We start from the raw sequence: 72,089 nt of genomic DNA, 5'->3' as shown, positions 1-72,089 counted from the left end.
GTTAGCCAGTTAGCTGAAGTAGCTAGCATCCAGGGCTGGCTGCCTGCCTATGGATTCTAACAAAACCTTAACCTTGCTAAATGTCTGATAACTATGACAAAATGTCTAATAACTATGACAAATTGCTACCAAAATATATATGTATTACTCCTCTTGAAAATTGATCAGCACAATATTTTCGATTTTGTGGAGGTTATAATGGTATTTCCTCACAGAAGCTCACATTTAATGTCAATAAAATTCAAAATTGTGCCGATCGCTTATAGTTTCACAGGTTGAAGGGGACATGAGTAGAGCTGTGCATATGAATTTTGGTGACAACTGGTCACCGCTTTCAAACACTAGGTGCCAACAGAATGTCAGCAAGCCAGGGAACAATATTACAACGCTTGCCTCCTTCCTTCAATGACGTAATCAGGCTGAGATGGGAACGAAAGTAAGCTCCGCCCACAAAAAATAGGCATTTTAACTTGTGCTGTAAGTTGTCACAAAAAAAATGTAATCACTACATAGTTTTTAGGGGTGTAACGGTACACATGGGTGTGTTAATACGTTTCGGTATGGCATGTTCGGTTCGGTCCACTTATTAGCGCGAGCTTACGCACGGGCGCTATTGACAGTTGCATGTGTGAGTGGCGACACAACAGTGAAAGCCAGAAAAGAGCCAGAGCTCGAAGGTCCCCCCCGTACACTGCGGTCTCGTGTTTGGAAACATTCTGGCTGTCCTGTTAAAATCGCCGATGGGGAAAGGTACGTGGTTGAGTCCGAAAGTTGTGTGCCGACATTGCTACATGAGATGGGCGGCATGTCTAACATGCACGGCATCATTCGACTCTGAATGTTTTTTCGACGAGGGAGCAAAAAGATCAAACTTAAATAGCGAGATGTATCTTATTGTAGCGTCTTGCAGGAACATGCCATCAGACGTAGTTTCATTATCACGTTTTTATTAATCCAAGTACAACTGCTCGCGCTCTTCTTTCTCTGCTGCTCCACTCACTCGTTTGCCGTACGATGCATTCATGAACCTCGGAAACATCACAACTCAGCAACACACAAATCTGACCACGACCCATTTCGTTACAATGTGCTGTTGAACATTCAAATATTTCAATGCCTAAAAAGTGTATACAATTTACAATTTCAAGACTTTTTAAAGTTACTATATTTTTTTCTTTATAAATATAGTTTTAATATGTTGTTGTTATCCTTTCGGCTTTTCCCCTCAGGTGTTGCCACAGCGAATCAAGCGCACGCTCGATTCGCATCATTGATTTGGCAATAATTGTAACTGTTATTTTATGTATTTTTTTCATCACAAAAAGTATATATATGTACTTTAATGACACATTGGCTTTAACTTGAATACTTAATGGCTCATAGGCAGTTGCTGCTGAGTGATTAAAGATTTCAGTGTCTTAATAATTTACAAAATTAAGAGATCTTTATTGTTAGTGTATTTTTTATTCTGGTGTAATTTCTTAGAATGTCACCCCAATGGTTCGCTTTTATTTATTTTTTTAGAAAAAAAGTACAGTTTACTTTATATCTTTTCAAACTAAAAATATTTTTAAAAATTAGTTTTTTGTACCGAAAATATACCGAAAATATTTCCAAAAAAACTAACCGATCCGAAACGTGATTTAGCGTACCGTTACACCCCTAATAGTTTTTTTCTGATGGGTGAACTTTTACATTAGACATACTTAGACATTTTATACAAGTGCCCATGTTCAGCCCAATCAAGTGTCCCTTTAAACTCAGTTTTTCGGCAACATAAATGTGAAACCTCTAAAACAGTGAATCAATGGGCATGATAGTCTTCATAAAGGTAGAAATATGGATGCCATTTAATTTGATCGTGAAGTGAACTCCTTGGCTCTCATGAAGTCGGCAGAGTTTAACAAGCTCACAATGCAGTTCTCAAAACACATACGTTCTTTGGGGAATAAAGGTTGACCTTTCACAGACTACCTGTGGTTGTGCGAGTAAGTATCATGTTAAACGTGTATTAATACTGTAAATGAACATTGCGTTTGTTAATTAAAGGTATAGTCTGAAGGTTTTTGCAATAAAATACTGTAAAATAAAATAACTGCTAGCTAATCAAAAAGAAATTTCAACTGATGTGATATTTACAAACAACATCAAACAAAAAAACACAGCCCAAACTCTTCTTTTTAAGTTAGTACGAAAGCTAGGTTAATCTTAACATGATTAAATTTGTATTTTGTCCAGGTGGATAAGGTAAAAGGTGTAAATGTTAGAAGTACTCCAACTAAAATTCCAAACCAGGCTGATTGTTCATATTTATATTTGTTCAATATATTGAAAGAAGCTTATTAAAGGATCACATTTTCATATAACAGGATGATAACCTTGCACACAACCTTATCAGAGCTGTGTACTTGATAATGACCTGTAGTGTTAAACAGTTCTGTGGTCTTGATTCGAGCATGCAGAGTGTTAATTTACAAACCATAATTCTAGTAAAATTGGGATGTTGTGTAAAAGTTAATAAAAAAAATACAATGATCTCCAAATCATTTCATCCTTTATTCAATTCAATTGAATAAACTACAAAGACAAAATATTATTGAAAATGACAACATTGTTTTATTTTATTTTTTCTATTATTCAATTATACAGGATTTGACACCTGCAACATGTTACAAAAAAGCAGAGACAAGGGTATGTTTACCACTGTGTTACATCCTTCCTTCTAACAACACTCAATAAGTATTTGGGAACTGAGGACACTAATTGCTGTAGCTTTGTAGATGGAATGTATTTTGCGTTTCAAAATGCGGCACATATTTTCAGTGGGAGACATGTCTGGGCTGCCGGCAAGCCAGTCTAGTACTCACACTCTTTTACTATGAAGCCACACTGTTGCACTTGATAAATAAGCAGGGACATCCCTGAAAAAAAAATGCTTGGTTGACAGCATAATTTACTCCAAAACCTGTATATACCTTTCAGCATTAATGGTGCCTTCGAAGATGTTAAAGTTACCCATCACATGAGCACAAACACACCCTCATGCGACTCTAGCTTTAATCATATTTAACATAACACAATTTGTGGCGGGTCACTGATAGTGTAGTGGTACACACGCCTGAGTTGTGTGCGGGCAGCGTGGGATCAATTACCGCTCAGTGACAGTGTCTATGTGTGCCCTGCAACTGGCTGGCGACCATTTCGGGGTGTAGTCTGCCTTTGCCCATTGATGGCTGGGATAGGCTCCAGCAACTCCCCGTGACCCTGTATACGATAAGCGGTTTGGAAGATGACATGACATGACAATTTGGGGCATATTCTCCCGTGTGCTTAAAGTGTAAGTCAACCCAAACATATTTTTTTCCAAGAATATGTTCCCAGCGGGCCCACTAGTTGAAACACGGTATTCTGATTAATTTAGCATTTGTGGAATATAAGTTAAGCAGAAAAATGCACTTGTTTTTAGCCATCTCTGGGGGCGGCCATTTTGTGTACTATCAACTGAAAATGACATCACAACTGCTCACAATCACGGCTCAGATTCAGAAAACAGGTGAGCTGTGATTGGTCATTGTTAGCAGTTGTGATGTCATTTTCAGCAGACAGAAGATGTTTGGGTTGACTTCCGCTTTAAGTCAGAAAATGTGCGCTGCTGCGCACTTTTTGGGCTGCGCCGATTCTCCCATCGATTTAAGTGTGCCACTTACGCACATTCACGGAATATATGCACTCTGGGTGGGGGCAGGCCCTGACAAATCTATCAGTACGGGCATTCTCCCATCGACTTGTGCATTTTTTGGCTGTACTATGGACGAGCCAAGCGCCTCTCGAAGGTGAAACATCATATTGCACATTTTGAGTCACTTAACATGCTGATGGGGGCATGGAGTTCTGAAGCACCGATGACAAAGAACTACAATCATCAGCTGTGAGTTATATATTTTTTTGTATTTAATGCGCCACACAAACATATTGTTGTTGGCAACCAGATGAACTCAATTTGCACCGTATCCAAACTAAGCATGCGGTTATGAGCAAAGTATTCTGATTGAATAGGTTTTATTGGATTTATTATAAAGTGAATGCAAAAGCACACACTCCTTGAAAGTAGCCTGTAGATTAGGGGTGGGAAATTCCGGTCCTCAAGGGCCGGCATCCCGGAGGTCTCCCTGCGCCAACACACCTGATTCAAATGACCAGCTCATCAGCAAGGTCTGTAGAAGCTTGAAAGTGTGCAAGAAAAGTTTAAAAATGAACTGATTTAAGCCTAATCGGAAGAATATACCCCTTAAGGCGGAAACTCACGAGACCAAACAGGATGGCGGACTTCCTGCGTGTGTTGCTCTAATTTGCATAAACACCGGCTGTTGGCCTGATGTTTTGAAGCCGAGCTTGATGTAATTTTGTTTTTCATTATGGCAGGTGTCTTTGCACAAATGTTAAATACATAATTTCCTTCATCAGTCATTTGTTTATACAGGAGTGTGGTGGCCGTCTGGATTTTCAGGATAAATCCCATCTGGTCAGTCCATTCCAGGCAGAAAATGGTCACTAATCAGGGGTGGTCAGCCACCCTCCACACGCACCCTCCCCCAACCCTGTCACCGAATAATTATCGCTGCTCGTTGGCTAACGTCAGTAGCCACCCACCTGCCTATCGCCAAATCCCAAACAAGCCCCATCCCCCGTTGACGAAGTCTACTGCCGTTGTCAAACAAAATTCCGTGTCTGAATTTACGTCACAGTAAGTCCCTGTATTTATGCATACTATATATGATATGATCAGAGCTGGGCATTCCGCCCGGTCCATCTATCTGTCTATGACGGACGCCCATTTTGCTGACGGTTGATGATTGATGGGAAAAAAATTAAAATAGACGGAAGCGCATGTATTTAATCCGTCTTTAACGTCTTTAGTCCGTCTTTAGTCTATCTTTCGCGGCGAGGTCTCGATGGCTGCGGTGAGCAACAACACTCAGTTGTTGTTGCTTGGGGGACAGATTTGAGTGGACCAAGCTTCCACGATGCAGTGAGCCACCCTTTCTGTTCAAATATCGGCAGTGAGTCAGAGATTTTTATATTATTTTCAGAGCTGAGCACTTGACCATTTTTTGCCGGTCCGGCCGCCACCCTCCACCCTTGACCTGGGTACCTTTCCGGCCGCGACCCTTCAGCCATATACATAAACATTGTCGGCCCCCGCCCCATTGCTACGGCGTACTTCCGGAAGTAGAACGACAGAAAAAGTGCATGAGCTCCACCTTGATGTGCTCGCGTCTGAATATACTCGTGGACACAAATTGTTTTGAAACAAGTCGGTGGGCATCGCTTCAAAAAGACAGCGACAACAATGCATATCGTGCCTGCTACAACCATAAAGAGATGACTAGACGATACATTTAATTTTATTGCGAAAACGATCTGGAAGGTGGCGGCTAAGGGGGAACGTGGGTGAGTAGCTTGTTTACGTTGAGTGATGGGACTTTGCAGCAGCAGCAACGAGCTGCGTGGCTCATCCGTCTCCGTGTGGGAAACTGTAAGTCATCGGAACATTTGAGACAGCAACGCGCGCTCAAGCGTGTTTGTATTTCCTCATTGTCACATCACGTAACCCGCGCCTCCCATATGCAACTGGGACATACCATTACAAGAGGGGGCGGAGGCGCAATACCATAATCCCTATAACAGCAGTTGTCGCTCGCACAGTAGAAAGAAGCCTAAAAAGAAGCCTTTCACCGAGTAGGCTGAGATGATATTTGGCCGCCTCACACGCATGAGGGCCGATTAGTGGGCCGGACTAAAATCAACTTCCGGCCATGCTTAGTCCACCCATTTTTTTAAATTTCCCCGGAAAAAAAAGGCAAATGACAGACGATGAAAGGGTACCCACACGGATGATGACAAATAATGGACGCTCAATTTTTTGTAAAATGCCCAGCTCTGGATAAGATATAAGATACACGAAACCTAAACATCAAATATGGTCATCTTTGATAGCTCTTGAAGATATCTTATGTAAAACAAAAAACAATGTAGACAGTTAACATTTCAACAGTTGCTTTGTCTGAATCGGAAGGAAGTGCTTTGACCTGTTTTACAGAATGCAGAAGTTGGCTGTGCAAAAGCCCTATTATCCAACAACAAAATTGTGGCTAGTGAACATGCAGAGTCGCTACTTACTCTGGGAAACCATTAGCCAAAGTAGCTGGTGAACAAAAAAGGTCATGTTAAGCCCTGCTCAAGCATGAGGATGAGTGAGAATATTCACAGGCAAAAAATAAAATGTCCTGGACACATACTGTTTTTTAGACTGCACGTGTCAGTTTAAAGGTTGAAGTTAAATGACCACAGTACAACCTTGTGGGGGGTATTGATTTTCACCAAATACTCACGAAGTGTATTCATGCACATACTGTCACTGCAGGCCAGTCTAAAATTGCACACTGTTGCAGCAGAAGAATGAAGCGCAGAGAGATAATTGTTACCATCTGTGTTACAGCTCAAGTTGGCCAGGAAGGCTGTCCTACTTGGCACACTCTAAGATTATGTAAGAGGAATTCAGGGGGTAAAAAACAGGATGGGACTGTGATAATTCTTCTCAGCAAGGAAGAACTATATAACTATTCGTTGCATCTCAATGCTATCGCTGAAAACACCCTCTCAAATAAACTGCTTACTTTTCACTTTGTGTTGATACTGAACTTTAATTGTTACGTAATGACAATGTTATGAAACTTTCATAGCAGTGACCACTTGACTTGCATACAGTGACACAAAGAAAGATATTGAAGAAGGTAGTATTCTCACTTCCTTTCAAGCAGACTCTACTTAAGAGACAGTGTTTGTGGCTAAAGATGAAACAGTTTTTTACCAATGACATTTCTGAGCACAGTCACTAAGATGAGACAAAAAAAACAACACCTTTTACATTTTACATTCAGTAAAGTAAAAAAAAAGACCTGAACCGTCCAATATGCAATTTATATTAATTCTAATGTATAATTCTTAACATTAAATCTTATTAAAGTGAACAATAACCAACAATTGTTGTGTGTCATAGTGTATCGTTTCTTTATGGATTTCACTTATTGTCATTTAATATTCAGTTTTGTATTAGGGGTCAACAACATATTACTTAAGCGAATGAATATTCATCAATCCTTTGTGATAATTTTGCCGATTGTTTAATCAAGTCCAAACCGACACTCTAAAAACATTTGGGTTAAAAATAACATGTTTGGGTCAAAAATGGACTACTGGGGTCAATTTGATCCAACTTTCTGGGTTGTTTTCTGTAAAAACAACCGCCAAAAAATCGGTAGTTTTGTGCAGAACAACCCAAAAAATTGTTGCCGATATGATATGTTATGGTATGAATGTAAACATTGGATAGATGATGACAAAAGTACACAATGATATATACAGGTATTTTAAGATGTTTTGTTGACCAAAACCTGTGACAAAGTGGCATACTGAAATACTATGAGCTTTCCCACGATATCACAATAATTATTGAGTATGTCAAACTGGATTGTGGTGATATATTCTAGCGTTAAACTATTTTTAAAAATGTATTTTTAGCTGACATTTTGAGGTGTGGCTAAAATGGGGCCCGTGGCAAGAATCGGCCCTCCCCTACTGTACAGGCTGTTTCATAAGTCTATTTAATTTTACACAAACTATTTTAGGACTGACAAAGGTAGTAAGATAAAATCGTTTTTGCTTGAAAGGTGAAATCTTCAAGTTTCCTGCTACGGTGGTGTTCATAGGCCGTTGTTACATCACAATTAACATTTTTACTTTTTGCTTAAAATGTGGTTTGCACTGATTTTCATTGCTATTTACTGATAATGCTATTCACTTGAAAGGAGAAGGTGTTTTGTGTTTTAGACGTGTGGACATTAAGGAGCTAATGTTGGTGTGCTAATGCCTTTTGTTTTAACGGCCTGAAGCTAGTTGTTGCCATTAGCTGTACTGTTATCTTACTGTTAGCTGGGGAGGGGAGGGAAGTCACCGTCTGCCTCCCAAGAGTTGACACGAGTTTAGCGTCACTAAATGTCCGAAATATAACCAGTCGGGGGTCGTGTGCGCATTCCTGCTCTTGTCCGCTTCAGCCTGTGTAAGTGGAGGAGCAATCGCTACGGTATTTTTGATTTTGTGGAGGTGATCATGATGACATCACGTTTTATGTCAATAAATCCAAACTATTGTGCAGAACACTTTTATACTTTCACAGGTTGAAGTGGACAAGAGTAGTAATGTGCATTTGCATGTTGGTGGCGATCGGTCACCGTTTTAGACAACAGAACTGACAAAGCGAGCAATATTACCACGCCAGGCTCCCTCCCGTGATGTGGACAGCTGAGACCGAAAACATAACATAAGCCACGCCCCAAAAGGGGCGGCGCAATTGGTCGTAAACCTAATCACAAAAAAAGCCCTTAAATCACTACAGAGTCTTTTGAGGTGAGCATCTTAGTACTGATGTCATTTTTATATGCAAACCTATTATTTAAATGCCAATGTTAAGGTCATCCAAGTGTCTCTTTAAGCACATTTTTTGTAACTGTTGGCTATTTTTTGCAAAACTCAAAAAAGAAAACCTTTCACCAAAATGGCAAAACATTGTAGTTCTTTTGCAAGTAATTCTTGTAGTTCTTGTGCTTAAGCCATCAAAAAAAAAACCTGTAAGAAGCTATTATGAAACAAAAACACTCAAATTAAGGAACTCGGTATACTTTGCCAACCAGCAAACTTGCTGAAATGAAACTTTCAGAAAAGATCATAAGAGAAGGCCTGTTACATCATGCTGTTTAATCTGGTCATACTATACTTTTTTGTTCTGGTGAACTCTCATTATGCTTTCACACATATTGACCGGATACAAACTTACAAAATCTAATGAGTTGCGATAACACTTTTTGTCATGCACAATGTGTAGTAAATCTTGAAGACCATCTTGAGTATTTTTTTAAACTTTGTTTCTTTCATTCTGTAATATTCTCTTTTACTCAATCGTGACACTTATTACTACTGTACATTATGTTAAAACGGTAGTCAATATAAAAATGGGTAGAAAACAACCCCTCAAAAATGGGCTGTTTTGTACAATACAATGCAACAGGGTGCGTCAAATTGACCCAATTAGTGGATCGGTTCATTTTTTTAAAAATCCAAAATGTGTTATTTTTAACCCAACTGTTTTTTGAGTGGGCGGCATGGTGGTCGACTGGTTAGCACGCCCGCCTCACAGTTCAGAGGTCGTGGGTTCGATCCCGGCTCCGGCCTCCCTGTGTGGAGTTTTCATGTTCTCCCCATGCCTCTCTGCCCGGGTTTTCTCCGGGTCCTCCGGTTTCCTCCCACAATCCAAAATCATGCATGGTAAATTGATTGGACACTCTAAATTGCCCCTAGGTGTGATTGTGAGTGCGGATGTTTGTCTCTGTGTGCCCTGCGATTGGCTGGCAACCAATTCAGGGTGTCCCCCGCCTACTGCCCGAAGACAGCTGGGATAGGCTCCAGCACGCCCCGCGACCCTTGTGAGGGTAACCGGTATCGATAATGGATGGATGGATGTTTTTTGAGTGTAATAATAATGAAACTAAACTATGTTGAAACTGTCTGTATGACCGGACAGTAGAATATTCTTTAAAAGGATCTTGGGAAAACTCATCCCTCTTTGGCCCCATTATATGCCCCTAATTTTATTGTTATTGATATTTTAAAACCGTCTTGATTCTAGAACTACCCAATGAGAGACAGAAGGCATGACCAAGTGGTGTTGTCAATCATCACTGTGCAAGATTAGGTTGAAGTGGACAAGAGTAGTAAGGCTGAGAGACATAGAAGGCTGTGGGTTGTCCGTGGGTTGGCCTTTTTTTATGTATTCAAACTTCCATAATTCAGTGCCTGTTGCACTTAAACAGATTCTGACAGTTGAGGAGAAAAATTCAAAGTGCTATCTTCAAAAAGAGACCAAAACTATGCCGATACTCCAAATGGTTCAAGTACAGCATCAAATTTACTTTGGTGCACCTTTCGTTCAGGTAAAACTGCCAGGTGGAATTGCAAAGGGTTAAAAAGTCATGCTAGCAATATAGCAGGCTTGGCAAAGACCCACTCAATTGTTTACCGTGCAATGCACTTTTCGTGGACAAAGCGTAGCTTTGGCCAGAGACTCGAAGGGACAGAGGGAGGAGTGAAGTGATGCTCCATTCAAATCTTGCTAATGGTTACAGAACTGAATATATTATAGAATGATAGGCTGCCTTGCCTGGACATGTCCACTTTTTTTACACCCTATCAGGGCATCCGCAAGGGTTTTATAAATTCATGAAAATATCCGCCTTTAATTGTTTTTCACGGGACCAGTTTTTGAGTTTTCACTGGAATTTGACTGACATTTTATGCGACAAATGAGTGGCGGAGTTCTTTTTATTTATTTTTTTTATGATAGGTGGAGTGCACCATTACCGGCGTGTGTGTTGTGGGGCTTCGGACCCGGAAGAGCAGTCAAGTAGAGGCAGTTAGGATAAGTGTTTGGAGCAGATGCACTCAGTTGTGAGTGCCATAGAATACTGTTTGCTGTTGAAAATTGGATGGAATGAAGCCATCCCGCTCATGCGCTTGTGTTTCATCGCTGTAAGGACATTTTTTAGCAGAACCACTAAGAAGAGACAAAATACCTGAACAAAAAAGTAACACTTTTTCATTTTTTTCTATTCTGTAAAGTCCAAACAGACCTGAACCGTCAGATATGCAATTTATATCAATTTAAAGCTCATTAACGTTAACAATAACCAGCAATAGTTTTTTATCATTGTAATTCTACATTGTTTCTTTCTGGATTTCACCTTTTGGCTTCATCATTTAACATCTAATACAGCATTGTATAAGTTGTCACCAACATATTATATAGAATAATGAATATTCATTGATCCCTATTTGGGCATTGTGATATTTTGGGGGATTATTTAATCAAGTCAAAATGAACTATTGCAGGTAATGTGGTTTAGATTTTTGATTTACTTGAACCTTATTTTTTCTTCTTTTAATTCAAATTCCTGTGGAAAGTGGACTTTTATTTTATTGGTAGCCATTGGAGCATTAGTGTAAGCTAGTAAAGTGCAAAAAGTGGGTCGAGCTTTGTCCTCCGGGTTATAAAATGAATGCAAAGAAACTGTGTAACCCTGACTTGGATAGCCATAAAGCTACAATGGCCTTTACATAAAAATAAAATAAAATTAAAAAAATCCACTGTGCCAACTAGCATTGGAGTAGCAGTGCAACCAAAGCACATATGCAAGAGGTCAATTACTTCTTTTCATGAATTTTTAAACCCAAAGTCAAGTCCGGTCTTGTGACTACCAAGTCAATTTTAGTCTAAGTCATAAGTTTTAGTCCTCTAAAATTGACAAAGTCTTACTTGAATCAATTAGTGTGACGCAAGTCCCCCTTCTCTGGTTCTCATCATGATACAGTGCTGTCCTATATTACTGACATACAACAATCACAATAATTGTTATATCTTTCTGAAAGTATCCATCAAATGTGAGTGTTATCGTATATATACAGGCAGAATTCTAAATACAGAATTAAATCCCATTATGTTGTGAAACACTAAATATCACTAGAAAGACACTCAGTAGAGAGCAGAAGCCTACACCAAGGCCATGATCATCCCTTTTCTATACCACTTGCCTTCATTGGGGTCATGGGAACTGGAGTTTATGTACCCTCCTCTTGTTTGTATGTGACACGATTAATACACAATAAACACGGAATAAAGACACAGGCACATGATTTCTGAGATTTACCAAAATAATGAAAGGTTTGAACAAATCCATGTCTGGCCATTGCAATTTAAACTGGGAGGAAATCTCTCTTCTTAATGCTGATCTGTACACAAATAAATTGTGGGTTGTTTCTTCTTCTTCATACACCACTGTTAAAGCTTGTCATGTATCATAAGCAGTTTAAGTAAACCTGGTATCAAACGAATTGCTCAAACAGGTAGAAGGAGTTTTGGAGTTCAAAATGTATACGATTTGTCTTCAAAATATTCCCTAAAACAGCTACTCAAAAAGGTTGTTAATCATGCATAACTAAAAATTTGCTGAACATTTCTTTGGTGAGTCCGCTGATAGTGTAGTGGTACACACGCCTGAGTTGTGTGCGGGCAGCGTGGGATCGATTCCCGCTCAGTGACAGTGTCTATGTGTGCCCTGCGACTGGCTGGCGACCAGTTCGGGGTGTAGTCTGCCTTCGCCCATTGACGGCTGGGATAGGCTCCAGCAACTCCCCGCGACCCTATATAGGATAAGCGGTTTGGAAGATGACATGACATTTCTTTGGTGACAGCAAAATGGACTATCCAATGGCAGATTGATGTCAGAAGTAATAAAGGATACTTGTTCTGGAATTGTAAAACATTGAGAAGAAATAGGCTACCTCATGCAAGTGCTAAAGTCACTGGCACTTTAAGAACTTTTACAAGCCATTTAAATATTTCAAAATGATTAAAATGGTTAATAATCACAATAACGAAACTCAATAACTGAACAATAAATAAACATATTTGATTAATCTATAGCCACTGCTCCCCTGTTCCACTCTAGATACCGAAGCTAAAAGCCCTTTCATGCACTGAAGCAGCATACTTTTTTTTTTTTTTTTTTCTGTGGCGGTTTATGTAAGTCGTGGAATGGGGTGTCAGATTTCTCCTAGTCACGAAGATAGTGAGAGCCCTGTGTCTGTGTAAAATGGATTTTCAATGTCATGTTTGTCTCAACATGATAACCTACAAAGTGTGAAAAATGAACAAAATGATTCTGAAAACGATGTGACGATTAGAATATATTTTTCTTAATGTCTTTCTTAATGTTCCCATTTTAAAGAATGCTCTGCTCAAAAACAAACAAAAAACTTTCAGGAATTAGACAATGAAGTAAACCCACTACTTTTGGAAGTGAAAAGCATTGTATTCTTTGTAATCAAATAAGATGGAAAATACATACAGTATAGGTTTGTGAAGACAGATATACTGTATTGGCTTCTTTGTCCTGGAGGAATTCCTCCTTAATACTGACACCCAGTGATCAAAGGGAAGAACTACAGATTAGCATATTTTGTGGGTGATTGCTGTAGTACACAGAAGCATAATAAGTAGAACACAGCATAGTCCAATGTCTTTTGTGTGCCTTTTTGTGTGTCTTTTTAATGCTAAAACAACAAAAAAGTGTCACTCATCAGGAGTATCATCTGTTGTTACAAGGGACAGACCTAGGATTTCAGGTTTTGGGGTGCTGAGCTCAAAATCAGGCAAGACAAATTTCACTGATTTGTACATTTTAATGCAATCCCCACACTTAAAAAAGAAGCATAACAGTTTTTGGTTTGTGACTATAACCCATCAAATCTAATTGGGGCTATTTAAATGTTAAGCCACAGCAAAAGAGGAATGAATTGGATTTATAAAACAAACATATCGTAACCATACTAATAAATATGGGGAAAGACAACTCTTTTTGATACAGCAGCACCTCAACGTACACAAGGTATGCATTTTTTTTCTGAAGCAAACCAAGCGATTACAACAGGTACAAAAAAGTAACAAAGCTGCACTTTCATATGAAATGCAATGCACAACATGAAGAATACATTACAAATGTAACAGCATGAGATGCATTCGCCCCCTGGTGGTAGGTACACAGTCCTAATCAATCAGCCAATAAGCAATGAGGCTTCCCTATAAGACTAAGCAGGACTGTTGTGCCCTCCTCTTGCTCTCTGGTTCTGGCATCTGCCTGCTTCTGGGGTGCCTCATTTGCCCTCTGCGCCAGTGCCAATACAGGTAATGTAGCAGCAGTAGCTCCTTAAATTTTCTTTTTTTTCTATCTGGAGTTAAGTCAATTTGGTTTAATTTTAGACTCTTCCACACTTACATGTTCCGCAGCCCTTGTGGGGGAATCCCAATTACCTGCACGCATGCAAGTTTACCTTCGTTAACGAAGGCAAAAAGTAGTTTATCGAAGTATACTATAAGTAAACTTTTTTTATACTAAAATGGAGGCAGTATACTTGAAGTGTACTTTTTAAATACTTAATTTTCTAAACTTCACAGAAGTATGCTTAAGTATACTTGGCTTGTACTGAAAAGTATACACCAAAGTCTAAGAAACTTATATGGAAGCTTCAAGTATACACGTTCCTTCTGTAAAGTATACAGAAAAATGTAAGGCTATAAGTACATTAATACTAAGAATTACATTTATATGAAACCATATCGTCGCTGTCATGTGAAAAACACTTATGTCCATTTTTGCCCCAATTTTTATGTGAAGGGAGTTTCTGCATTACAGATATCCTATTAACGTAAACATAATAGCGATGATATACTTCTTTCTGCCACAAAGTGCTAATACTTAGCCTTGTCAGTATTGGTCCAATTACAGGAAAAGGAAATATGCTTGCATTCAGTTTAGATGTTTTTCACGACTGACAAGCAGTTTGCTTTAGTTTGTAAATGTTCAACATCATAGTACTGAAGTTTACAGGTTCACAATTGTACAGTGCTCAACTGTATTGTCTTTATTTACATTAAAAACACAAGAAAAGAGATAGAAACATTTAACTTGATTTTATTGATACAGGTTTTGTCCCTCCAATAAGGGTTTGGCATTAGTGTTATATAACAGAATCATCTGTTTCAACATTTTGAACACATTTTGTTTTTAATCATTTCAGGTCAGAAAGCTGTAATGATGTCTGCTGTTTAGAATCATATACGATGTACTTTTTACATTGATTTGTGAGTTTTTAAATACTGGCTTATCTGATTTAGTAAAAGCCTCGACTAAAACACAACATAGTTTGGCACATGAACAAAATGCAGAAAATTGATTTGAACATGTTTTAGAAACAAGCAAATTTGATTAAACATGTACAATCTTTCAAGCACGTGGCACTATTGTACCTCTTCAGTGGGGATTCAGTTCATACGGATTTACTCTTGCAAGAAAAAATCACAGTCTTGATAACCATTGGATTGTTTAGTGTTACCTAGCAAGGGACGTGCTACAGAAACACAACTACAGATGAACACAAACACTTTGGAAACATGCTTGTGTCCATGTCTGTTTAGCCAGTCAACACCGAGTCTCTGATAACAATGGTCACAAGGTGGGGGTTTGTCCATTGGCTTGAGTCGAGGGCGCCTGCTGATGACATCAGGCTCTTGTGTTTAGTTTAGATATATTTCTTTCCCGCTATTTTTGTCGCCCCTTGGCTGTTGTATTTGTGTATTCCAAGTTACTAAACGTAAAAAATAAATAAAAGTGCTTCACTGCTATATTAGCGAGGCATTGTTTCGCCCCCCCGGCATCGCCTGCGAACCTATAGCGAGAAATCACGTGAGAATGTCACGAGAATGTATGGTGGCTTTGGGAATCGGAATTCGGTTGTTTATTCAGAGGAAGAACATGGACACGTTTTATTAATATTTCGCATACATACAACTTTGCAGCCCGATCGCATCTCCCCACTTTCCGCGATCACATGCATTACCGTCCGCGACAACGGGCAGGAAATGTCGTCGGACATAAACTGAAGTGACTTCACCAATGTGGCTATAATGCACTTTATTTTAGTTATTTATATTTATTTTTAGTAACTCAGAACATACCAGCACAAGAACCATGGTTAGAAAAACATAACAGAAAAGAAATAAATTACAGAAAAAAAAACACGATTACAGCGTGCCATCATCAGCAGGCGCTTCCACGTATCAATGGGCTGCAAGAGTAGCACATTTTAAACTTGGCGCCAAAGCTTACTTGAATCAAAAGAAAAAAGCCGTATAGGGTCAAACGAATTTTTTTTTAATGTTTTTTTTTAAATAAGCATTAAAATAAGACCATGGCTGTTGCCATTTATTATCGGTATTTTAAAGATAGGGCTGTGGAGGTTGGCAAGATTTCTTGTATGACTTCGGAGGATCAACAAAATTACCCAAAACAAATCACGAGTGCCCTTTGTCCAACAAAGTTGGATGGCTTCAAAACTTGATGCTATACTTGGTGAGTGCATTGTATGAGAGTTGTAAACGACCCATAATGATTTCTGATACTATGTAGTGTACACTACCTCTCAAAGTGGCTCATTTTATCCAGTTCCCCTGTAGCATGTATTGCTTATTGCTCTAAAGTTAAATTCAAAACGGTATAGAAAACCCTTCATGTCTTGTTAATTGTGTCGTTTACCGAAAAATAACATTTGAGTAATGTTTTACTTCATGTTTTTTCTCACCCACAGCACATACTCAGGTGAAGTTCCCTGATCCACAATCCAAAATGTGAGGAAGATCATTAGAGAAAAAAAATGTAATATTAGTTATGTGAAACAAATAAATGGGGAAAAATGGAAACAATTGAAATCCTGACCTACCTTTCTCGATAAAGAAATATTTGATATCATGACTTTTTTCTTTTCTTTTTACTTTTATTACATATTTGGAAATGCACAGTAAGCTATCTTAAGATGTGCTGTACAAGTATAATGGTGCATCAATGAGTGTCCTTTTGGTATACTTAAAGTATAAACCTGTTAACTAGTAGTATATAAATGAGTACACTTCAAGTATAAACCAGTAAACTGAACTAGAAGTATATGACTTGTATACTAGTAGTATATAAATGAGTGTACAAGTATAAACCGGTAAACTAAATTGTGGACTAGAAATATACGACTTGTATACTAGTAGTATATAAATGAGTGTGCTTGTAGTACACTTCATGAGTATACTTATATAAACTTAATTTGTTCCAAATTAGTATAAACAAGTATTAAATTAGTATACTTTGTAGTACATAGTTCAGAGTACACTTATATACTTATACTCAAGTATACTTTATAAAGTATACTTGTATACTACTTGTATAGGGTTGCCGCTTTTAATAGCATCCAGGTGAGCGGGTGTGCTCTCCTGTCTTCTTGCTGGTACTGTATATGAACACAGCCGATTGGTATGTATGACACATGGCCACCAGTCTGCCATAGTGTTAATCACACTGAAGACTGAGTTCAATTTATTTTCCTCTGTACTTTTTTAGTGGGGACTTCCTGCGGTGGCCCATGTGAGTCGGCTGCTCTGGAGACACTGCTGCTTTGCTTTGCTGTGATTAACTGACTCTGGACTGTTTTAATTGGATTTTTATTTCTGCCGTGTGGCTCGTACGCCGGACCGCCACAGGGTGTTAGGAGGTGACGGCTGTTACCTCCACCATACTGCATGACCCAGCCCCAGGCACCATTCTGAGCACACTCTGTCAGTGCCTTGTTTTCGGGTGCTGCTTTTCAACCCTTGTTTTAAAAAGGGTAAATTGCTTTTAACTGATTAATATTGGTGTTTGCTTTGTGTCATTTCTTTCTTTTTTTAATTTTTTGTTGCAGAACTGGAGGCTTGCGGTGGTGGCCCAGACTCGGAACTCTTTCTGCTGTGTTGTGTGGGCTTTGTTGTCTTAGAGCAGTGTGTGTAGTGTCACCAAGTTGGGGTGGTTCTTGCTTTGGGGAATCTTACTTCTCCCGTGCCCAATCGTGCGCCACCGGTAAGATCCAGCCCTGCTTTGTGTATGTTCTGTTTACAATTTCAATTTTAATTGATTGATTCTGTTAAATAAGAACAATTGTATATTTGTAACTGCGCCTCATGCTACTTTCTTTTTTTTTTTTTCCTTGGGTGAAATTCCCAAGGTGGTGCCATTGGGTCTGACTTTTGTGAGTGCTTTGTCTAAAAATCGTCTTTGCTTCTGCCTCTCTCTGTGTCCTAATGGGAGCAAGGTAGTGTTGCTCTATTCCCAATTCAAACAGAGGACAGCTGAAACATTTTCTAGCTATAACGTCAGTCAACTCCTACCTAACAAGATATATAGTAAACTATGATTAAATACAGGACAATGAAGAATGGTCATTTTAAGAGTGTGTTAGCGCTGCATCTATTGAATATTTTGCTATTCGGATATTCTACTGAAATTTGGAATTGAATAATCGGTTATCCGGCTATAAGTATAGATTTTTGCCTGGTTAAAGATACAGAAGACAAAAAACACATTTCCACTTAAACGCTCAACTACTTTTCATTTTTGGATAACTACCTTAATATTGTACTTGCATTCAAACTGTGCATAGCAGTACATTATTTTACTCTCTAAACACTAGTGAGAATTTAGATAAACCTCTCCCCATAAATTTTGGTCTATGAGACTTGGTGACGTCAGAAGCACAGCGATTTTTAAAAACAATAAAACACACTTAAGCCTGCTTTAAAGTGATCAGTAGGAACAGCTGCTCTCTGCATCAAAGTGTGCACAGTAATTTAGTCCAATTTAACTCTAGCGCTGCGAGCACAACTAGCAATACAGTGTCCGCGTAATGAAGTGGTTTTTTTTTTTTTCCATAGCGCCCTTAGTGATTGAACATAATTTCAGGACAATGTATTGTTGCCGAAAGCAACAGTTTATGACTGGAATAAACGACCCCCAAACAGTCCGGAAAACGGTCAATTAAACATTACGCTGCAAACTCTACAAAGAACTACTTCAGAATAAAAGGTACCTAGGCATTGATGTCCATATATCAATTGGTAACCAAGGTTTGTTTTGAAGTTGGCCTTAACACGTTGGTGGTGTGTTACTGTCTTTTTAACAGTGTAGTACATGTAAATAAGTGGGTACTCGAAGCAGAAAAAAATGCCTTAGGATTTATTTATTTTTTTAAAACAGAGGTGCTCTAATTACTCAGACCAGTTTCAGCCCTAGCATTGAGAAGTTGGGAAATGTTTCACACTTGTACTCACGCCATGACTATATATCACTGAATGGCAGCGTATTGCTCTGTGCTATGGAGTTTCTCTATTTTCAGTGAAACAAAGATTTGAAACCAAAAAACCATTTGCAAACAAAAATCATGGATTTGAAATTTAAGAAAAGATTTGCAAACAAGACTACTGTATTTCCAAACTTAAAAGTGCTGGTTTTGTTTACAAATTTAAAATAATTTCTCATGAAACTAAATTTTTAGAGATTTCGCAGCACAGAGAGCCTCAACTGGTGCCGGTGGTGTCAGGGAAAGGACCGTTTTTAAATAAGCAGGGATCCAGTGGACAAATTTTAAAGGTGATCAAATATATTAAATATACAACACATTTAGTCTCTCAGGGCTTCATCAGGACTGTTGTTGGCTCTGCTAGTGATGGGTCAAAATGTGCTGGGGCTTCAAAGTGTGTGTTGAGCAATCGAGGATGGAATTTCTGAAGCGTGAATTCATTATAGGGAAGTGACGTCATTGATGACGTCTGAAGCCTTGCTGTCTTGCGAAGTGGTTCACATGTCAGCACGATTAATGGACAGACAAGGAAAATCCGCGAAAATGTGTTAGTTGACATGTTGGAACTTGGCCAAGTTCCTGTGACGAATATAAACATGTCGTCGCTGTTGTGAAAAACCCTTTTTTCATCTTATTTACATGAATCTGTTTCCGCATGGGTCACTGATAGTGTAGTGGTACACGCGCCTGAGTTGTGTGCGGGCAGCGTGAGATCGATTCCCGCTTAGTGACGGTGTCTGTGTGTGCCCTGCGACTGGCTGGCGACCAGTTCGGGGTGTAGTCTGTCTTCGCCCGTTGACGGCTGGGATAGGCTCCAGCACCTCCCCGTGACCCTGTATAGGATAAGCCGTTTGGAAGATGACACACACACATGATGTTTCCGCATTACAGACATCGCATTAAAGTTAAAAATAAAAACGTTTCCAAAATTGGAGATAAGTTTTTTTCACAGGCTGGCGATGATATATTTGCATGGAGTTAAAAAAAAAAAGGGAAATACAGTATGTTACAAGTGGTAACTGGTGCAACTACATGTTATGCATAGTAGCATATTTCATAGCTTACTACTAGACGCGGAAAGTTATTTAAAATTCCAATTCCAAGTTGTTGTTCTTCAGTCGTTTTGGAGACTGAGAGGTGGGCCCTCCTATCTCGGGTTGAAGTAACCAAGGTGGTTAAAAAGCTCCTTGGTGGCTGTTAGAATAATTGTTCATAGGTTATTCCATTACTCTTGTAAGGTATTTATTCAGCATTATAAACTTGTTTTAATCATGGAAGTCGAAGTTCCTTGTGAAGAAAGTGTAATGTGAGAAGGACACAGCTGCAAAATAGGAACGATGCTGTTATCGAAGAGTATCCCATGGTAAGACGCTGAGTCCTTGGGACGGAATACAACAATAACAATGAACTTGCACACACACACACACACACACACACACTGTCTTGGAACGCGATGCTTCATGTTCCCCCCACCCATTAGAGTAGCAATTTCTATGTATACAATTAGGGACCACCCTAATACAATAAATCACCGTGAGTGATAAAAAAAGTCATAAAGTCTGAGAAGGCCATCACACTATGCGACAAGACGCTCACAATTTCTGACATGCCATACGATGGTCGTGAAGCGTCACAGATGCCAAACGACCAATCGCTGAGTATGTCACACTACATGGGCTACGATGCGTCAAGACAACTCAAAATTGGCTACGAGATGCTACGTTTCTCTGCGACTCGTCGGTCGGCCCAAAATCGGGCGATATTAGTCTAGTCTGACGTCGGCATTAGTGAGACGTCTGGGTCAAAAGTCACATATTCATAAAGCGACAGCATAAACACTTGTGACTCCTAGTGCCGACTTCTTTAACTACAAGTTGTCATTCCTATAGGTAGAAATATTTTTTTGCCCACAAGTTATTTTTGCTACAAGTAGAAATGTATTTTTCACAAGTACAAGTTATCATTTATACAGCTGCAAAATTGTGTGTGTGTGTGTGTGTGTGTGTGTGTATATATATATATGTATATATATATATATATGTATATATATATATATATATATATGTATATATATATATGTATATATATATATATATGTATATATATATATATATATATATATATATGTATATGTATATATATGTATATATATATATATATATATATATATATATATATATATATGTATATATATATATGTATATATATATATGTATATATATATATATATATATATACATATTAATGTGTTAGAAAGTTGCCCACATCTTTAGTGTTTGCAGGTCAAATTGGACCCATGATTTAACTCACTGAAAATTCATAAAAACAGTAGTTATCATTCAATATTGTTTTTCAACTTATAGCTAACTTAGTATGTATTCATATCCATGAAAACAATGTTTTAAAAATTTGTATTTTTTGGCTCCTCAGAAATGTTATCTTACAATATACCACTCGTGTTCAATTACAAAAACTGTTTAAATTCACAAATTATGTTTCTTATAGTGATAAAATGAGTAATTATATTATCCACATCTTAAACTAATGTTAGAGTAACCCTATTCCAAATATTATTTTATTTATTTATTTTCATATTTAAAATAATTAACAAGACTGACATCTGCGGTGTTAGGGGTCAAAACTGACCCATATAGATTTATGGTAGGATAAAGACAAAAAGTAATTTCTTTCTCATAAAAACAACTTAATTTTAAACAGAATTGTAAATGCAAATGAAAATTAAACCATAAACTGAAAATGTGTGTGTGTGTTTGTGTGTGTGTTGCTTACATGCATGAATCAGAATATGTGATGGTTATAAACAGTGTGCTCCTTGTATTTCACTCAAATGCATTTCTTGCATGTGTGGCAAGTGGCAATGTAGTTAGCTGTCCTTGTTGGAGGGGCAGGACTGTCACCTCTTTCTCTTGTTCCCCCTGGAATCCCCTCCCTGGTTCCTATACCATCCAGCTATCACCAAACACTCTTCCCCCTTCCATGTTGGTCAGCTCAAGCAGGATCTTCTGAAGAGGTTGTGGAAACCGACAGCTCAAACGTGGACTTGATGTCTTGGGCTTGCGACATAGCATATCTAGTAGGCCCTTTAGTCATTTTGAGGTTGCTCTCTCCTGGTGCCCTGGATTGGGTGTCTAGAGGGCTTGATGACCATGAAATGTCATATTTCCTTGACTGGAAGACCTCTCCTTTCAGCATCTGTGGAATCTGGGTCCTCCTCATCAGATGTGTGGTCTTGTTCAGGGTCATATCGAACCCCGTCCTCATCCACATCCTCCTCAGCTTGGCTTTCCTCTGTCTTCAGAATCACTGACTGTCAAGACCAAAGATATGATCCAGCCCCTTATAAACCGTACACCTCTTGCTCATGTAGACTGCAGCTCCAACAGATCTCACCCAAACCCTGCTTATATATGACAATGTTTATTTTTATTCAAAATGTATCACTATGCTGCAAGAAAGCTTGATTCATATGGAGTGAAGATGGCCTTTGTGTATGTCTGAGTGCACGTGTAACAATAATTTACGAGATTGGGTGTGCGCATGTTTGTGTGTGTGTGTGTGTGAGGGCGTGTGTGCGTGTTTGTATGTGTCTCCGTCTGTCTGTCTGTCTGTCTATTGTGGAGTATGTTGAGCCATATTTGATCCACAGAGCAACCCACGGCTTTTAAACAGCCAGTATTCACTGACGGGTCAAATTTGACCCATAAAACCATTTTTTTTTTGTAGACTTTTAGAATCAGTTAAAATGGTGAAAATTAATTTTGTTGCGTTAAAATAGTTGTGTCTGAGGATTTGATGAAGCCTCGTTCCGGTACAAAAAAGCAAATGGTACTTTTTACGTACCTAAACTTCAAAATGGGTCAATTTTGACCCCAATACAATCCATCCATCTATTATCGATACCGCTTATCCTCACAAGGATCGCGGGGCGTGCTGGAGCCTATCCCAGCTGTCTTCGGGCAGTAGGCGGGGGACACCCTGAATTGGTTGCCAGCCAATCGCAGGGCACACAGAGACAAACATCCGCACTCACAATCACACCTAGCAATTTAGGACCAGACAGGATGTTTTCCACAGCTGGGGGACCCTGCTCAGCTTCAGGCTCAGGTTGAACATGTGCTGGACAATTCCACACAGCTGGTCTGCGCAGGATTTGAGGAGCTGGGGGCTGATGCCATCTGGACCCGCTGCCTTCCTCGCCTTCATCTTCTTCAGCTGGTTCTTCACCTGAGATGTTGTGAAGGCCAAGGCTGGGCAGGAGGGAGTGGTGGCTGTCTGGTGTAGCTGGGAGCTGGAGACTGTGGAGAAAAGAGGGGAGGGGGCGACACACCCAGCAGGAGGAGTAGGTGGAGGCTGCAGCAGGAGAGACTGAGTGGGGGCAGGCATCTGATCGAACCTACTGAAAAAGAGGTTCAGCTCATTTGCCCACTGCAGGTCCCCCCCTGTCCGGGTCTTGGGTTGTCCGTGGCCTGAGATGGTCTTCAGGCCCCTCCAGACTCCCCTGGCATTAATCTGCAGCAGCTGCTCCTCCATCCTCTTCCTCTAGGACCTTTTCTCCTCTCTAAGCCTCCTCCTCAGCTGGCGCTGCACAGCTCTCTGTTGTTCTTTCTGGGATGATTGTTTTTAGAACATAACTGAGATTTTGAAAATGAAAACACTTTACTATTGTTCAGCTGTCAGCAAGATTGAATATTTTGATACAGCGCTGTAGGAGTGTGTCTGTGTGTGAGTGACAAGAGGGAAGGAGTTCCAGGCTTATAAAGGCCATTGCTCTGCCACTTCGTTTACGCTCGTTCGAGTTATTTTTTTCTTCACACAAGTCACAGGTAAGCTTTGTTTGTTATGCATCTATCCAGATATAATTTCAATTCTATAATGTAGTTTATTTTTGATAATACAGCTTACTCTTACTGTACTTCAAACTGCTTGTTTTTAACGCTCGTTCTGATGAATGTGAAATTTCAGTGCTGACCGGCACAACCACCACAATGGTTTTGTACCTCTTCCTTACAATGCTGTATGCAACTTGCCTGGCACAACGTAAGAACTACCGGTACTTTCTACAAGCAAACGTGAGCAAAGTTGTTGGCACCCCTTTGTTAATGGAAGAAAAATATTAATACTAATAATAATAAATAGATAATGAACAATTCATGAAAATGAATCAATGAAATTCAGACATTGCTTTTGTATTGTGGTTAAACATAATTATTATTAAAAAAAAGAAAAAGAAACTCATGAGACAGGCCTGGACAAAAATGATGATTAACTTAATATTTAGTAGCAGTCTTTTCAGGCAATTACAACAATCAAACAATTTTGTAACATTCAATAAGACTTATGCACAATCTCAACATGTGTTTTGGCCCACTCTTCATCAGCAAACTGCTCCAGTTGTCTCAGGTTTGAACGGTGCTTTATCCAGATGGCATTGTTAAGCTCTTTCCACAGATGTTCAATAGGATTTAAATCAGGGCTTATAGAAGGTGATTTTAAGAATAGTCAAGTGTTTTGCTCTTTGCCATTCTTGGATGTTTTTAGCTGTGCGTTGGGTAATTGTCCTATTGCACAACCCATATCCCACCACTGAGACAAAGCTTTCTGACACCGGGCAGCACATTTCTCTCTCTAATACCAGGATAGTCTTGAGATTTCATTGTGACCTGCACATATTCAAGACACCCTGAGATTCAACACAAAACAGAGCCTAATCCATGTTTCACAATAGGGACAATGTTCTTTTCTTGGTATGCTTCATTTTTGTGTCTGTGAAGATGGAGCTGAGCTGTACAGTAACAGTACCTTGCCAAAAAGTTAAAGTTGTCTCATTTGTCCATAGGATATTCTCCAAGGAGTTTTGTGGCTTGTCAACAGGCAGTTTAGCATTTGTTTCATGATTTATTATCAAAAGTGATGTCCTCCTCGGTCATCTAAGTCCATTTTGGCTTGAACAACTACGGCTGTTTGGAGCTGACACTGATTTAACTTGACCGTGGAACTCACCTTTCATTTCTTTAGAGGTTGTTAAGGGCTTTTTTGTTACCATTTGTATTATCTGTCTCTTCAATTTGTCATCAATTTTCCTCTTGCAGCCATGTTGAGGGAGGTTGGCTACAGTTCTGTGTAACTACCGTGCAGGAACATCAAGCTGCTTGGACATGTTCTTGTACAGGGCTGAACGATAATGGCAAATAATCTGATTTTTTCCCCTTAAAAATTGCGATTGCGACATGAGGGTTTTTTTTTTTTTTTTTTTAGATTTTTTTCCCCATGGTCCCCATGTATTTTTCAACAATTACTCTTTATTACAACAAACAATATCAGATCTGTTATGCATTATAGAATACTGAGGTAAAGGCAGAATGAAGCATTAATTCATATGAAAGACGGTTTATCTCCTACAATTAGATGTATAAACTTCCTAAATATTTACAGCATTCCCAATGGACTAGCTTTGTATTGAAGCCATGGTTCAAACTTGTCTCCAAGTGCGCTACTTCGGCATCAATGCTCAGGGCCCACATGAGTTTTGAATACCCTTGTCCCATGTTTCAGGTGTCTGGGAAATACGTTTAAGGCAACTACATCTTTCAGCTGATTTGCGTCACCAGCAAAGGCCGCACTTTGTTTTGTGGCCAGCCAACACAGGTGACTATCATCACAACACACCGTTTAATTCTTCAGAACAACCCTGTGTTTACTTTTGATACTTTTTGCAGACCTCCTTTAACTTTTATCCAATCCACCCGGATGCCGAGCTCCGACTTCTCAGTGGCCGCTACAATGGGAATGGGATTACTGCACTGGGAGCTCACTGGGGAGTGATGAAGTTGCTGAAAAATGTCACAAACCTAAACTAAGAGCAGACATGCTTGAGAGTTAAGTAATAATGCATAAAAGGTATACATGTTTATCAGGAAATAAATATAATCATGCTATAAAAAATGTAAATTTAGAGATCAATCAAATAACTGTAGAAAAAAAATTACTGGTTATTTTTACCAAATAAACTGGAGTAAATAATCTTTACATTGTAATCATCCATCCATTATCCAATCCGCTTATCCTCACAAGTGTCGCAGGCGTGCTGGAGCATATGCCAGCTACCTTCGGGCAGTAGGCGGGGTACACCCTGAACTGGTAACCAGTCAATCCCTTTTTACACAACTGCAGGGAACACAACAAGTCATGTTTTGCCCTTTTTAATCCCTTTTATCCTTTTTGTGGTGACATTGTTGTGGCAAGTACAGGATTTTCATTACACCATTCTTAACCTCAACACCAATTATATGAAAAACAAAATTGCTTAAAAACATCTGATAATTAAACTCCATCTCTGAGCTCCTTAAAATACATTTCTCATTTACTGTACATCTATTTCTTTTTTGCAGCTGTCTGGTTTTCCTAGATCTCGTCAAAACATCATCATAAGCAGCCTAGCTAGGTTTGACAAGAATAATAATAAGTGTCGACCCCTTTCAGTCAGAGAAAGAGTCCTCTGACAAACGAAAGAAAAAGAAGACGTGACATTAGCGCTGTTCTTTGGTGGCCTTCCAAGCCCGGTAGCTGAGGTGGCTGCTACCTCCATAGCATATTGTGGTAAGGAAGGCAAAACACTGGAAAAAGAAGAGAAAAAGGAGAATATATTGTGAAAACACAACAGTTCTGTTAAAAATACTATGCAACCAACTGTATGGGAACAGCATTTATGTAATATAAATCTCAACCGGAGCATTTTTCATTCTGTTGTTTTGAAATAAAACTTTACAGAGCCCCAGCGATTTCGTCTTAGTTAAAAATGACTAGCGTTGTGTTTGCCGACTCATTTTCTTGAAAAGGTACAGAGGGTAGTATTTACATATAAATAAATAAACACATTTAGCTCCGCAGATGGAGAAGGAGCGACCCGCGGTGCCACGCACACCGACAAGACACCGCAGCTGACGTTCGTGCAAGGACAGTCCCCCTCCCCTCGCGCACTGGCGCTCCCATACAGCATAGTTTAGCAATATTTTAAGGGGGGTTCATAATCTCTGAACTTTTAGCAACTGGGTTACCTTTTTAGCGAGACCGTGGGAGGGAGCCTGCAGCCAACGGGAGGTGGAGCATTCGACTATTTAGTAGTAGTGGGGCCGACCCAAGGGTGCGCGTGCTTTTGAAATTGCCTGTCGACAGTGTATCTCTCCACATTCCCGTGTGCCATGACCGAAGCCCGACGGAAGGGTGCCGTTTTATATTTTAGTGAGTGCAGTGTTTTAATCGTGTGTGTCAATTATACTTTTAGAAAGTGCAGTGTTTTAATTGTGTGTAAATTATATCTTTAGTGAGTGCAGTGTTTTAATCGTGAGTGTAAATTTTAGCACGCCCAAACCCCAAGTGACCGTTGGGCTCGGCCAACCACAGCCCTACTGACCTCCTCCCACCTGTTCTTACTTGGTTTTATTTATTCTGTTACTATTGTTGCTATTTTTTTTCGTATTTTATTATGCAGGCCCAGGTCCCCTTGTTTTAGCTTCTTTTACTAGTCTCCCTCACAGCCCAATAAAACAATTGTAATCAAACCACTATCTTGTGTCCATCGTGCTGTGTCTCGAGGGTGCAAAGTGGCCATATCTCGGCCCGCTACAATAACTAGCTGGAGCCACCTGATGAAAGCAGCAATCAATTTTGTAATGATGCTAACGTCGTGTGTAAGATCATAATTTAAGAAATATTATGTTAACATTTTAAGGCGTAGTTAGTATTCCTGAGGTGTCCATTTTTAGTAGTTCACTGCACGTGTTATTTTATATTGTTCTATATTTGTTGTGATGTTGAATAAAAATGTTTGAAATGAATGAAAAAAATGTATGTTCATAAAGTTTTGAATTACTCTATAATTATCTATGGTGTCAGTACCAACGCTTCATGTCATGGTCTTGGCTTGATTGTTCTTTTGGCTCGATTGTCGTTTTCTTTCTCTCTCCCTCTCCCTCTCCCTCTCCCTCTCCCTCTCTCCCTCTCAAACGGATCATCTGTTTGCAAGCGCTTTTTGTTCCAATTTGGTATTTCCTGGATTTTGTTTTTGCCAGTAATTTCTACTTTGTCAGGCATTTGTGTTGGTAATTAAAGACTTTTTGTAATTGACTTTTTGTCTCTTTCTGCATTTTCGGGACACGTATGGAGATACGTGTGACTCATGGCTTCATGTTTTTATTTTCTAGCTCTTACGGTGTAAGAGGTTTATATACGAGCCGAAAGGAATTAAAAGGAAACTTCCGACCACCAGTAAAGCTTCTTCATTTCAACCGACGCTACAGTAAGAGCTTGTCCAGACCATTTGCTGTCCGTCATGGCCTTTTTGACGTGTCTTCAATGTAATAAACTACAACTCAAAAGGAACAGGTGGCACACTTGGTCAAACAATGGGAGTTACTCAGCCTTCAGCCATTAACTACAAGGACGTTAATGAACAAATTACCTGTATACAAATGGAAATTGAAGACTACAAAGGACTGCTTGAGAAGGCTAGTGAAAATGCAAGGCTGGACATACAACAAGCAATTCAATGCAAAGAAAAAATGCTGGCTGAACTCACGCATGTTAAAGGTAAAGACTACAAGACTATAGAACTGAAATGCGACCTCCAAAACAGTGCAGTCGAACCTCGGCGCTCTGTTCTTCTCAAGGTTCTAACAGAAAAGATGGATGCCTATCAAGAGGAGGAATTATTGAAAAAGGAAAAAAGGCTCATCTGCTTATATGGACAGTGGAAAATAAAAGCACGTGAGGCAAGAGAAAATCTCAAGTCAGATATAACTGATGGACATATGTCATCACTTTTGGATGCTTTGGAAATTGGAACGGATGATATTTCAAGACTTTACAGTGAGATAAGAAGTCACATAGCACCATCAACTGACCTGAGAAAGAAAATTGATGCATGTGAGGCAGTAACTCGTGACATCACCAAAATTCTATATGAGAGACTAACGGGCATTAATGGAGATTTCAATGCCGAATATGAAAGCCATCGACTGCGTGAGCTGCTGGATCGTGAATATGAATCCTCCATTTATGGTTAAACTGCTGCATCATCGGAGATCACTCATCGTTCCATGTCTTCATACATCGCCATGAAGCGAGCAGAAGCAGCGGCAGAACTGAAAATAAGATTATTCAGGAGGAGAGTAAACAAAAGGAAATGATAAAGGCAATGGAAGAGCAACACCAAAAGGAACTTGAAAATCACAAATCTGAGTTTCAACGTCTGCAGACAGAAAGAGATGTGGAGGCAGCTAGAGCTAGACTGGAGGCCTATAACATTGAAATGACCCGAATGGGTGAAGTTCCGTCGGTAAAAAGTGAACAGGTGAGGCCACACACTAATATCCATTCCCCTGCATCAGTTACACCGAAAACATCTTGACCGCCTTCCTCCCATGATGTTGCTCAACTCACACAAGGACAGTATGATACTTAACAGACTTCCCATGCCCGATCCATCAGTGTTTAGTGGCGAACCAATCCATTTAATTGAATGGAAAGCCTCTTTTACGTCGCGGATAGACCATAAGGGCATTTCTGCTGCTGAAAAAATGTATTATTTGAAAAGGTATTTCACTGGTCCAGCTCGTAAATGCTTAGAAGGAACCTTCTTTAGAAGTGATGAGCAAGCTTACGGAGATGCATGGACAAAATTTAATCAGAGATATGGTCAGACATTGGTCATAGAAAGAGCATTTAGAGCGAAACTAGCGAGCTGGCCGAAAATACATGCCAAGGACGCTGGAGGATTAAGAAGCTATGCAGACTTAATAAATGCTTGCCTGCTGGCCATTCCACATGTAAAAGGACTAGAAATATTAAATGACTGTGAACAAAACCAAAAACTGACTCAAAAACTGCCCGAATGAGCAGCTGCTCGATGGAACCGATATGTTACAAAGGCTCAATTAGATGGCAAAGAGTTTCAGTTTCTGCGATTTTGCGGAATTTTTGTTGTTGGAAGCACCTCCATGCAGGCTCTTTGTTCTTCAGAGCTGTACAGTGAAAAGAGACATCTACAGGAAGGTACGAAGATTAAGGCAAGCATCTTCCGTGTTGAAACAAATATACAGGATGAAGAAACCACTTAGGGACCAAGTAGAAGTTCTCTATGTATGTTATGTCAACACACACATCAACTAAATAATTGCCCAGACTTCACCAAAAGGACTCTAAAGCAAAGAAGGACATATGTGAAAGACAATGTCAGACTTTGTTATGGCTGTCTGAAACAAGGTCACAGTTTAAAGGACTGTCAAAGCCGCCTTGCATGCGAAACATGTATGAGAAAACATCCATCCTGCCTTCATGATGCTGATTTTATGAAAGATGTGAAAGAACAACAAGCAAATGCAATGGAGATAACACAAGACGGCTCATCAGAGACCGCGGCTGCTATGTTATTCAACGTCACCAAGGAAGGACAGCCAATGAGTACCTCGATGATTGTTCCAGTGTGGGTGTCATCCACTGTCAACCCCAACAGAGAAAAACCTGTCTACGCCTTGTTGGACACTCAAAGTAACACAGCCTTCATTGGTCGTGAGGTAAGCCTCGAGCTACAAACGGAACGATTCCCAGTGAAATTAAAACTCACCACCATGATGGAAAAGGGTGCAGTTATCAGCAGTGAAAGAGTACCGAGCCTTCGAGTAAGCGGGTACTATTCTACAACATATATTGATCTCCCTTCTTCACACAAAAATTACCATATTCCTGCAAATCGTGAAAATATTCCAACCAGTGTTGAAATTTGACTTTTGATAGGGTTTAACTGTGCAAAGGCACTGGCCCCGCCCGAAAAGTGATCCTGGGCAAAGATGATGAGCCGTATGCTGTGCGAACAGCTTTAGGATGGAGCATAGTTGGCTGTGAAGCACCTCATCACCAAACAGTCATAACGAAAAGTCTCTGTCACCGCATATCCGTAAAGGAGATTCCAACAGTAACTCCCATGGATGCTATTCGTGCACTGGAGAGTGATTTCAAAAAAGTTGCAAGTGTCGAAACCAAGACAAAGGGCATAGAACTGGCACGAGAAGCACAAGATATTTGTGCACAGGGAAGCCTCTAGCTGCACAAATTTGTGTCAAACAATGAAACAGTTTTAAACAGTATACCAACATCAGAGCGTGCAAATGAAACTAAGCTAAATATCCTTTCTTTCAGTGAGACATCAACGGAAAGAGCGCTTGGCATGGAATATACAAAGGGATTGCTTCACATTCAACATCACCCTGAGACATCAGCCTCCCACACGGCATGGAATACTATCCACCATAGCATCACTCTAGGATCCTTTAGGTTTTGTTGTTCCATGTCCTCTCAGTGGCAAGAAAATCTTGCAAGAAATGTGTTGTCAAGGTACCAATTGGGATGATCCCCTGTCTGAACACCTGCAGCCACGTTGGGAGTGCTGGGAGAAAGATTTGAACAATTTGGAGAAGGTACAGATAAACAGATGCTACGTGCAGGTTAAATTAGGAAAAGTGACGAAAAGAGAGCTACATCATTTCTCAGATGCAAGCACCATTGGATATGGTCAGTGTTCATATCTAAGGCTTCTCAATGAAGTTGGAGATGTTTACTGTTCCTTCATCTTTGGCAAGGCTCGTGTATCCCCCATAAAAGTTTCCACTATTCCAAGGTTAGAACTCACAGCAGCCACTGTCTCAGTTACAGTGAGTAATATGCTTATAGAAGAGATATCTCAAAGTATCATGGAAGAGTTCTTTTGGACAGACTCAAAGGTCACCCTGGGATACATACATAATGAAACAGATGTTTCTACACCTTTGTTGCAAACAGGTTGCAAAAGATTCCCAATAGCACAACCCCCCAGCAATGGCGTAATGTTTCCACCAAAGAAAATCCTGCTGACCACGCGTCCAGGGTGTCAGTAGATGAACTGCTGTCATCTAATTGACTCACAGGTCCCAAATTCCTTTAGGATAAAGAAATACTTTTACCAGTAGATGAGATTCTGTATCTTCCAGTTGGTGATCCAGAGGTAAAAAAGGTCCAGACATTGGTAACAAGGATTACGGTTAAAGTCAGTCTGACTGATGCGAAATTCGCATCCTGGTCTGGAGCAGTCAGTGCTGTGTTGCGTCGCAGATGGAGACTCTGGAAAGACAAATCACTTGTACACTCAACAGTAAGTGCAACGACAAGATGCAGCTCTTGTTATCCTCACAGATCTGCAAAGACAATTCTACTCAGAAGAAATTAAGATATTGAGCAAGGGAAATCCACTGCACAGTGGTCACAAGATCTATCACCTCCATCCCTTTTTGGATGAAGGAGTCCTCAAGTTGGGAGGAAGACTCGGTTCTTCAGCTCTTCCTCTCCCTGTCAAACACCCAATCATTCTCCCCAAACAGCATTATGTCACAAAATTAATAATCACACATCACGATAGAGTAGCAACATACCTTGCAGAAAAGGAATGTGATTTTGTTTTCAACACACTGCATTCAATTCACGCCGGTGGAATGTGGGAGCGACAAATAAGAACTGTAAAGAACGTGCTCAACTAGACATTGTCACTCGCCTCTGGAAGAGTCGATGATGCTTCCTTAAGCACCTTGTTATATGAGGCTTCTGCATGCCCCGACCTTGCAACCTTCAAGTTGGTGACATTGTGATGGAAGTAGAGGATCAACAACCAAGATCTGCATGGAGACTTGGATAAATCTTAGAGACTGTAACAGATGATGACGGACTTGTAAGTAAAGTCAAGATAACGTTGGGTGATAGACTCTTTGTTCAAACGTTCACCTCTTTTGTTCAAATGTCTATCGTACAACGTCCCGTTCAAAAGTTAGTTCTGCTGGTAAAGAATTCTTGAGTTAGCATCAAGTAGGAAAAGATAGGTATGTAATGTTTTGCTTGTGCTTGTTATGCTTGTGTTTAAGATTAGTTAATGTAAAAGCACATAATTTGTTGGGAGTGTAAATGACTATGGGTTTATCTGTTAAATATTCAGTAATATTGGACCTTTGTTTTTGACTTCCTGTTAAGCGGAAAGTCTTACTTTGAAGGACTACGGAAGAGGTTAACGGCTGATTAGACGGTGAATTGACAGTACATCGAAACGATTCTGAAGCGGTAAAACAGACTTTTCATCAGACGACAAAACTAACAGTTCAAGATACTTAGCCCGGTTGAAAGTGGCAACAAGGTGAATATTTGTGTTTATCCGTTTATAGATTTATGTTTGTGATTAGAATATGCGTTTAATTAACCGCAATTTACACGTATGGAGATAGGTGTGACTCATTGCTTCATATTTTTATTTTCTAGCTCTTACGGTGTGTAGAACTAGGTGCTTAGTATTGTTCATACGCATTATGTCACCTACGAGCTACCATATGAGTCCAAGGGTGGTACGTGCGCATGCGTGGAAGTGAAGGTCAGTGTCTCAATGGTTGCATTGCTATCCGTTTGGAAGTGTTAATAAACACGTCGTGTTAAACCAACTGCTGCCTTTTATGAGAAGCAAATAAAACATGGTGTCAGAAGTCTCGGACCAGTCACATCCTACGTCGGAGGGACGCCTGGACGAGTACTGAAAAAAAAAAAGAGGAAGAAAGAGAAAGGAGAGACGGCGCGGGACTGTTCCACAGTGTGCTAAATCGTAGTAAGTGCTAACATTAGCAGAGGGATGGCAGAGGGATTCCAGACCAACTGGTGTTTGATGGCAATATCGCGGAAAACTGGAGGAGATTCAAGCAAGAGTACGACATATTTGTCATAGTGGCATGTTCTGACAAGCCTCCATGTACACAAGCCTTCATCCTGCTGAATCTGGCTGGCTCGGAAGCCATTGAACGCGAACGCTTGTTCCTGTATTCACCCGCTGTTCAAGAGGGCGACGTCGTGGTGGTTCCCGCCGAGTCGAGGGAGGACCCCGAGTGCCTGAAAAGAAAATTCTGTGAGCTTTGTAACCCACAAACCAACATCACCATGGAAAGATACATGTTTTTCACCAGGAACCAAAAACAAGATGGGACTGTGGAAGCCTATGTAAGTGATCTGAGAACCAAAGTGAAAACATGCTAATTTTGAAATCTCCAGGATAAGCTTGTAAAGGACAAACTGGTCACAGGCATACTTAATGACAGTGCAAGAAAAATCCTGCTGCGCAACAGTGAGCTAACCCTGGCGAAAGCAATTGAAACTTGCCAAATCCACGACATCAAGACTCTTGCTACACCAAGACAGAGCGCCACAAATGTGGACACTACGTTTTAGGGCAAAGCAGTCGCAACCTTGCCAATTCAGGCGAAAGACTTCTACTGCAGGTGGAATAACACAGTCAAATACTTCTTGTAGTAACTGTGGGCTAAATCATGACATGGGCAGAAGAAAATGCCCTGCATTTGGCCAGCAGTGCCACAACTGTAACAAATGGAATCACTTCAAACTATGTTGCAGATCATCACAGAGCACCCACAGGAGCGGGCAAGAGAGATCAGTCAACATGGTTGACGCTGCCCAGGGCTCGAACAGTGGGGACGAATTGTATTATGTTGATGGAATATCTGTAGCCACGGATGCAGTTGGAAAAAAGGGCACTCAGGAAGAGAAAAACAAGGAGGAACTATTTTGTACAGTTTACGTGAATGGAAAACTGCTAGAACTCGAAGTGGACACTGGAGCTAACGTGCTATCAAGTGAGGTCCAGACACAAGTTAAATGTAAAAAAAAGCTAGACACCTCAAAAAAAGCAAGGCTTGTTGCATATGGAGGTAATGAAATTCCCTCACCTCAGTGCGTTTACCTTGCCACTTGGCACAGCAGCTGTACAACCTACAATTCCAAGTAGTACAACGTGATGTACAACCACTACTTAGTCTGCGGGACAGCCGCCGGATGGGCCTTGGCACCTTAAGTAAGGATGTGCACCTACTGCATTTTGAGGAGGAGTCTGAATTTGCATGTCATGTCTTCAAAGAATATGCTGACCTCTTAGACGATATCGGCACCCTTCCAGTCATCTACAAGATGACACTTGATCCTGGAGCACAGCCTATTGTTAGGCCAGCGCGCCACATACCGGTTGCAATGCGTGACAAGGTCAAAGTTGAATTGGACCGGATGACGAGTCTGGGTGTCATAGCCCCAGTTTTGGAACCGAGTGAATGGGTCTCGGTCATGGTGGCGACCCATAAGAAACACTGTGATGTAATACGACTTTGCATCGACCCACAAGACCTAAACAAAGTACTTAAACGCCCACATCATCCTATGCGCACAGTGGAAGATGTAGCTGCCCAAATGCCACACTCCACAATTTTCTCCACGCTGGACGCGAAGAGCTCCTTCTGGCAGATTCCCCTGGACAAAGGGTCTGCCAAGCTGACAACAGTTGGCACGCTATTTGGGAGATTCAAGTTCCTGAGGATGCCATTCGGAATCAGCTCTGCCAGTGAGGTCTTCCAACACACAATGGAGCAGATCTTTGCTGGCTACCCACGTGCGATAATAGTCGATTACATTATTGTCGGGGGCAACGGTGAAAAGGAACACGACGATAACCTGAAGAAAATTCTGGATCGAGCACGCCAAGTCAACCTAAGGCTCAACCCACTAAAATGCAAATTCAGTCAGAGTGAAATCAGTTATGTTGACCACCTGTTCACGAGCGATGGACTCAAACCGGACCCATCCAAAACTAAGGCGATCGAGGATATACCAGCACCCGATAACGTCGCAGTGGTACGACGCTTCCTCGGTGTCATAAATTACATGGCCCGTTTCATCCCAAACATCAGCGAGATCTCTGCCCCCCTACACCAGTTGATGCACAAGGACACCGAGTGGTGTTAGTATGAACAACAACAAACTGCTTTTGAAGCGCTTAAGCGAGCTCTCGTCAATCCACCGACGCTAAAATACTATGACGTACAAAGCCAGTGAAAATCACCTGCAATGCCTCTCAGCATGGCCTTGGGGCGGCGTGTTTGCAAAATGGAGCCCCCATCGCTTATGCTTCTCGCACCTTGACACCAACTGAGGTGCGTTACGCGCAAATTGAAAAGGAACTACTGGCCGTTGTGTTTGCCTGCTCCAAATTCAACAACTACATATACGGCAAGCACATACAGATTGTGACCGACCACCAACCTCTGGTTACCATTCTGTCAAAGCCCCTTCACTCTGCCCCTGCCAGATTGCAGCGCATGGTGCTGCGTCTGCAAAGGTACTCCTTCCATCTGGTCTACAAGAAAGGCAAGCAAATGCACCTGGCAGACACTTTATCGACAGAACGGCATAGAAACAAGGAGGCGGGTTTTGAGGTCATGTCTGTCCAAAACATTTCCTCCACACGTCTTGACGAACTCAGAGACCACACTGCGAGAGACACAGACCTGCAGACGAAGTGGATGGCCCAGACGTGAAGTTAATTTGCCAGCAAGGGTACGCCAGTACTTCACATTTCGAGATGAACTGGTGATTGAAGCTGGCGTTGTCATGAAGGGACCCAAGGTGGTTGTCCCACAGTCGTTAAGACGTGAATATATCGCCATCCTCCATAGAGGTCATCCTGGCACTGAAGCCACGAAGCGCAGGGCTAGAACTGTTGTGTTCTGGCCATCCATGTCCAAGGACATAGAGGAGGAGACTTCATCATGCTCTGTATGTAATAGCACTAAGCCCCATCAACAGAAGGAACCCCTCAAACCGTGCGCCATCCCGGATCTGCCATGGTCAACTGTGGCTACTGACATTTTTGAGTGGAATGGCCAACACTACCTAGTGCTCGTCAATTCATACTCAGGGTGGTTTGAGATAGATCTGTTGCGTGACATGTCGTCCACCACTGTGATAAGGAAGTTGAAGCGACATTTCTCAGTCCACGGCAGCCCACACTTGCTGCTTTCGGACAATGGGGCCCAGTTCACTAGCCAGCGGTTCAAAGACTTCGCATCTGTATGGGACTTCATTCACGTTACCAGCAGCCTGGAATTTCCACAGTCTAATGAACGTGCTGAAAAGGCTTTCGGCAGCGCAACGAGGCTGTTGGAGAGGTCCAGGCGTGATCGAACAGACGTTTTCTTGAACATTCTCAACATACGCAATATCGCACGAGATGCAACGCTCGGCTCGGCAGCTGAGAGGCTGATGTCCAGACAGCAAGGTACTGCTGACTCCCTCTGTCAAAGATAATAACACTGTTAAGGCTCAACTCCTCAGGAAGCAGCAGTATCAGAAGTCGTGGTACGACAAAACAAGCAAACCCCTTCGCACACTCACTGAGGGTGAAGTGGTGCAGATGCAGACTCAGCGTGGTCATGATCGCCTGGCGACAGTGAAGCGGATCTGCAAGGAACCGAGATCTTATGTCATCGAATCAGATGGGTGCGACTACAGGAGAAATCGGAGGCATCTGCTTCCTGTCCAGGAGGCACCACCACAGCCGACGCCTGAGACGTGTGACGGTGACCAGGCAGTTGTCGCCCCACCAACGAGTGACCTGCCACAAGATGAGGTTCCTGCATCTCCAACTGGGGGCTGGGCAGACGTTGATGATGGTGAGGCCACACCTGGAATTGCGCCACCCTCCCTGCAGCAATCTGGGGGTATCTATGTCACACGGGCTGGACGCATCTGCAGGCCCAACCGTAAGTACCAGCAGTAGTTGCTGCGTGGTCGTAAGACTGCCTCACAGACGTTTGGTTTGACTGTTTTGACTGTGTACGTTGGGCTGTTCTGTTGTCCCGTTTAAAAAAATAAAAAAACTGAATCACACTTGCTAAATTATTTCTGTGAAAGTATGTTTGTTCATTTGAAGCTGTTAGAAATTATTATACTACAAATATTCTTTTTTATTTTTTTTGTTTATATAGTACGATGTCATTAGTACAGGCAGAAATTACTAAAGTGGCTTGGCAACGTTTAGTTAGACCAGTTTTGTTTAAATTTTGGTGTTTTAGTTGCTATGTGTATAGAAACTTAAGAGAGAGGATGTAGAACTAGGCGCTTAGTATTGTTCATATGCATTATGTCACCTACGAGCTACCATACGAGTCCAAGGGTGGCATGTGAGCATGCGTGGAAGTTAAGATCAGTGTCTAAATGGTTGGATCGCTCTCTGTTGGGAAGTGTTAATAAACACGTCGTGTGAAACCAACTGCTGTCTTTTATGAGAAGCACATAAAACACGGTGTAATAGGTTTATATACGATCCAAAAGGAATTAAAAGGAAACTTCTGACCACCAGTAAAGCTTCATCATTTCAACCGACGCTACAATGTGCCTTCTGTCATCTAGTGGGAAGGTATTTAATTTTTCAGCCTGTTACTGAATGCCGTTGGCATAGATAAATTAACGAAAAATTGGTCATAGGTCACGGATTTACTGCACTTTACGCTTCAACATTTTATTGTGGTAGAACTTCTTGAAAATGTAACAAAAAAAATGCTCCTACATAAAATATCAGGCCAAGCCAATAGTTAGCTCCCCACAAACATCTTTATCTGAGCTTTACAGTAGCTCATTGATCACAGTGTTTTTCCTGATCCCATAGGACTCCTCTTACCTAGGCCTCGCTCCTATGAAGTAAGGTCGCTGTCAAAAAGGCATATCCGTGATTTAAAGATTCGTATCCGTAATAGTAAAAGGCATATCCGTGATTAAAGATTCGTATCCATAATAGTAATAATTTGCGAGTACTGTGCTGCCTTTAATTTGAATTTGCAAGAGTTACTTATATAGTGTAATCTATTGTTGTACTGTCACCTTGTAGTCATTATAATTCATTGAAATAAGCTTGTGATGCAGCTTATTTGTGACTCAGTTCGGCATACGCACAGACAACACAGAGCATATCGGACACGTTTTTTCTGCTGAATACTTTCTGGCACGTTTCTGCCTTGGAGACTACATGTCTGCAATAAATAAAGCAATAAAGATAATGTCAAGTTGAGAAAACTTCGTGACATTCTACTCGAACTGTGTGCAAAGGAAGATGGTGCACTGTCAGGTCTCACTTATTTGGACACAGCTCGTGGCATTAAGCACATAGTGGAGAAGCTCCCTTATAACATCCAAGAAAAGTGGATAACATTTGGAAGTACAAGGAGGATTACAAAGTAGCATTTCCTCCCTTTGCTGTGTTCTGCAAGTTTGTCCAGAATCAGGCAAAAATAAAAAACGACACCAGCTTCGCCATATACACTTTGAGCAGTCAAGCCTCCCATAAAGTAAAAAGAAAAACGTCAATCAGTGTACACAAGACAGACATCCCTACAGAGGCACCAAGTGATGAATCAAAACCTGCTGTCCACACATTAGTTGAACCGGATCGCCAGTGTCCAATACACAAAAAAACACATCCACTGAAAAAGTGCAAGCTCTTTAGAAACAAAACAATTGAAGAGCGGAAAACATACCTCAAAGAGAATCACATATGTTACAGATGCTGTGGATCTACTCAACATATAGCAAAGGACTGCAAGATGATTGTGCAGTGTATGGAATGCAACAGCGATAGGCACATTGCAGCGCTACATCCAGGTCCACCTTGTGAGGTCACACAGCAAGTCACAACAGACAAAGACGGCGAGGAGCAAAGTGAAACCCCGCCATCTTCAGTCATCTCCAAGTGCACAGATATTTGTGGAAATGAAAATGGCTCTCGTTCATGTTCCAAAATCTGCTTGGTGAAGGCATATCCTGCAGGTAAAAGAGAAAAGGCAATCAAATTGTATGCCGTGCTGGATGAAAAGGCCAACAAGTCTCTTGCAAAATCGGAATTCTTTAACATCTTTGAAGTTAACGACATGACCCCGTACACACTGAAAACCTGTTCCGGGACACAAAAGACGACAGGTCGGAGAGCTTCCAATTTCGTATTGGAGTCTATGGATGGCAAATTACAACTTTCTATGCCCACTTTGATAGAATGCGACAAGGTGCCAGATGACAGGACTGAAATTCCATCCCCAGAGATTGCACACCATCACCCCCACCTACAGCCAATTGCTAATGAGATTTATCCTGTGGATCAAGATGCCCCCATTCTCCTGCTCTTGGAAAGAGACATACTAAGAGTACACAAAGTACGGGAACAGATTAATGGACCAAATAATGCTCCTTATGCACAACGGCTAGACCTGGGTTGGGTCATAGTGGGAGATGTGTGCTTGGGAACCGTCCACAAACCTTCAGAGGTGAACATCTATAAAACAAGCATATTGTCCAATGGTCGCATGTCCTTTCTTAGGCAATGTCCTAACAGTATCCATGTGAAGGAAGACTACAGTGGGACGTCCCAACATAACGGTCTCAACTCACCTGCACGTGCACAGTGCAAAAATCTTTCAGTTATCAGAGACAACCTTGGGAGCTCAGTGTTAGACAGAACCCAGAACGACGATAAACCAGCTCTATCGATAGACGACAAGGCATTTCTAGCAATGAAAACAGTTGGGTCACACCTTTGCCGTTTCGTTCTCCTAGACCACGTCTCCTTAGTAACAGGGAACATGCTGTAAAACGTCTCAACTCACTCCCACAAACTTTGGAGAAAGAGCCGGAAATGAAGGGTCAGTATATTGAATTCATGCAGAAGATGATAGACAGTGACCAAGCTGAACCTGCTCCGCCTTTGGATAAAGAAAAGGAACACTGGTACCTCCCTTCATTTGGTTGTATATCATCCGCAGAAGCCCCATCAAATACGGGTGGTGTTCGATTCAAGTGCTGAATATGAAGGAACATCGCTGAACAATGTACTTCTCAGTGGACCAGACTTGAATAATTCACTGTTGGGAAGAGAACCTATTGCAGTCACAGCAGACATCCAACAAATGTTTTATTGCTTTGTGGTTCGTGAAGACCACAGGGATTATATTCAGTACCTATGGTACGAGGACAACGACATCAACAAAAACATATCAGAATATAGAATGAAGGTCCATGTTTTTGGAAACAGCCCTTCACCTGCTGTTGCTATCTACTGCATGAGACAAGCAGCTAAAATAGGTGAACATGAGTATGGATCCGATACAAAGCAGTTCGTTGAAAGGCAATTTTACGTAGATGATGGTCTAGCATCAGTTGCCACTCCTGAAAAGGCAGTAGATCTTCTCACCCGGACCCAGAAAATGTTGGCTCAATCCAACTTGCGGCTACACAAGGTGGCATCCAACAGCACTCAGGTAATGGAAGCCTTCCCAGAGGATGACCGTGCTAAGGACTTGAAGGACTTGAATCTTGGGTTAGATGCTCTTCCTTTCCAGAGGAGTCTTGGGCTGTACTGGAACCTAGAAACGGACAGCTTCATGTACCTGGTGTCTCGTGAGGAGAAGCCTTTTACACGCAGAGCTGTGCTGTCCACGGTCAACAGCTTGTACGACCCCTTAGGTTTTGTGGCCCCTCTAATAACTAAAGGAAAAGCCCTGGTACGAGATTTGTCTATTGGACAACCAGGGTGGGACACTAGTCTTCTCCCAGAAAAGGAATCAGAATGAAAATCATGGAAAGAATCTTTAAAGTCTCTTGAAGACCTGCACATTCAGAGGTGCTACATTCCAGTTTCCATGTCATTGACACAAAGCAAAGAGCTGTATTTCTTTTCAGATGCTTCCATGGTTGCTATCGCAGCCATAGCTTACCTGAGAGCTGCTGAAACAGATGGTCAGCATCATGTTGGATTTGTCACCGCAAAATCAAAACTGGCTCCACGTCCTGCTCATACCATCCCACGCGTGGAGCTTTGTGCCGCGGTGTTGGCTGTGGAGCTCTACGAACGAATTGTAGATGAGATGGACATTGCAATTGATGCTGCCAAGTTTTTCACTTACAGTAAAATTGTGCTGGGATATATTCACAATTCCACCCGAAGGTTTTACATGTATGTGTCAAGCCGTGAGCCACCAACCCCAACCAGTGGTATTATATACCAACACATCTCAACCCTGCTGATCACGCTACTAGACTAATACCAGCAGCCAAGTTACAGCACAGCAAATGGTTCACACATCCAGCTTTCATGTATCAGAACAACCCAGTTGAGACACTTGTGCCAGATGCATTCTCACTTGTTGAGCCAGGAGCTGATGTTGAGATCTGCCCTGAAGTCAATACTATGGCAACCATGGCATCGGCAATTCTGTTAGGCTCACAACATTTTGAAAGATGTTCAAGTTGGAAGACAATCTGTTGAATTATAGCCAAGCTTGTCCTTGTGGCTTCTTCCTTCAAAAGAAAGTCAGACAATGATAAAGAGAAAGGTTGGAAATGCTTCATAGAAATACCCACCACAACAGAACTTTCGCAAGCTAAAGTCGTAATCATCAGTTGTGTCCAGCAGGAAGCTCTCCACGAAGAAATAAAAGGTCTTAAATCCAGCCAAGCTTGGCCAAAAGGGAGTGTCCTCGAAAAACTCAACCCGGTATTGGATGAAGATGGCCTGATTTGTGTCGGAGCCCGTCTGTCTTCTGCCAACCTGACAAGAGAAGAGCGACATCCACTAATCTTGCCACGCTCCCATCATATTAGAGAGAGACTTACTCCTGAAACGCCATTCACCTCTGTCAGCCTTGATGTATTTGGACAATGGTTTGTCACAACACGTCGGACAAGAGGAGGAGCGGCAAACAACAAGCGCTGGGCTGTTCTCTTTACGTGTTTGTCTACCAGAGCTGTGCATATCGAAGTGGTTGAATCCCTCTCATCGGACAGTTTTATTAACGCCCTGAGGAGATTTTTTTCTATTCGGGGTCCAGCGAAACTTCTGCGGATCTGACAGAGGAACCAACTTTGTGGGTGCATGTAAGGAGCTTGGCCTTACCGTATTGGAATCAAGAGTCAAGGAGTTTCTGATGGAGAGAGGATGCTCCTGGTTGTTTAATCCTCCACATGCTTCTCACATGGGTGGAAGCTGGGAAAGAATTGTTGGGGTTGTACGACGAATTCTCAATGCCATGTTCCTTCAAATGGGATCAACGCCATTGACACATGAGGTCCTAGAGACGTTTATGGCAGAGGTAACGGCTATAATAAACGCACGTCCACTCGTGTCCGTTTCCACTGACCCAGATATGCCAGCCATATTGACTCCAGCCGTGCTCCTCACTCAGAAGATGAATGCTGTGTCGTCCCCTTCTGGAAAGTATGACACCAGCCAAATATATGGGAAACAGTGGAAGCGGGTCCAGTGTCTTGCTGACACCTTTTGGAAGGAATGGAAAGGAGAGTACCTAGCTACTTTATAGAATCGTAGGAAGTGGACAGATGACAAGCCGAACGTCAAAGTAGGGGATGTTGTCCTACTGAAAGACAGCCAGGCCCAGATGAATTGATGGCCTGTGGGACTTATTGTACAGACGTTTCCAAGCAGTGATGGAAGAGTCCACAAGGTGGAAGTGCGGATCGTTAAGGACGGGACGGCCAAGGTGTTCTTGCGACCAATCTCAGAGATCATGATTCATCTTTCAGAGACTTCTTAAGTACCTGTTAAAGTTGTGCATTGTGTGTTTATATAGGTATTTGTAGTGATATACAGTAATGGTATATCAAGTGAGGAGTGTGCTTCCTTAAGTCTGAATTTGCAAGAGTTACTTATATAGTGTAATCTACTGTTCTACTGGTCCACTGATAGTGTAGTGGTACACACGCCTGAGTTGTGTGCGGGCAGCGTGGGATCGATTCCCGCTCAGTGACAGTGTCTATGTGTGCCCTGCGACTGGCTGGCGACCAGTTCGGGGTGTAGTCTGCCTTCGCCCATTGACGGCTGGGATAGGCTCCAGCAATTCCCCGCGACCCTGTATAGGATAAGCGGTTTGGAAGATGACATGACATGACTGTTCTACTGCTACCTTGTGGTCATTATAATTCATTGAAATAAGCTTGTGACGCAGCTTATTTGTGACTCAGACACAGAGCATATCGGACACATTTTTTTCTGCTGAATACTTTCTGACACGTTTCTGCCTTGGAGACTACATGTCTGTAAGTAATTCTCAATCACTTGGCGAATGTCCATTGCTTATATGTGTTGTATTGGGGAACATCACGTTTTGTTTATTTAGCATTCTTGCTCTGTTTAGCTTGTAGTCGACTGTCTTGTTAGCTCCTAGCTATCCAGTGTGACACAAGGATACTTCGTGTAAGCTATTAGCAAATATGTACATAAATGTTCAGTATATTGTGTACAGTTCTGTATGTGATTTATGCTTATGTCTGTGATACAGTTTTACAACTAACTACAAACGACTTCACTAAAATACAAGGAAGACCAAACCTTGTGTGTTTATTGGAGGACATTTAATCGTTAACTGGCTGTCGGGCTACGCACAAGTATACGCGCTGCACTGGGCAGCACAAGTACAAATCAAGATTGTGAGGGTTTTAATTTTTTTTTGGGAGTACGAATCAAAATTGTGAGGGTTTGACTTCTTTTCTTGTGAGTACGAATAAAAACTGTGAGTGCCATTGTTTTGTGAATACAATTCTCGCTTCTACGACTACGAATCTTCACTACGCACGAATTGCCAGCTGAGGGTACGAATCAGTTTTGTGAGAGCACGAATCTGCAGAACATGCAAATTAGGATGAGGTCACGCAGAACACATGCAAGTCCGAAGGGGAGCTAATCGATTCGCAATTCCTCTCCCCGCGCATGCGTGGATAGGAAAACAAAGATGGCGAATGTGAGCGGGTCGGACGGCGCTTCCAGCGGCTCAGGAGACGCATTGTCACAGCAGGTAAAGTCAGCAATGGGTATATCCAATTTATTAATATGTAATTCATAAAGTCGTTACGTCTCAAATAATAGCTTTGGACTCAGGCTTACAATTTTGATTCGTACTCACAAAAAAAATTCAAACCCTCACAATTTTGATTTGTACTCACAATTTATTACTATTACGGATATGAATCTTTAAATCACGGATATACCTTTTTGACAGCGATCTTATTCCATACGCTCCCCACTACACCTTTCAGTCACTGTCCTTGGGTGAACGATATTAATACATCGCTTGCCCTGATGAATATTTATGAGAAATCCTGCTTTGAATAACAGCGAATTAATTCAGCAATCTAAACTATCATCAGCCATTTTGCTTTGAAAAAGCTTGTGGGAAAAACTGCCCTTTGTATTGTATTGCTTCTAAAATGTTAAGTATCGTCTACTATACTGTTCAACATACTGAATACACTGTATAGTGTGGTCATACAAATGTTTGTGACACGGGAGCTCTTACTGCAGATGTGGCCCAGCACTTGTGGGTGTGTCGCCCAGCGATGGTACTCTGCAGCGAGAGAACTTCTAGCACTGCTGTCAGCAGATAGAAAGCTGTAGCACTGCTGTTTAAACACAGAGACTAGGAAAGAAAAACAAAGAAACACAGACGAAAACTATTTAGGCTCTTGCCTTGAATCTCAAATCAGGAGCAGCAATCACTGTGAAAGTATATCACTCAACAAAATTAGACTGATCATCAACTTTTCTTCATGAATAAAAAACATAACATACACCCAAAATCCAACTCCGAAGCACAGATGAAGCAATAATGTTTTGTTTTATTCGCCCAAAAATGGTTAAATGGTTCTCAAAGTTACACATTCTCTGAGTGTTTTTTTGTTTTACCAGTGTAGTCCAGGGAACTTGGGGCATCCTGTTTTGGGCTCTGGTGAGATAAATAATAAAGAGGAAAATGGTGATGAGCCAGTACGAGATGGAAGCAAACATAACCCAGCAGAGGGCAGACAGATGAAAATATTGTGTGCCAGCTAGCAGAATCCACACCAACGTGCCACAGACCTGCAAGCGAGGAAAGGAGAGGATGAGACTGCTGAGTTGCCATAACTTGGAAGTTTTTGTTTCACAGACAAATCTGAGAAAGACTGAGTGGAATTATTTGTAAAAGAGCTGACACATGAAGAAAATTGGACAAAATGTTTAACCCCAGTACATCCGTAGCCAGTCTATCATTTTAGTCCATTAGACCCAATAATTAGATTTAATTTTTTAATGCCTTGCCCCTTTGCCCAGCATTTCTATTTAAAAAAAAATGGTCCACTCAAGTTTTTCACTGCAGTGTATATCAGTTTGAAAGAAGGCAGAGAAGGCTCACAAAGATCAAATCATACATTTGATTAACAAAGTGAAAGAGCAGTGAGGTTAAATAAAACCTAAAAAAGCAATGTATGACGCACATATTTGTTTTGGTTTTACCGAAGCACACAATGACCCTCTTTGTTTGACTAAAAGAAAAATACATTGGTACCTCTACTTGCGAACGTTACGAAACGCATCAACAGGAAAATATTGCCCCTTGTTACGAAAGAAATTTCAGGATACGAAAGGTAAGAGTATGGGCTGCTACTGGCACCTCCAGAGTTTCCTGAATGCAACATTCTCAGAGCTGCTTTGCCATTGGCTATTACCTAGCATCTTCCTGGCGTCCCATTGGCTAAGAGGGACCTCTTCCGTAGGCGCCACATTATTAAAACAGTTCTTTATAAAACGCCAGGCAAAAAACACTTTTGAGAGGGAACATGAACCAAAGAGGGCAAAAAGCGATGAGGGCAGCAATTAAAAGGTAAACGACCGTCATTTTTATTCTTTACTCTATTCTTAGTTTTTTTACATTATCAACTCTCATTTATTGTGCAATAATCTAATTGTAACATGTATTTGTTACATGTTTTGATGCATTTTTATGCTTTATAAAACATTTATGTCTGAATATTGGGGGGCTTGGAATGGATTATGGCATTTACATGGAAAACACGTCTCTACTTACAAAATATTTTACTTAAGAAATTTCTTCCAGAACCATTTCATTTCGTAAGTAGAGGTACCACTGTATTGCTTTTTTGTGTGTTCATTAACTACAGGTGATTCAAATGACCTTGATAAAGTGGCCTGAATTATTGAGAATGTTAGATTATTCTCAGACATTTGAAAGGAAATTGTAACTTCCACCAAGAAAATGTTGTTCTTGAGATTCCACCGCTGTATCTTGCAGCTCAAAGACAAAATACAGAAGAACCCCAAACCTGCCCTTCCAGTTTCACCGCAAGCGTCCTGCTGAAAGTTTCCCATTAAAGCTCAAAAATACATTTAGATCTCATGTCAAGATCAGTCACTCTCAAGTTTTCATATTTTACTACATTGTCTCTTCATCTTAAATTGCCTTCATGTATAAGAATAGTACAATCAAAATATCTTCAAATCATGTGTATCAACAGTGCAATGGATTTTGTCTTTTTGCAATTGTACGTTTTTGCCTGTCGCCTTTCAAACTGACAGATTTGACTGTGTTTTGAGAAAATACGTCATGACTTATTTCATTCAGCTGATTTGGGAAGGAAGCAAGACAATGAGCAGGCGGGGAGGAAGAGTGCTACATGTTTTTGATTAACATCCTTTTTGCTTGGGAGTTCTTACTGAATTGTATTTCGGACTATATGAAAAAAAAAGGCATGGCAGTTTTTGAAACTATAAAAACGAAATAATAATAATAATAATAATAATAATAATAATAATAATGAATATATATTCGCTTTAGGATTTTGGCATACAATGACTTTACCTTTTCAGTTGAGTGAAAGGTACAACGGATGTTTGCATCCAATAACACTGGTGAACACATTTTTACGAAATATTTTAAACTTTTTGAGATGTTTTTTTTTTTTTGCGCTGAATCTGAAACTGCCCTTGTATTTTTTTTTAGCACATCAGGTTTTCGTAATAACAATAAGAATAATAATGTAATAGTGATATATTTAGTCCTATGTATGAATTGAGGGTTAAGTTCAGGAACAGATGGATTTTTTTCTGAAAATTGAAAATATCTCCAAAACCTTATGTTCTAGAAAAATATGCCACCCTATCGGCCCGGCCCTCTGCATGCCCTGGTTGTGAACACGAACAAATTGTCCAGGGTTTATCCTAAATTATTTTTCAATTTCCAAATCCATCAGTTTCTTAACAATTCCCTGAATTTAAATCCTTCACCTTTTTTAACATGTCTGTCAATGATGATACAGATGATACATGTTCAAACTTACTAATTCTGTCATGAGGAGAATCCCCTGAGCCATCGAGGTGAATCGCTGGTTGAAGGTCAAGGTGGATGGTGAGATGTCTGGTACAGTGGGAGGCCTTTGGTCCAACACTATTGTGGTTCTCTCCATGATGCCCTGATGCAAATTGTCTTTGTGCCCTTAGTGAGACTGATGCTGTTGTAGAGGATGTTGTGCCGGAAACCAAGAAGGCCACCCCTCCATTGAATCAGATGAATACTGTACTTTCTCATTTCCAGGACACACTGCATAAACACTTGAGTATTGTTCCCAGTTTACTTGGCATTTATCCATGCACCTATTTTCCACCACTTACCCTATTCTATCTCAGCTGAAATTGGGCAAGAAGCCTGGTCAGTCTACATCGGAAAAATCGGCAGTCAATCGCAAGGGACATACAGTAAAGACAAACATTCATCCAATTCAGCGTCTTCAATTAGCCGAACATGCCTGGTTTTGGACCGTGGAAGCCATAGTAGCTGAAAAAAAACAACACAAGGACATGCAAACTCCATGAAGGAAGGTCTTAGCTGATTTTCGCAGACTGTGAGTCAGATGTGCTAATTACGATACTCAAACATGTTTCATTCAATTGAGAAAAACAAAACAAAACGATTGCAATAGTGAATACACCAATGAATATTGAATCTGATCAAGAGGTGGATGAGATGCATAAATACTCGACACTGTGGAGGAGTGAGTCTTTCAATTAGTCGCGTGTTAGGCTAGAATTAGCACACGCTCGAAAGTATTTGCAAACACAGTTAAACATATTTGCAAAGTCCGAACCTATTGATCAAATGTAAGCTAAATGCTAAAAATATCTAATTTTTTACAATACCCCGTGGCATTATGGGAAAAAAATAATGCGCTGCAGACATAGTACAACCATAAAGATTAGTAATCATCAATGTTTATTTACTTAATTTTTGAACGCATTGATAGAATGTACTGTAGGCCAAATGCTAAAAAACAGCTCTTTTGTTTACTTGGTATGCACAATTCAATACCCTGTGGCATTATGGGAAAGATGCTGTTTCTATCATTTAGCCTACAATTTATAAATACATTCAAACCTACTTTACAATTACTTTAACATGCAAGTTTGCCAGTCCAAAAATATACTCCACATTGACAGTTCCACGCTTCCGTACGAACATGCTTGTGAAGGTGTGTGACTATACTTTTATTGAAAAAACAATACAACTTCTCAACCAATAGAAGTCATGAAAATCTTTTTTTTTTCCTCTGCCCACCCACAATTCGGTCAAGCCACCTCTCAGTCCCAGGAGAGAAAACCCTGGTGCCATGCCTGTTCCAAACTATGTAAGTGATGGCTTGATGTTTTAAATAAGGCATTGAAATAGTTTCTTGTTTTGTGCTGATTTTTTTCTGGATTTTTTTTAAAACTCCATGGCTGTTAAAAATAACCCATTAGAAAGAGTTTCCAATATATGCAGCTAAAAATGAGTTGCTATAAACGGGAGTACTTATTATAACTCTGGTCGGTACGGTGAAAGACTGGTCAGCACATTTGCCTCACAGTGCAGAGGTTGTGGGTTTGAATCCGGCCCCGGCCTTCCTTTATGGAGTTTGCATGTTCTCCCTGTGCTTGCGTGGGTTTTCTCCGGGTACTCCGGTTTCCTCCCACATTCCAAAAAACATGCTTGATTATGCTAACTGAACATTCTAAACTGCCCCTAAGTGTGGTTGTGAGTGCAAATGTTTGTTTGTCTCTGTGGGCCCTGCAATTGGCGGGAAACCAGTTCAGGGTGTACCACGCCTGCCCAAAGACAGCTAGGATAGGCTCCAGCACGCCCGTGGCAATTGTGAGGATAAGAAGATTAGATAATAAATGGATGGATGGATCTTTTAACACCCACACAAGTTTAAGAAGATTTAAAGAAGGTCAACTCAAAGAAAAGAGTTTCTTGAACTAAAACGTTAAAGTTCATTTGATAGTCTCACTCAAATTGATTTGATATTAACTCTCAGAGAGTTTATTCCAGAAAAGAAAAGGAAAAGAAGAAGAAGACACTTTGGCAATACATACATTAGTGGTAGTGAATAGCCCAATCCGCTGGGGGGCAGTAGTTACACACAGTCTACGCCAATAAGCCGCAGGTCTAGTAAGGGCAGAGTGAGGAGGGACAAAAGAATCCCATCATGACTTTGGTGTGCTAGGGGATTTTAGGAACACTGTCCATGTAAATAGTCATGACAAATTATTCCTTATATTTGGTATTTAAAAAAATTCTAAGCGGATGTATTGTACATACATTTAAATTTCCACATATTCCGCATAAAGAAATGCATTTCAAATGAGTGCACAGTGATTATTTCATGTTGCCAAAGATTTTAAAATCCATTGTAGCATTTTATTTGTATTAGTATTTCATCAGAGGAATTAAATGTTGCTTGGCTCTCGTAATGGTAGGCAGCAATTCTGGATGATGCTGCTCAACAAGAGATTGAAATAACCAGATTACAAAAATCCAATTTTACGAATCACAACAATCAAATGGCACACAAAATGAGGGATCTGTCTTTAAGATTATGCAAACAAAATAACCTTCCCATTTAGATGCATTGTTGGTTTCCTCGACAGCTAGCAAGCCATTCTTGAGTCTATCAATTACTGGAGGCCAACATTTACACAGTTTTGTAAACCCCATATTTAGTTTTTAGAAATGTGATTTTCTTTTAATCCAATGCTGACCAGATGTTTATGGGGATAATTGTAGAATATTTGGTGTTTATAATAACAGCAATAAAGACTATTATGGACAAACCTTTGCAAAACTAGCATTCTAAACTTCAATGACTATACACTATTTGAGCGATTTGTTTTTTGCACTAACTATAATAAATCCAACAAAATGTGGAGTATTGTATTTAGTTGTTGACTGTGGCTACGCAAACACTGACTGTCAAGAGATAGGCACCGCATACTGCATTTTCTTGAAATGACAAAGCTTTTCTTGAGGGTCTCTCTCCATCCTCCCCTCCTTCAGCTAGCTTTCCCACCATTGTCTCCTTCACTTATAAACTCCTCTTCCCCTATCATTCTCGCCCCCCTCTTCTGTCCTCTGCTTCCTCTTCAGCTTGCAGTGTGATTAGATTCACACAGTCTTGTATCATTGTCACTGACACATACACACACTGCTCCTTTTATTCAAACCCTGTAAATAACCTAAACTCTCCATGAACCCCCGTCCCCTCACAAAACACACACTAACATACGCACACACGCGCACACACACTCCCTAATAAATGTGTGCTAGGCCAGCTGCAGCACTGAAATTGGCCAATGTGGCTTCTTGCTCTGATGAAGATATTTTAATGTGCTCACTTAAAGACGCACACGCACACACACACACACACGCTAAGCCTTGCCTCTAAAACATCTGCCACATCCCACAGCACATGAATACACGCTGGCAACAGACATACTCTATGCAGGCAGACACGGTATATGCAGACCTACAATCACTTTCCAGGCAGCCCCTCCCTGTTTAACCACTAGGCTTTCCACCAGTTTGAAAACAGCACAAGCGTGCTCTCTGAGAACGCCACGGCAGTGCTTCCCTTGGAAGCTCCTCTTGGCAGTGTGGAGAGGCCACTGGTTCACTTTGTGACCGCTTCATATTTCCATTACTGTGTACAACTTACTGGTTGCAACATTGGATGTAACCAGTCTTATAAAAGACCTTTGATTTGAAAAAAATATATATATTATCTCAAATTGCAAATAAGGTAACCTAACGTGATGAGAAATATGCCTCAATCTGAACCAAAATCATCATGATGCACACAATGTTCACCTTGAAATACACACACCTCTACCAAGTCAGATTTGATGTGGGGACTGCAGTATTCAATTCATGAAGTATGAATTTGTAAATTACTCATTCAGCACCTCTGTCTGCATCAAAATAAAAATAAATAAATAATGAAAATAAATAACTGAAATAAATAAATTGAATTGAATTTTGATTTTTAAATTGTATTTTAACTCCTCCCATGGTCCAGGCCACAAGATTAGATTTGGATTTGGGCGTCCTGCAGAGTTGAAGCTGGCCACATTTTGGTTCTTATGAAATGGCTGGATAACTCAGTGGGAAACATCATGACTTTGCACACAGGGATCAGTGTTCAGTGCAGTCAGGGTGGTGGACCAACCATGGACAACAGGTGGATTGTGTGAAGAGGGGTGTCCAGTATTAAAACAGTTTCAAACATACCATGTGAATGAGGCAAAGTTGTTCCTTCTGAGAAAATGTTGCTAATAAAATTTGTATTTTTTTTAATCACAGCTATACTGATAACTTGGTAACCCATTCCTTGGTAGCTTTAACACATCAGTAGAAGGGTAGTTTATTTATCTATCTATCCATCTATCTATCTATCTATCTATCTATCTATCTATCTATCTATCTATCTATCTATCTATCTATCCATCCATCCATCCATCCATCCATCCATCCATCCATCCATCCATCCATCTCTACATATATGTATACAGAGATGTGCACTTTACTCTTCTTTGCTGGTCCGTCCCGTCCCCTGTAGCCTTCCATCATCGTCCCTCTGTCCTTATTCATAAAAACAATCGTTCTCCGATGCCGTCCATCCTCTGCCGTTAAAAGCGCTTCCGTCCTTACATTCCGTCAGTCCTCCCCCCACACACACAAAAGAAAAAGCGCCTGTGCACTGAAACATTATTTAAAGCTCATTAGCTAGATAATTTCCTAAGCACATCCACTTACCAGCAGGGTGTATCGTGAGTGGATTGAATTGTTTACAGCTGTTTAACCAAGAGAGCATTTAGCTGGCAAAAAACAAACACCTACCCCTGAAACGTCCTACCGGAGTCTGATTAGATAACCTACCCCTCAGCCGAACTCTAAACTCAACCTAACGCACCTCACTATTGGCGTTAATGAACATGTGTGCGCAAGCGCACTCAGCATTGGTAGGATGTCACGATGGGCAGGACATCACAGGAATATTTAAGATTGCTTTATAACGCAATACTATTGCCAGAGATGGGCATTTTATACTAAAATGACTAAAAACGCAAAACATTTGCATTATAATGCAATTCGTTTTCAGTTTTATTGTGTTGGCTCGCAATGAAATAATTATTGCAAAATAACGCAAGGTTATTTTAGGAAGAAACAAAAGACTTCCACTTCCGGGTAGTATAAGTGTACGTAGGCACTGACAGAGATTTCTACGGACTAAAGATGTTCCACACAAGGACCTCGTACTACTTCATACATGCAAAGGGATAATTATGTTCTAAATGTTAACAGTTGATTAACAAAACAAAATTTCTACCCAACTTTTTCCTATGCCCAATACATACCTTATCCCGGATTAAACACATAAAACAGGCTAGGCGTGTTTTTGTCAGTCAGTGAAATGGCATCTTGACTCCTATGGCATAATTCATGGTATTACATGTGTCAAACCACTAGAGGGCAGACTATGCCTGTTCAATGTTACTGCAGGGAAAGCACAAGCAAAGTGTTATGCAGGCAGTTGATCAAGGCAGCTCTGTGGTATCGCAGAAGAGAACAGTGGTCTTTCTTTTCAAAAGAACCCAACACAACACAGTCAGTACTTGACCCGGTTAGGGACAATTACAGGGATGGACGAAAATCCACTTCCGTCCTTGCTTAGTCCATCCTTATTAAAAGACTTCTAGTCCTCCGTCCGTATACTATATAGACGTTTCCCTACTGTGTATATAGGCAGTCCTCGAATTACAGCGTACGCGACCTACGATGTTTTGACTTTACGATGCCCGTGCCTCCTCCTCCATTTTGTCTCCAGCACCATAGTGAAAATTTCTGAAACATTCTAAATAACCCGTTTACATGATTGAGCGGACAGAGTTGCTCCGGCATTCGAATAACCCACCGTATACGGCGACACACGGCGTCATGACTCAAATGGACGTCATTACTCAAATGGATGTCATGTCCGCTTGTTACTTTCAACTGTCAATAAAACACTTGATATTCATGTCACTCACCACATGAATGAAGCAGCCGGTTTCCTCCTCGCTTCAAAAGTGTGCTGTTGTGCTGCGTCTCTCATATTGTTTACCTCTGCTTGTGTATTTGCAGTGGGTTTCGTGCCAAACAACGCACTTCCGCCTACAAGCACTTCCTGTACTACAAAGACCAACAATCCTTGCGGTTGAGCAGAGTGTCTCTTTGCGCACCGGAAGTCCATCCATCCATCCATTATCTGTACCGCTTCTCCTCACAAGGGTCGCGGGGCGTGCTGGAGCCTATCCCAGCTGTCTTTGGGCAGTAGGCGGGGGACACCCTGAACTGGTTGCCAGCCAATCGCAGGGCACACAGAGACAAACATCCGCACTCACAATCACACCTAGGGGCAATTTTAGAGTATCCAATCAACTTACCATGCATGTTTTTGGAATGTGGGAGGAAACCGGAGTGCCCGGAGAAAACCCATGCAGGCACGGGGAGAACATGCAAACTCCACACAGGGAGGCCGGAGCCGGGATCGAACCCACGACCTCTGAACTGTGAGGCGGACGTGCTAACCAGTCGACCACCGTGCCGCCCGCGCACCGGAAGTGTCTTTGCCTTTTTCGCACTCCTCTCCTCCTTTACCATCCACTTCTCAGCCGTAATGCTAGTACAGAATCTTATGCTTTTCACTTTAATGTATTTTCGTTTTTTTATACAAAGTATTTTGACGTAAATTTCGACTTTAACGGTGATATCCGACGTACGCGGAAATTCGTGTACTGTAGGAATGGAACTCGTTCGTAAAATGAGGACTTACTGGATTTTATTTCATATTTTTTTTGTCTATTTTTTAATTATCTTTGTTTTTTAGGAGCCAACACCAGTTTGTGGAAATTCTAAGTGGCTGTACTGTATATCCCTGCGTGTTCAATAATGTTTGTGTTAAAGAAAATAGTCGCTATTCTCCGTGAGTAATGCAAATCCTCTGAAAATGCACACAAAATACATACTTGTGGCCTAATACTAATTTGTGGGTTTAATATCATTCCTATGAACAACTTTGACATCTGGGTAAACAAAAGGCATGCACCTTTGTAGGAAAGTGAAATGCCCAGAGCCCTTATTGCAAGCGTCAATTAAAAGACATTTTTCAGAATGTCTTTGTATCTTATTCCCAGTTTAAAAGAAAATTCAATTTTACTACTGTATTCCTATCCATTGTCTTTAGCCCTCGCCTTTATCTCTACATATTATTTCAAGAGAAGGAGCCCTCAATTTGCTTTCCAGAATGGCTAGTAACGAGCCACAAATTTGTATTTTTCAGCCACAAACTAGCATTTGTGTGCATGTTGCATTTAGATTGTGCCCGCAATTAAAAAAAAAAAGTTCCACACGCCCCCTTTTACCTTTGAGCAACTGCCCCTCCAAATGTCTGTGTAGGGCCCTGCACAACAGCGATAGGTTTAAACATCGTCCAATTTTTTTGTGCCAAAAAAGTTCGTTTTTACAAGGTTGTTTCTTTGTAAAATCCTCCAGGATAAGGTCCCTATGATCCCGACCAGAATCAAAGTGACCGATTGATAAAATGGATGATGAGTTGGAAGCTCACTATCATCAACTCTTGGGGTGCCTATTAGTAAATAGCAATTTTCATCAATTTTCTTAATTTTACATCCAATAGTGAGTTGCTGAAGTTTTTACATGTTACTGATAATAGAATAATAATGTAAGAACGATGGTATATGTCGTAAGAATACGGTCAGTTTCATTCATTGCAGAAAAATGTTAAGTCCAATTAAGAGGCACCGCTGCTTTGACAGGCTTTTGTTGGAGAAAGAGAGCGCCTCCATCTCTAGATGAGCATTTACAGTCTACTCCCCTTACTAGTTAAGAGAGATTGGGGGAGTGCGTTGCTGTGAGGGAGGAGAGGCTGGGGGGATGCAGTTGAGGCCGAGCGTTGAGAGAGAGCGAGATATATCAAACACAAGCCCCCTGCTGAGTGCGGAATGGAAAAGCTGCTGGCACCAACATGAATATTTCAGCAGATAGCAAAAACTCTCTGTACCCTCTCTCACTCTCTCTCTCTCTCTCTCTCTCTCTCTCTCTCTCTCTGGATCTCTCTCTCTTTCTCTCTCTCTGTCTCTGTCACCTTTTCCATCTTTCACTTCCCTCCCTTATCAAACTCCCCTCACCTCAGTTTCTCTGCTTCCTCTGCTCTCTTGTGGAGTGCACAGTGATAATGAACGGTGTGATAGCAATGGACCATGTCATGGGGGTCGAGGTGTGGTGGGTGGGGTAGGGAGTGAACAGATAGAAAGAGACCTGCTCGGACTGAAATCTCGGAAGGCGTATCCCAAAATGACTTGTGAATTGAAACGTGTGTAAGGAGCAGCGTTGTTACTAGTCATAATAATCATTTAGCGGGCAGTAGTAAGACAATGAAAAAGAAAGAAAAGAACGAACCAAATGTTAGCAAACGAGAGCTTTTCACCAAACCCAAATATGTATGACTGCTGTTTCTTCCAATAATTTGCCGACTCTTCAGCTGCGATGTTTCCAATTGTCAATTTGGATCTGCAGTGTTGTTGTGTGTGTCTGTGTCAGCTGCCACTGCAAAAGTCAGATTGTCATCGAATCACAGCTCTACAAGGTACAGCATTTGAATGCAGAGCATTCACCAAAGGTGAACTATCGCCTGTGGGAGCTGTGTGATGTCAACTTGTTTTGTTTATTTGATTGCAAAAATATTAAAAATAAAGCGCTCGTGTATGTTTGTCTAGAGCGCATATGCATAAGTTACTAGAGTTATTTATTTATTTATTTTTTGTTTTGTTTTTAACAAGTCACTGGAGATGGTGAAAATCATCTAAATACAATTCCGGCTTCATCTCTGAATCTAGCTCACATTTTTAGTGCAATACAGCCAAAATAAACAATACTCTTGGGTTGACACGAGCTTGTCATCAAAAACACGAGATGATCATGTGTGCCATTTTAGAACCGTCTGCTTTTGTTCTGTCCTTGAGAAGTGTTTTAGAAAGTATGCAAAATTATAAAAACAAACGATGAAGGAAAAGCAAAAGTTGTTCAACAAGAAGACAAAAAACAATCATGTTTGTTGGAAGTTCTCAACCCATAAATATACTGAGTGCATTTAATTTTCACACGCTTACATCATGTGGCTGCAATGCCCTGCTTGTTTCGGTGTCTCTGGATATATTGCTGACGGTGCCAAAATAAACAGGCAAATAGCCTGCAACCTAGATAAACTGTACACATGCAGCCTCATTAATTGTATTTGTTTATTTTTTCCATCAGTGTGTGAGCCAAGGCCTCTGCAGCTGGCTGATACATTATTGCCATGTTTCAATCATCTCCAAAAAATATGAGTGAATTGAATCTAGTACTTAAAAAAATAATAATTTTAATACAATGTACAGTAATGTCATACCAGTCATCTACTATTTGTCATGACTATTAGTCATCTAATTTGTGGTCTAATTTGCACACGCTGCACTAGCATACAGTGGCTGTGCTGTAAAGCCTTAATTTTTGTTTGAATAACAAGTCATCTTAGATTAATGTAATTCAGATCACTCGTGTTTGTGTTCCGCAATGTGTCTCCCTGATTCATAGTTAATGACATGTTGTGTGCATCATGCAAAATGAAAAAGTCAAGTCAAATTTATTTATATCACCCTTAATCACAGAAAAGTCCCAAAGGGCTTCACATGCCTACAGTTGACAAATATTAACGACATCCCCTAATCTTGACCACGAGGATGGTGAGAAAACAAAACAAAACATCGGACCAGAGAGCAGTTTGTTGCAATAATTGAGGCGAGACATAAAAGACGCCGGAATTATGATTTCTGCGTCACCAGCAGATACAATGGGGAAGATTTTAGCGACTGCGGTGAGGTGAAAAAATGCAGAAAAGAGAGAGTTGGGTCAAATATAATACAGACTTAATCGCTTTTGGTAATAGTACGTTTATCATGACTAGGAGAGTGGTGTCTTTATATAAGTGCCGATGACAAGCAGGGCCAATGATCAAAATCTTGGTTTTATCGGGGTTAAGAAGCAATAAAGACAGCATGCCTCTAGATTACAGAAATTGTGCGAATTTGTTATTTCGAACAGCATATATAATTGGGTATCAGCATAGTAGTGAAAACCAATGTTATATTTACGTATAATATCGCCAAGCGGGGGCGTCACAGTGGTCGACTGGTTAGCACGTCCAGCTCACAGTGCAGAGGTCACGGGCTCGGCCCCGGCCTTCCTGTGTGGAGTTTGCATGTTTTTGCACATGCCTGCGTAGGTTTTCTCCATGTACTCCAGTTTCCTCCTAAATTCCAAAAATGTGCGTGGTGGGTTGATTGAACATTCTGAAATTTTGCATAGGTATGATTGCGAGTGTGAATGTTTTTCTGTTCTTTGTGTGCCCTGCGATTGGCTGGCAACCAGTTCAGGGTGTACCCCGTTTACTGCCATGTAACCATTAAACTGTTGCGCTACAATTTTCTCAAGAATTTTTGCAATAAACAGGAGATTTGAAACAGGCCTATAATTATTGAGACTCTTTGGGTCCAGGTTTGGTCGCTTAAAGGGGAAGTCAACCCAAACACATTTTTTTCAAGCATATGTTCTATGCAGGCCCACTAGTTGAAACACGGCATTCTGATTAATATTGCGTTTGTGGAATATGAGTTAAGCAGCAAAATCTAGCCATCTCTGGGGGCGGCCATTTTGTCACTTCTGTCAACTGAAAATGACACAATATTTATCAGAATGCCTTGTTTCAACTAGTGGGCCCGCATAGAACACATTATTCAAAAAAATATGTTTGGGTTTCACGAAGACAGCTTTTTAGCTGCCAGCAACCACCATCGGATGTGATGATGATGATGATGATGATGATGATGATGATGATGATGATGGCTATCACGAGAATATTTAGGATTGCATAATAACACAATACTATTGGGTTTTGGTGCACGTTTTCACTTTTTATTGCATTATTTCACAATAAAAATAATTATTGTAGAATAAGGCAATGTGACTTTAGAAGGAGAACGAATGTCTTCCACTTCCGGATCATAGCTTTCAGTGTTTTTTTCCCCTCGTCAGTGAAATGGGCATCCACTACAGGGCAGACTATGTCTGGGAAAACATTCCGGCAGGGTGGGAACACACATGAAAAAGAGCACTCCAGTGTTGTGCAGGCTGAGCAAAGCAGTTTTGCTTTTTAGAAGAACCTAACAACACGTCACTTGGTACTCGACCCGGCTAGGGACGATTAGAGGGACGGACCAAAACCTACTTCCATCCTTGCTTAGTCCGTCCTTTTTGAAAGAGTTCTCGTCCTCCCTCCACAGAATGGGCATCCATCCAGTCCAAAATGGACGGATGGACCGTTCCGTCCCTGGGACGGAATGCTCAACTCAGTTAATTTGTAAACGTTAAATTTCACTTCTTCTCTCTGATGGTCAATCAGACAATCAGTGAACTAATATCTCCTCTGGTTGATTATTGTGCGCTGTGCAATGTCATATTGGTGCATATAGATTACAAGCGACAGCTGTAATCAAGTAATGCAAATATACTTACAAGATAAATCAACTCCTTCGCTGGTCCTCGCAGTCTCCGTCGCAGGACGGGTTGAAAAGCTCACGGGTGCCAGCGGATGTTCAGCTTGTCCTTCATTTGCTGAATCGATGCTGGACTCTAATTGGCTTTGGCTTCACAGCTGTCGTGATTTTTGGTTGGTTTGATTTTGCACAACTTCGGCAACAAGGTAGCGAAGCAGATATGTGTGTGATTGTCCGTTGCCTCAAAGGCAGCCTGTCCCATCCCAAGTCCAGCGCTTAGTCGCCCCTATTCCCATGTTTGCAATGATTTTTCAATCATACTCATTTTTTTCTGTAGTATATTTATAATTTCTATTTTTGATGAATTAATGAATAAATATAATATTCATGATTATATTACCGGTATGTATTTATTTAGATATTTTTTTTGTACAGCATGCATTGCTTCAACACTGACATGTATTATATGTGTTTCACTTGTTTGTTTGTTTTTTCTTTTTCTTTTTTTATTCATGTTGTGCCACACCCGCCTTCCCCGTTGCTGTGTGCTCTCTATGGGATCACGTCGCGCTAATGGTTAAAAACACGTCCGGTGTGAACATAGCCAGGATGCCCAGCCTCGACAGGGTTTTAGGAACGGTGTCCTTAGTTTCGCCCCAAATGAGCTGAATCTTCTGAGTAAAAAATTGCAAGAACTTGTGAGCCCAATGTGGGGAGCAATTGGAAGTTGGCTGCTGTTGCCTTAGAATTGCAACTGTGTCAAATAAGTATTTAGGGTTATTTTTCAGCAAGTTATCACACCATGCACTCATTAATGTGACAATTAAGGGAGGGAGATGCAATTACACCGCAGTGCTCAAGCACCATTCAAATACTAGTGCAAGGCACTAACTAAATTTAAATGGCTTCCAAATTTGAAAAATAAAATAGTTTTTTAAAGAGGAAGTCAACCCTAATATATTTTTTTCAACAATATGTTCCCAGCTGGCCCATTAGGATTCTTATTAATTTTGCATTTGTGGAATATAAGTTAAGCAGCAAAATGCACTCGTTTTTAGCCATCTCTGGGGGGCGGCCATTTTGTCTTCTGTCGACTGAAAATGACATCATAACTGCTCACAACGACCAATCATGGCTCAGATTCAGAAAATAGGTCGGCCGATATTGGTCGTTGTGAGCAGTTATGATGTCATTTTCAGTCGACAGCAGACAAAATGGCCGCCCCCCAGAGATGGCTAAAAACGAGTGCATTTTGCTGCTTAACTTATATTCCACAAATACAAAATTAATCAGAATGCCGTGTTTCAACTTGTGGGCCTGCTGGGAACACATTCTTGAAAAAAAATATGTTTGGGCTTAAACTACAGCCATTTTATTTTTTCCTTTTTTTACTGGGCAAAACTGAGTAACAGGAGAACATGCATAGTCAAAATGCCGTGTTATGTAACACTGAGAGGCTGAGTGTTGTCCACCAGCTTGTCAGTTTACAATCTGCAGATATGGCTACCAGCCCAGGTCCAAATAACACTAGGAATTATGATAACACTCACTTTACTGGATAACTCTGTTCGAATGTCTGCGTGTGTGTGCGTATGTGTTATCAGGGTAGTACAGAGTGTGCAGTCCAGAAGGGTGTGAGATGAAGGAGTACTTACCATTTACCACCATGAAACACTGAGCAGACCGTTACACACAAATGCACACACACACACACACGCACACAAGCTGAAGATACAGTGACATTCGCTTAGATCCATAAACATAAACACTCAACAAGGATACGGGCCACCTGTCCTTGCCCACCAGTGTGTAGTCAGTATTGTTGCAAACGCTTTGTGTTTCAAGCTGCATACGGAGTTATGTAGGTGTGGTGTACTGCACATTTAATTCAACAATTCTTCTTTAGAAAATAAAAAATACTTATACATGAGATTCATTCCAGCCACTGATGGTGTCTCATTCACTCTTGGAATTCAGCGTAGACAGCTTGGGTTAAATTGCCACTTGATGGTTAGAATGTGAGTGGAAAAGGTTTTCTCTCTGTATATTTGTGCTGTCATTTACTGGCGACCAGTCCAAGGTGTAGACCGTCTTACACCCAATGTCAGCTGGGATACCCTCCCAAAAATATCTCATTTTAAATGTAGTAACTTCTAAAACAGGGTGGATAGGGGCTCCTGAGGAAAGGACTTGGGCATCTCTGATCTAGACAAACACAAATCATGAGAGAAAGGTTTTAAAATGTCGGTATTTGACCCCTTATTCCCATTGGAATAATACATATAAATAGGGACATCGACCATTAGGTTGTATTCATCTTCCTTTGTATTAGGGATGTGTCGATGTCCAAATGTCATGATACGATAATATCACGATATGAAGCTCACGGTACGATAATCATCACAATATTGTGGAGAGGTTGGTGATGTATAAAAAGCTCATGATACTGTATGAAAGCTCACGATATTGTAAAAAAAAAAAAGCTCATATGAAAAACTTAAAAAAAAAAAAGGTTTTGTACATAATAACAGCATTCACTAAGAAATAGGCTCAGCCAGACATGCATCAAATTAAACTGCACTAATAAACTAACCACCAGAGGGTACTGGAACTGCACGAATGGAAAACAACTTGGGCTTTTAAACAGATTTCCTGCTATTAATATCGTAACGTGGCGGAGACGATATATTGTGGCAATTTTAATATCGCAATATCACAATATTACCGATATTGTGACATCCCTACGTTGTATACATGCATTGATCTATGTATAGCAGTGACAGAGCTGTCTGACTTGATATTCTTTCTGTTTCCTGGTGATTCCAAAACTAGCTACCAGCCCGTTATCAGATTGCTTCCAAAGGAGCAGAAAAAGAATATTGATGTGCAACATTGGTTACGTTTACACAGACAAAATTTCTTTAATCGGATCAGAGTTCGCAAATCTTCGCCACTCAGTGAACTGAGGGGCGAATGTTTGCGACTGTAGGCGATGGAAGCGTATGTTGAGTTGTCATCAGAGTCAGTTTATTCAAGGTTGCAAACGTTCTCCAGAAATTTTCCAACAGTTTTCATGTTTTTCTTGTCGCAAGGAAATTTTAGTATTCTCCAGATGTTTGCCAATATCAATATCGAAGAATGGGTTTTCTTGTCGCCAGGGTCTTTTGAGTGTCTGAACCATTTTGAATGTCTGGCAAACGTCTGGAGAATGTTTGGCGAACGTTTGTGACCTTGAACAAACCCTGACGAGAATGCAACATTATCAGTGGTACACGGGCGTTAATCTAAAAATCACAAGAGAACAATGACACGAATTTAGGAGCATGTGAAGCAACTGCAGCCTATTTCACATGAAGAAGTTGAAACCATTGCTTATTTGAAATAAGTAGGCCTACGTAAGGTTAGGGCTCTCAAACTGTCTTCAAAGGCTCCCAAAGTGGAGGCCTACAAAAAAATATTACTGTTTTCCACCAAATATAGGACAAATCATCAAATTCCAACACTGAAACCAGTACAAAACAATTACAATTAAACACTGATATGCTACAGCTGATCTCTAAAGACTAACTAAAATAAACTCATCGCATAATCCTTATGCTTTTGATTTGGGACTAAGTACCGGTAGTGTCGGTCTGATTGCCTGTTTTTGCGAACTCTCTGCTTTGGGGCACAGAGCCATCAGCCCCTAATTTATCATTCAAGCAGCGGACATGGTTGGCATACGGCAACTTTTTTCATCAGCCTATGGGGATGTTATTATTGAGCCCCGAGTGGTTCCTCAAACGCCCAGAAAAGTCAAGCCGAGCAATTATGTTGATCTCCAGTCATACGCAAAAGGATCAACACAATTTTTGCTGTGTGACATTCTGTATCAGCTCATTTCGTCTTTTCTGTCTGAGTTCTCTCTGTCCACAATAGCGGACAGTCTGGAGATCAGCTGAAGAGAACTCTCCTCTCTGCTCCAACTATTGTTTTATTTAACAATAATTGAAGAAAAAAACACTTCATAATTTACCTCTTGTAGAAGTAAAGTTAACTTCTGGGGATTTAGCTGCTTATAAAGATGTTCAAATTCAATTTTAAAACAAAACCTGTGAGTCAGGATTTACTTTTCTGGTTTGCACAGCTCTGTCATTTCTCACTGCTTTGTGCTGCCGCTAAAAAAAGCAACAAAAAAAAACATTGTCACCGTCCTCTGGTTCAATTGTTCAGTGCATGTCTGATTAGACCACATATTGTTTCAGCAATCCGTTCCACTGTATGTCTAATTGTATAAGTGTCCAATTTATAATCTGGTGTGATACATATCTCTCCAGAGGACATTGGAGGGGATAGCAGAGATAGAATGATAAAACAAAGAGAAAGAAAGACCTGACTACTATCTTTTTGTCTTTTCAGGGGCCTTCCCTGACTCTAATAGATGGCACTCAATTATCCACTCATTAGTCAGCAAATGGAAGAGGCCATTGAAAGTCGTGTTAATAGAAAGCAGCCAACCTCTTTGTCTTTTTTGCAGTCTGTCACTTTTCAGATATGCAGTGGTATGCATGTCCATGTCCAACTTCTTACTATGGTACAGCCAACCTTGTCAGGCAGTTTGATTCACAAGAATAAGGGTATGTAAATTTGATTAAAGATTAAACTAATACGCTAGACCAGGGATGATCAATTAAACCATAGCTCTCAAACGCAATTTGTGTGGGGTCCGCTGGAGATAGTCTGGGTCGCATTCAGTATTCCATGAAAAAGAGGTTCAAGTATTCAAAAAAATTACAATTAATCCAATTTTCTCAATCCTTAATATTAACAGTTCAGAACATTAACGGTTGTTCAGAAAATGAACACAACTGCCAGCAGGTGGCAGGCAAAACAACAACGCTGGGAAGTGAATCATAATACATAGTCATCATTAGGGATGTAATGATTCACTCAAGCCCGATTCGATTTCGATTTTCAGTTCCCGATTTTTGGTTCGATTCGATTTAAAAAAAAAAAAAATCCCTACCATGCCTGTCTCTGTGTCAAGTAGGGCTGTCAAAAACTACTATTTTGCTAGTTGACTAATCAGGGCGGGGGTAACACGTTTGAAAAAAGGGGCGGACTAAGCAAGGCCGGAAGTGGATTTTAGCCCCCCCACTATTCGTCCCTCATGCGTGTGATGTGGTCGCGACGTGGCCAAATTTCAAATCCGCCTACTCTGCGAAAGGCTCCTTTAGGCTTCTTTATACTCCCGCGTCAGCGCGAGCGACAACTGCCGCATTGCTTTATGTGACCGGCACATTGTGCTGTGAAACATGTTGGTAACAGGTCTGCAACACATTCCGCGCACACGCGCATTCTCTCTCGTGATCGCTCCATTATGTCACATGTTGCGATGACGTACAGTTTTCCCCGGCTCGGCCCGGAAATTTGTTGCCACGGAGGAGAGGATCCACCACGCAGCTCGTTGTTGCTGCAAAGCAAACTAGTTTGGCAGTGGCGTGTGTGTTATGTCACGTATGTGGATGTAAAGAAGCTACTCACGCACGTACCACCTTCGCCGCCACCTTCCAGATCGTTTTCACAATACAATTAAATGCATTGTCTAGTCATCTAGGTCCTTTTGTTGTAGCACGCACAATATCTATTGTTGTCTTCAAAATGTCTTTTTGAAGCGACCCCCCCCCCCCCCCCCCCGACTTGGAATGAAACTGTTACACATTTTCAAAACAAAGTTGTGTGAGCATAAAGTCAAACTGCATGCAGCACTGCAGCAGTGACACGTTCGCGGATGTCTTCATTGAAGTTTAGAACAACCTCGCTTTAATTCACTCTCTCTCTCTTTCTTCGCTCTGGAAATACGCCATAGCAAACCTGCTGTGTAATGGTTTGCTGGTATGCTTTTAATTTGAAAGCCGGGAATAGGAGTAGAGGGGAAGTGTGGAAAATAAATAAGTAACTTGTTGGAATGCAACTTCTTGCCATCTGTTGGACCCACATATTTATACAATACAACAAAACCAGCCGCAGGGCTCGCAATGGAAGTAAGTACACGCAGTTGGGTAAAAACTAGTGGTGCGTTTGAAGCGTGTTTGAAGCATGTTTGAAGCGTGTCCACAGCGGGTTTGAATAGTAAATTAGCCATAATGATCTTTTAAATAAACTTCTGCCGTAATCATCTCTCCCACGGCGGCATCATGCACGGACGCTTTTTAATTATTTATTTTTGTGTGTGTGTGTGTGGGGGGGGGGGGGGATCATTTTTGGCGGAGGGTCAAGGCCGAAAGGGTACCCAGTTAAAGGGCAGGGGGTTGATGCCGGACCGGCAAATAAGGGTCAAGTGTCCAGCTCTGGAAACTAGATATATATTACAAAAAATACTTGTAAATATATTTCACTCTTTTGGACACCAATCCTTTTTTTTAATGTAGAGTACAATGAAATCAAATGAGTAAAATTAGGGAGAAGCACTGTGCTAAATAAAACTAAACTAAACATTCGTATTGGATTTTATTTATCCTTAATCCAAAACGTTATGTTTTGCTTCTCTAATATGCATATTTACTCTACACATTCAAAATGTGTCATGCACCTGGAATGAAAAAAAAACTTTAAAGATTAGGAGGAACATTATTTCTTACTAATTTACTACTATATTTTACTACATTCTAATGAGTCTTTTAGTGTTATGTCTTGCCATTAAAGGTTTGTGGAGAATAGGTCATGTTTTGTTAATTTGGAGTGCTGAGATTTCCGATTCTTAAATTTAACACGGGTGCGTGGACGTTACAATATGTGTACCACAACAGGACATGCACGTTAGCCTGTGTGTGTTAACTCAAGTTAGCTTTCAGAAACAACTGTCCCAATGTGAGAAATGAAATCGGGCATCACCCACAACGTGCTTCCTTTTTAGATGCTCATTTATCACTGCATTATTAACTATGAAAGATTTACATCGTATCAAATCGCCCAGACCCGGTTGTAAACACTAACGCTAACTCGTGAGCCATGACACCACTAACCACAATGCTTCTGTTGACATCACGGATGATTACTGCGCATGCGTTGCCAAGAAAGAAAGCAGGCAGGCCGTGGGATATGAGGCTTTTTCGAGAGAAAAACAGCGGCAAATAATTAGTATAAATGAAGTATGCATCCACTATTAAAATTAACTGCCGATGATTTTTATCGTTTAAAGTCATTATGTTAGAAACCTAATCATTGAGAATCCATCCATCCATCCATTATCTGTACCGCTTATCCTCACAAGGGTCGCGGGGCGTGCTGGAGCCTATCCCAGCTGTCTTTGGGCAGTAGGCGGGGGACACCCTGAATTGGTTGCCAGCCAATCGCAGGGCACACAGAGACAAACATCCGAACTCACAATCACACCTAGGGGCAATTTAGAGTATCCAATCAACTTACCATGCATGTTTTTGGAATGTGGGAGGAAACCGGAGTACCCGGAGAAAACCCACGCAGGCACGGGGAGAACATGCAAACTCCACACAGGGAGGCCGGAGCCGGGCTCGAACCCACGACCTCTGAACTGTGAGGCGGACGTGCTAACCAGTCGACCACCGTGCCGCCCTCATTGAGAATCGATTCTTTAATTTTTTTTACATCAATGCATATTTTCAGCATTTATATCGACAGTGTCGCGACCTTGTATGATGTTTACAAGTGGGGGACCGTGAAGGTGGCAGGAGGTTGTACAGTGGGGTGCGGAAGGAGCTGGGAAGTCTGTTGAGCGACAATTTAGCGTGCGCGTGTTGTTGTTCTGGTCGTTCGGTGTGGTTAGGGCCTACAGTAACCTTCTTGTTGCTCATTAAAAGGAGTTGCTGGTAGCCCACTGATTGGTCTGATTCGCTACATTGGTGTCAGAAGTGAAACCATCGGCATGGCGTCGCATAAGGAGAGTGACGGAGGTCGCCCGCTGGTCAAGCAGGAATCGGTGGATGGCGCTTACGATGGTGCGTGGGGCTGTGATATGAACGCCGATTGCGTTTCGGAGCATGTTGATCACCTGAGGCGGACCGCGAGGAAGCTGGTGTTCGATGCTGGTTTCGGCTCAGTGAACGCTGAGGGTAGTGCACGTGCAGTCAATGATGATAGCCCCTATCGTAGCCAGCAGCCTATCAAGACGCCTAAATACTCCGGTAGGGCGGACTGGGAGGCTTTCCATGCCCAATTTGAACTTTTGGCACAGGCTGCTGGCTGGACTGAGATGGATAAGGCACTGCAGCTTGGCATGTGTCTTACGGAGGAAGCTTTGTCCTGCTTGTTACTGCTTAGCCCTGCTGAAAGAGATGACTATAGGGCTTTGGTTGGTGCCCTACGCCGGCGTTTTGGACAGTGCAGCCAGCCCAATGTTCTACGCTCAGAGCTGTCTAAAAGGCACAGACAGGATGGTGAACCTCTCCGTGTACTAGCTGATGACATTGAAACCTTGTCATATGGACATATGCCGGCTGACGTCCAGAATGAGCTGGCCAGGGACCAGTTCATCCAGGCCATTACCCCAAGGGAACTGCTCATACAGACTCAATTGGTGCATCCCCGTACCCTTCAGGAGGCGCTGGAGCTGCCCATGGAGCGAGAGGTCATAGGAGACGTCACACGGAGCGACCATGTGGACGGCGGCCATGTTGTGTGCTTTGCCGCACCGGTGAACCTAATCCAAGAGAAACCAGCATGTGTGGAGGAGTTGACTGAACTTATTCGCTCTAGCACACTGCAGTCGCCACGCAGAGGTGCCCGTCCCTGACGCGGCCCTCCTATGTGTTGGGTTTGTGGCCAGTCTGGCCACATTAGCGTGCAGTGCCCCAGGAAAGCAGATGGACAGGGAAAAGGGCGGGGTCTGTGTAGAGTGGACGCCGCAGACCCTTGCACATGTGTCCCAACGTGCCTTGTTTAGGGGAGATGGAGCCCAACGACACAGACGGGGGAGCGAGGCTCCATTCCCCCCAGAAGCAGATGACAGTCTGTGAGGGTCGTGGGCTGGACCCATGCGGGGGATTTCTGCCATGTCCCCATTTCCCTGGCAGGGCCTCCTTGCATAGCCCTTGTCGACACTGGACCCACTGCGACACAATGAGGCCGGATGTATTCCCAGCGGGGGCACAGTTGGAATCTACACAGTTAAACTTCGAACAGTGACTGGCGAGCTCACCCCTATGCTTGGTAGAGGGGAGGTGTGGGTCGCAGCTGTACGAGACCACTGCATTGTAGGACTGGATTTCTTGCGAACAGCCCGCTGTGTGCTTGACCTGGGAAAGAACCTTTCCAGGGGGCCCCACATTTGAAATGGTGCGGCCCACAGAGACCACAAAGTTATTTCTGCCGACATTGAGAGCGGCAGCAACTCAGCAGGAGCCTGATCCTTCCTTTGAACCCCTGACTCTTGTGTCTTCTTCGCCCACACCAGGCACCCGCATTGATGGGTATCCCTCTTCCCCAGCCCCACGGTCGATGACGAGTGGAGCGGACAGACTAGCAGCAGTACGGGAAGTATGGAAGCGCAGCTGTGATTGTTTGGAACCCAGGCAACAGGAGGAGCTGTGGCGACTACTGTGGGATTTTAAGGACATTTTTGTGCTTACAGAAGAGGAGGTGGGCCTAACTGACATGATGCCGCATGACATTGACACTGGGCATGCACGGCCTATCAAAGCACGCCCCCGTCATCTTCCCCTTGCACATCGAGCAGAAGCAGACAGTGTTATTGATGAGATACTGAAGGCTGGCATCATTGAGCCGTCCGAAAGCCCATGGGCCTCAGGGGTTGTCATGGTCAGCAAGAAAAAGTCAGTGAAGAAAAGGTTTTGTGTGGACTACAGGCCCCTAAACAGCGTGACTAAGAAAGACTCCTACCCACTGCCTCACATTAATGAGACTCTAGATCTGGTATCCGGTTTGTCTTGGTTCTCCTCATTAGACCTACGCAGTGGATATTGGCAGGTGCCTCTCAGCCCCGAAGCCAGGCCAAAGAATGCTTGTACTGGCACGGGGTTGTGGCAGTTTCGTGTCCTCTGTTTTGGCATGTGTAACGCGCCGGCTACCTTCGAGTGACTTATGGACAAGATGCTGGCTGGCATTCCCCGGGAGGAATGTTTGGTCTATTTAGACGACATCCTGGTCCATGGGAACTCCTTCCATACAGCCTTGGGGGCTCTGCGGCGGGTCCTACAAAGAGTTTCCATTGCTGGTCTGAAGCTTCACCCTGACAAGTGTTGCTTTATGAGAAGAGAGCTGGGGTTTCTGGGACACAAAGTTGGGGGGCAAGGCATTGGCACTTTGGAAGAGAAAGTGGAGGCCGTGAGGGACTGGCCTACTCCCGGCATCTTGCGTGAGCTGAAGAGCTTCCTTGGGCTAGCTTCCTACTACAGGCGATTTGTGCGTGGCTTCTCATACATAGCCGCACCGCTCTTCCACTTGCAGCGGAAGGACACTAATTTTGACTAGATTCCTGATTGCGCACGGGCCTTCAGCTCTCTGAAGAGGGTGCTGGCACCCATCCTCATTCCTCCAGATGCTAATCGGCCATTCATTTTGGACACCGATGCCAGCAATATTGGAATGGGAGCAGACTTGAGTCAAGTGGGGGCCGAAGGGGAGAAGGTAGTGGCATACTTCAGCAAAAACTTCAACAAGGCAGAATGGTGCTATTGTGTTACACAAAGGGAACTGCTGGCTATTGTCAGGGCCAAAAGCCATTTCCGATATTACCCATCCAGCTTACCTTTCACCGTACGTACTGACCATGCTGCCTTCCAGTGGCTGTTGTCTTTTAAGGAACCAAAAGGACAGATTGCACGCTGACTCGAAGAACTGGCACCATATGTCTTCCAAGTGGAGCACAGGACGGGAGCTCGCCATGCCAATGCCAACGCTATGTCGCGACGCCCATGTGCTCTTGCTGGTTGCCGCTTCTACGAGAGAAGAAAGGCCCGAGAGAAAGAACTATGTGGTGAGGAGCAAGGTGATGAGCACGTCGAGCCTGCATGTAGGGAGGTGCAAGTTGTCAACGCCCCTGAATGGAGGAAACAGCAGGAACAGGATGCTGATCTGTGACCCGTATTATAGTGGGTCGAGATGGGTAAAACCCTAAGTGGGAGGAGGTCGCTGAACACTCGCCTGCCACTAAAGGACTGTATTCAAAGATTGTGGCTCTCCAGGTGAGGGATGGAGAGCTCCAGAGAGCCTGGAAGGAGCCTGCTACCGGGGAGGAGAGGTGGCACAAGGCTCAAGGCTTTGAGGGAAGCTGTGTTAAAAGCCTCTCATGGTCCTGCGGGGGCCGGACACTTTGGGATGTCAAAAACACTTTGTCGACTCTGGCAAAGTTTCTATTGGGGTCAGCTGAGAAGAGATGTTGAGGACTTCTGTCGTCGCTGTGACCTCTGCACAGCGTACAAGGGTCCACCAGACCAGTCTCGTACTCATCTCCAACAGCTGGCAGCGGGCGCTCCTATGGAGAGAATTGCAGTGGACATAATGGGCCCATTCCCATGCACCGACAAAGGCAACCGTTATGTCCTACCTGCTATGGATTATTTTACAAAACGGCCAGAAGCGTATGCCATCCCGGACCAAGAGGCAGAGACTGTTGCGGATGCTCTGGTTGAGGGCATGTTTACAAGGTTTGGGGCGACTGGGGTCATTCACAGCGACCAAGGGAGAAACTTTGAATCGGCTGTGTTCATGGCAATGTGTGAGCGACTGGGCATGAGGAAAACGCGCACAACGCCTCTGCACCCTCAAAGTGATGGGCTCATTGAATGCTTCAATTTTCACAGCGGAGCACCAACGAGATTGGGACAGGCATCTGCCTCTAGTCCTATGGGCCTACAGGTCCGCTGTACAGGAGTCCACTTCGTGCACCCCGGCGCTGCTCATGCTGGGGCGTGAGCTGCGGACACCAGTGGAAATGGCTTTCAGGGGACCCCCAGATACACCGGCCTGCTGCCAGGACCATAGTATGCTAGGAGGGTCCAGCACCGGTTGGAGTCAGGACATGTCTTTGCCCGTGACCATTTGCAGAAAGCGGGTATGAGGCAGAAAAGGAATTATGATGTGAGAGCCAGAACGAGGGACTTCAACACTGGAGACCTGGTTTGGGGGTACAGCCCGAAAAGGAAAAAAGGCAGGTGTCCTAAATTGGACAGCCACTGGGTGGGGCCGTGTGAAGTGCTGGAGAAACTAGGAGAGGTGGTTTACAGGGTACCACCTAGTGGCAGACGGGTTGCCCTACACAGGAACAGACTGGCCCCATATAGAGGTGACCTTCCACAGCGTCACAAGGGGTCCCTGGCACAGTCCCAGCGGGACGTGAATCCCACATCTCCGAGACAGAGGACCGTCCCTTCACCCTTTCCCCCACATACTGCTCCAGCTGAGGACTCATCGCCTGATGCTACACTGTTCCTAGCTGGCAAACCTCGGGGCGGCCTCAGAGACAGAGGAGACCACCGGTCACCTCAGTGACTTTGTTATTTGACAACCTCGGGAAAAGGTTCTTTGTAAAGGGTGG

At 41.8% G+C, this 72,089-nt stretch overlaps 1 protein-coding gene and 1 long non-coding RNA gene across 2 annotated transcripts; one reads left to right on the top strand and one right to left on the bottom strand.

Annotated features, from left to right (window-relative positions):
- Positions 1 to 13,794: 13,794 nt before the first annotated feature.
- On the top strand, positions 13,795 to 25,978 carry LOC147144150 (uncharacterized). Its single transcript, XR_015087846.1, has 6 exons — positions 13,795 to 13,852; positions 17,109 to 17,132; positions 17,249 to 17,373; positions 17,449 to 17,603; positions 25,453 to 25,545; positions 25,617 to 25,978. It is a non-coding gene; the product is annotated as an uncharacterized LOC147144150 (long non-coding RNA).
- Positions 25,979 to 26,083: 105 nt separating this feature from the next.
- cmtm8b (CKLF-like MARVEL transmembrane domain containing 8b) lies at positions 26,084 to 48,094 on the bottom strand. The gene is made up of 4 exons (XM_086038278.1): positions 47,959 to 48,094; positions 45,530 to 45,703; positions 45,144 to 45,263; positions 26,084 to 26,513 (listed from the first exon to the last, which is right to left on the bottom strand). The coding sequence occupies exons 1-4, from the start codon at positions 48,082 to 48,084 to the stop codon at positions 26,427 to 26,429; spliced, it is 507 nt and encodes a 168-aa protein (XP_085894404.1). The 5' UTR covers positions 48,085 to 48,094; the 3' UTR covers positions 26,084 to 26,426.
- Between the last annotated feature and the right edge of the window lie 23,995 nt (positions 48,095 to 72,089).

Source organism: Filicampus tigris, chromosome 8 (genome assembly GCF_054856515.1).
Source record: "Filicampus tigris isolate MCC_2025a chromosome 8, RoL_Ftig_1.0, whole genome shotgun sequence".
Lineage (NCBI taxonomy): Eukaryota > Metazoa > Chordata > Actinopteri > Syngnathiformes > Syngnathidae > Filicampus > Filicampus tigris.
This window is presented reverse-complemented; position numbering and strand designations above follow the sequence as displayed.

What these genes read in the sequence shown, in the direction of transcription:
- cmtm8b (XM_086038278.1), bottom strand. Translation starts at nt 48,084, where the DNA reads ATGGAGAGAACCACAATAGTGTTGGACCAAAGGCCTCCCACTGTACCA. An exon ending in TTCTCCTCATGACAGAATTA is followed by an intron (nt 45,704 to 47,958) that starts GTAAGTTTGAAC and finishes CCTCGCTTGCAG; the next exon opens with GTCTGTGGCACGTTGGTGTG. An exon ending in AGTGCTGGGCCACATCTGCA is followed by an intron (nt 26,514 to 45,143) that starts GTAAGAGCTCCC and finishes TTCTTTTTCCAG; the next exon opens with TGTTTTGCCTTCCTTACCAC.